At 43.2% G+C, this 60,948-nt stretch overlaps 1 protein-coding gene across 1 annotated transcript; it reads left to right on the forward strand.

Annotated features, from left to right (window-relative positions):
* The first annotated feature begins 21,250 nt into the window (after positions 1 to 21,250).
* Positions 21,251 to 60,604, forward strand: LOC147435326 (leucine-rich repeat receptor protein kinase HPCA1-like). The gene is made up of 19 exons (XM_086488397.1): positions 21,251 to 21,735; positions 26,532 to 26,661; positions 27,024 to 27,095; positions 27,196 to 27,270; positions 27,356 to 27,427; positions 28,169 to 28,336; positions 28,442 to 28,516; positions 29,544 to 29,615; positions 29,854 to 29,925; positions 30,727 to 30,795; positions 56,622 to 56,696; positions 56,877 to 56,951; positions 57,052 to 57,180; positions 57,441 to 57,916; positions 58,203 to 58,352; positions 58,661 to 58,803; positions 58,897 to 59,116; positions 59,206 to 59,444; positions 59,914 to 60,604. The coding sequence occupies exons 1-19, from the start codon at positions 21,603 to 21,605 to the stop codon at positions 60,379 to 60,381; spliced, it is 2,913 nt and encodes a 970-aa protein (XP_086344523.1). The 5' UTR covers positions 21,251 to 21,602; the 3' UTR covers positions 60,382 to 60,604.
* The last annotated feature ends 344 nt before the right edge of the window (positions 60,605 to 60,948 follow it).

The raw sequence follows: 60,948 nt of genomic DNA on the forward strand, positions 1-60,948 counted from the left end.
GCAAATATACATACAAATTTGAGGTTTTGACAAACTTATGGACAGTGTTACCAGTTATACCAGTACCAGTATTACGAGTACCAGCTACCCCATGACCAGTGAGTCCAGTACCAGCCAGACAAGTTGGCACGGTCGAGCCGATGGGCTTTGTCCCCGGTCACCAGTGAGGCCAGTACCACTGAGACCAGTGGGGCAGCCGAGCCGATGGGCTTTGTTCCCGGTCACCAGTGAGGCCAGTACCAATTTGACCAGTGGGTGCGGCTGAGCCGACGGGCTTTGTTCTTAGGCACCAGTGAGACCATTAGGTGTGGCCGAGCTAACGGGCTTTGTTCCCGGGCACCAGAGAGACCAGTGGGGATGGCCGAGATGATGCATTTTGTTCCTGGTCACGAGTGAGGCCAATGGGGCGACTGAGCCGATGGGCTTTGTTCCCGATCACCAGTGAGACCAGTACAAGGATGTCAAGTTATCAGCAATTGAAGTTTTACCGGAGCCAGGTTTGAGCTGGGTTAGCCACCAGTATAACAGTACAGCTGCACCAGTACCAGTGAGACCAGTACCATGATGTCAAGTTATCAGTAGTTGAAGTTTTACTGGAGCCAAGTTTGTGTTGGGTTAGCCACTGGTATAGCAGTACAGTTGTGCCAGTACCAGTGAGACCAGTACCAGGATGTCAAGTTAACAGTAGTTGAAGTTTCTCGGAGCCAAGATTGAGCCAGATTACCTGCCAGTATAGCAGTACAGCCGCACCAACACTAATGGGATCAAAGAGGCCAATACCAGTGAGACAAGTGGGGCGGCTGAGCCAATGGGATTTGTTCCCGGTCACCAGTGAGACCAGTACCAGTATTCAAGTATTGAGGCATGGAGCTTAAGCTAAGCTAAGAATAGCATCTAGGGGGTGAAATATAGGGAAAAGTGGGGATTATGCACGCCATGCAGAAGCTAAATTAAGATGGGGGGTTAAAAATAGGAGGTCGGATGCACCCAAAAAAGAAGTTTTTAGGGACAGTTGAATATAGTTTTTTTTGGAGAAGACAGAGGAGTCGAAGAGGAATAGGGTACGAGTAGGGCTTAGTTTAATGGAAACATCTTCTGATTGCCAGCTTCAAATATGTGTTAATATCTGTTCCAAGTTTTATTTTTAGTCATAATTATGTTCCGATCAGTGAAATTCTCGTGCAATTCTCTCTAAGCATCTCTTTATTATCTTATTAACACTAAATCGGCCTCAACCGCACTGGTTTTTCTTGGTTTGCATGTAGACTGTGTTGGAAGTAGGGTTGCATAGAAACGCACACAGCTTGGAGAAGACGAAGGAAGCTCAAGGCACACATAAGAGAGTGTGTTACTTAGTGTGCAATGGAAAGATAGATAGCCCTAGAGTGATAGGCGTATATACAATGCTCGGGGGAAAAACCTCCTAAAGAGGGAAACAATGCCCCGGCGGTCCTAGTGTGTTCACACACATCACTACCACATGTATATGCTAACAAATCCCCCCTGGAGTGATGCGATGGACGAGAGCCGGCACATGAGTAAAGGGAAGTGCCATGCCGTGAGGACATGATCAGTACACAAAGGGGAGTAAGCCCAAAGCTGTGCGGAAAGCTTCAAGCTTCTCATGAGACAATGCCTTTGTGAAAAGATCTGCAAGGTTGTCCTTTGTTGGCACAGAAGCCAAGCTGATCTCTCCTGCTGAGAGCCTCTCCATGACATAGTGGTAATGCACCTCAATGTGCTTTGTGCGAGCATGAAAAACTGGGTTCCTCGCAACTGCCAATGCACTCTGACTGTCAGTGTAGATAGTGTTGGCAGTGTCCTGTCCAACACCCAAATCAGCCATAAGGCGTCTAAGCCATACACACTCAACCGTAGCTGTGAAGACTGCCCTGTACTCAGCCTCACAACTCGAAGTGGCCACAGTAGGTTGCTTCTTGCTCAACCATAATATACATGAACTGCCAAGCATGAAACGAAAACCACTTGTGGACACTCGCGTGTCAAAACAAACAGCCCAGTCTGAGTCTGAAAAAGCATGTAAGTCTGGCGGCAATGATCCCCCCTTGGGATAAAACAAGCCAAGATGTAAAGTTCCACTAAGGTAGCGGAAAATCCTCTTGACAGCCTGCCAATGCTTAGACCCTGGGCTATGATAAATCTGCTGACCTGTGAGACTGCAAACTGAATATCCGGCCTTGTGTTGCTAACATAAATGAGGCAGCCAACAACAGTTTGGTAAAGAGTGACATCAGCAGAATCGCCAGCATCATGTAGACTCAACTTCAAACCTCTTTCCATGGGAGTCACAATAGATTTGCAATCCTCAAGTCCAAACTTACATAGCAATGTCTCTATGTAACTTTTTTGACACAAGGAAATACCACCATCACACTGCTTAAACTGTATACCCAAGTAATGATGCAACAGCCCCAAATCTTTCATCTTGAAAGTAGCATTCAAATCAGCCTTAAATTCAGTAATATGTCTCTCATTTGGTCCAGCGATCAGCAAATCATCGACATAAAGAACCACAATGAGAAGTACATCACCCTCACACTTTACATACAATGTGCTTTCTGTTGGACTGTTATGAAAGCCTCGTTTGACCAAATGAGTGTCAGCTTTCTCATACCAAGCACGAGGAGATTGCTTCAAGCCATACAAAGCCTTCTTACATCTGCACACTTTGTCCTCTGGTCCTTTTATGACAAAACCGCGAGGCTGCATTACATAAACTTCCTCAAATATGTCACCATTCAAGAAAGTAGTAAGAATGTCTGATTGATGTACATCCCAACCAAAATGAGCTGCCAATGCACATAGGAAACGCACAGTAGTCATACGACAAGTGGGAGCAAAAGTCTCTTCATAATCAATGCCTTTTTGCTGTGCATAACCCTTTGCAACAAGTCGAGCCTTATGGCGATCAATCTCATCATCCGGCTTGCGTTTCAACTTGTAAACCCACTTCGTACCAATGGCCTTTTTGCCAGGAGGCAAATCACATAAAGTCCATGTGTCATTTTCTATAAGTGCATCATATTCTGATTGCATGGCATCCATCCAATTTTAAAAATTATGTGCTTCATCAAAAGACAGAGGCTCCTCAACATCATGTAAGCTAGACACAACCAAACCATAACAGTCTGATGCATAAGATGCATGGCGAGAGCCTAAACAAGTATGACTAGACAAAGGTGCATCCAATTTACTGCCACGCAAAGTGTGCACCAGCCATTTTGGCATACCTCTAGCCTGCTCATCTTCAACCCTTTCCTCATCAAGTACATCATGTACATCTGCATCAGTAATAGGCTGATCTGTAACGTTTTCAGAAACCCCCATAGGCTGTACATTTACCTCATTGGAAATTACATTCGTATTTCCACCACTGAAAAGAGGCAACAAAGTGTCATAAATGTCCTGTGAGCTTACATTATTGTCTCTAGTACATGACAGCAAGGGCTGAACAGAATCTTCCACAAACACTACATCCCATGAGACCACAATACGTTTTGTTTGCGCATGATACAACCTGTAACCTTTGCTTTCAGCACTATAACCAAAAAAAATACATTTGACAGCCTTATCATCCAATTTTTTGCGCTGTGTTTGTGGCACCAAAGCATATGCCAAACAGCCAAAAACACGCATGTGCTCAATAGAAGGCTTTCTATCATGCCATGCTTCATATGGAGTAACAGACTGCAAAGATTTCGTAGGACACATGTTAAGTACATAAATGGCACACATGATGGCCTCAAGCCAAAAAGAATGCAGCAAAGCTTGACTTTTGACCATACATACTGTCATTTCCATAAGTGACCTGGTTTTCCTCTTAGCAACACCGTCTTGCTGAGGTGTATAAGGCACTGTACATTGGTGTTTTATCTCACGCTTAGCCAGAAATGCATTAAATTCATGAGACATATACTCCCCCCCTCAATCGGAACGGAGGGTGCCCATAGTACATTTCGAGACATTTTCAACCATAGCTAGAAATTGTTTGAAGCACATAAAAACTTTGGACTTCGCTTGAAGCGGAAGTACCCATGCATGCCTTGAGTAATCATCAATAAAAGTCACGAAGTAAAGGTAATTGCCCAAGGACGGAGTTTGCATGGGCCCAGAAACATCACTATGCACAAGTTGCAACCTGCATGTGGCCCGAACTGAACCATCCTTTGGAAACTTAGAACGCTGCATCTTACCCAAAATACAGCCTTCACAAACATGTTTGACAGGTACTTCAAGAGGCGGCAAAGAAGCAACCATATCAGATTTCTGCAAACGCAGCAAACTCGCAAAATTCAGATGACCAAAACGTGCATGCCAAAGTTTTGCATCTGAAATAGCCCTTGAATCTGCAACAGCATTTGCAAAATTTTGTCCACACTTGTCATACAAAGTGAGCTTATACAGCCTAGGGCACAAGAGGCCAGATGCAAATTTCTCATCACCAAAACTGAGATCATGAACTGTACATCTGTCATCCACAAATTTGACTACAAGTCCAAGTCTAGCAAGTGCGGATATAGACAAGAGATTCTTCTTGATCCCAGGTACATAAAGTGCATCAACAAGTGTGAAGGAACTACCATTTATAGTAGTAAGTACAATCTTTCCAACTCCCTGAACCAGATAAGAGGCATTGTTGGCACAAGTGACTGAATTCCCATGAGGGACAGACTCAAGAGAGATAAACAATTCACGATGTGAGGTAATGTGCTTTGTAGCACCACTCTCAAAATATCACACATGTGAATCTATCACACATGTGAATCTACAGCAACTCACAAGTATGCATCATGGACAGTAGGATTGTAAGTGCACTTTGCGCTAAAAGCCCATTCTACATCAACATCAGCATCGCAGTCTCCTTTCACAGAAGACTCAACAATGGCTGCATTTGTAGTGGAACCAGCATTTGCAGTGGAAGCACCCTCTTTCTTCTTAGCCTCTTTGGCCTTCAACTTAGGACACGACTTGATCAAGTGATCATTAGCTTTGCAATAATGGCAACGCATCTTCTTTTTTCCCTTATCACCAGAATTTCCAGACAAATTGCTGCCAGCATAAGCATTGGAAACATTATTTTTCACTCGCAGCAGAACCATAAGAAGTGGCTGCATTGCTATTACCACCCTTTCTTTGAGAAGCAATAAAAGCCGATTCAATTGCACGCTGTCTAGTCCTGTTTTTTCTGGAAAGTGACTCTTGCAACAGCAATGTGCATAATGCATCAAACTTGACAACTTCAGGATTTCCTTGGGTCATAAGTCTCCAAGTACTAGCAAAAGTCTGGTAAGGCATCAAGAACAGTCTGCACTAGGGAACTGTCTGAAATGACTTCACCTGCAGAAATGAGTTGCTCATTGATATCCTTGACACTAGCAAGGAAAGTGTCCATATCATCTTCCTCATGCATAATTTTCGACTGCAGCTCTTTACGCAGCAAAGCAATTTTAGCCTCATTGCGACTTGCATAAAGACCATCCAAAATATCCCAAGCCTGTTTTGCAGATTTTGCTGAACGGATGTGAGGAACAATGGTGCGCTTCACAGACAACACAATCAATGCATGAGCCTGTGCATCCTTAACATCCCAACAAGCTTGTTCTGTCGTAGGCAAAACAACTCTAACAGCAGCAATCCTTGCAGCAAGACCTGCAACATCCTCAACATTGCCTACAGCCTCAGAACCAAGACGTACATCAATGCCCTGCACAATATTCCAGACGCCCTTTGACACAAGAACGTGTTGCATCATATAAGCCCACATAGGGTAATTATCCCCATCCAACCTGTCCTCAGCAGCAAACATCTTGAACACATCTGTGTGGTTGTTGTCAGCCATAGTAAATGTTTTACCTGATGTGAAAACTGCCCGAAATAGGAGAAACGGAGCAGGAACAACACGTGCTATATAGCACAAACCGTAGAAGACTATAAGGCACCTGTTATGCAGAAAACGGCACTGACAAAATTTCTGCACAAAATGACGAAATTGCCTATGCATACCTGCCTGTAGTGGAAACGGAGGCCGAAATGAGCCCGAATCAAAAATCTGAGGAGACCGAGCTCTATGAGTTTTCCCGAAATATTTGTCGGCCTGCAAACGCTCGCCAAAGCTCGCTGAAATCGAAGAAAGTGAGCAGGTGTGTACTGGAGCAGCTGGCGACTAAGCCCGGGAGGATGTAACCTGCTCTGATACCAATTGTTGGAATTAGGGTTGCAGAGAAACGCACACAGCTTTGAGAAGATGAAGGGAAGCTCAAGGCACACAATAGAGAGTGTGTTGCTTAGTGTGCAATGGAAAGATAGATAGCCCTAGAGTGAGGGCATATATACAATGCTCGGGGGAAAAAAACTCCTAAAGAGGGAAAAAATGCCCCGGCGGTCTTAGTGTGTTCACACACATCACTACCACATGTATATGGTAACATACTGCTTCTCCGTCTATAGCCAGAAGCTCGATGCTTTCCTGGTCGACCCTGGAGAGACGCGCACTCCTAAAAATTTGGTGAACTCGACGTGAATCTGACCGGAGTAGATGGAAGTAGTGATGTCGGCAGGCCAAGATAATGGTATGCAACAGTTAATGCAACAATTTGTTGCACTTATGCACCAACAGCATCTGCACCATCAACAGATGATGACTCAAAGTTCAAAAAGAGAAATGGAAGCTCGAATTCATGAAGCCAGACAAGCACTGATAGATAAATTGGGACGTTTTGAAGATTGTGACATCTCTAAATTTTGCAAAGTTTATGAGCAGTTATGGAAGACAAGGGAGCAGAGGAGCATGCTGCAATGGAGAATTTTATACTCATTGACATGGTTGAATAACATGCAGGGATTGAGGAACTGAGATCTGCACATGGTGCTACGTGGGCAGAGTTCAAACAAGCTCTCAAGGATGAATATTTTCTTGAGGATAAGGAGCACGTTACCAATTATAACTCGTCGGCCTCTGACGCTGGCCAACAAGCAGCAATCTTGCAACCCAATAGATGTCTTCGCAGGCACTTTGGTCAAGCAGCATACCTGAGGCCACAAGATGTAGCCTCTGACAGCTCAGAGGATGATCATACAGACCATATTCCCAACGAGGCAATGTTTGAGCCCAAGATCGATGAAATGATTGAGATGATCATGGATTCAAAAAGGCTTATCTATGATGATATGAAAAGTGAATCCAATACGCCATTGTATGATGGAACACGTGTGTCTAGATTGAAGGCGCTCCTGGTTCTTTTCAACATGCAGGCAAAGTTTGGATGGAGTGATTCCACAAAAGGTTTTGCGACATTTTTCTCTGCTTCCTCGCATCAAGCATTTCTTTGAATATAAGTCCATGGCCGCCCTATCATCATGACACAAGGAGAATAGATCTTCGGATGGTGTGTTACAGATTCCTGTAGATTGTGCAGCCTGGAAACATATAGCCGATACATGGCCAGATTTTGCCAGGGAAGCTCGAAATTTGCACATAGGCCTGGCTATGGATGGCGTAAATCCATTTGGTCAGAGATCAACATCTTACAATGTATGGCCCATTGTCATCGGTAACTACAACCTTCCCCCGTGGTTGAATACCAAGAAGGGGCACCTATGGCTAAGCTTGATTGTGCCAGGCAGTATAAAGTGAAGAATATGGATGTGTATCTTCATCCATTATTGGAAGAGCTACAACAATTGTAGATTGGCATAGAAGTGGTGGATATGAGCCGACACACAGGTCGACATAATGCTTTTATCAGAGTCATTCTAATGTGGACCATGCATGAATATCCCGGACTAACAAAATGCTCAAGTGATTTACACTCAAACTCAAACATTGTAAATCTTGGTTTTTCTTAAGCTTACCTATTGTCATGTGTATACATGCAAGGCTTCAAACAAGCGGATACAGAGCATGTGTCACATGTGGACCTGGACTTAATGCACGTCGGGCGCCCTCATTGAATAAGCGGCATCAATGGAGGAGATCGAAGAAGATGCTCAATCAAAAGCCGCTGAGGTGGTGCCAGACGAGCATCAAGTTGCTACTCTCTATGGGGTGCATGCAAAGGATCTACAAAATGAAAAGGCGAACATTTGCCTAAACGGAGAGCTCCATATAGACATAGGGAATTATGATGAGCTATGCGAGGATGAGAGAGAGACCTCTTAAAGCCATAAACATTATATTTGAACAATTTTGTTCCGTTTTATAATATATATTGTATTCACGTGGCTTTTTGTCCATTCCTGTCTATATGCTATACTTGAGAAATTTAAATTGTGTTTAATCGTCATTGCTACCACTCCGGGTATGCTCCAAGTATGTTCTCACAAGCAGGGACACTCCTCGGTGTGTCGTGAAAGTCTGATACGCCGACGGAGCACTGCGCTCCAATTGCAATGGAGACTAAGGCTACAATTGCGAAAGAGGTGATCCGTCCCTGCTCATAGATGTTGCTCGTCCCTCCACTAGATCACCTCTTTCGTGATTGCAGTCTCAGTCTCCATCGCAGTACGAGTTTCATCCTTTTACAAGATACGTAGAATGCACACGGGAGACAAATTCACAAGAACTTCACAGGAATCTCTCTACACAGGAATCCCTCCCCCTTTATGAGTCCTCTCTCTCTCTCTCTCTCTCTCTCTCTCTCTCTCTCTCTCTACACAAGAATCCCTCTCCCTAATATCTATAGTATAGATTATAATTTGTCCATGTTTTCTTCTCCATTCAATATTAATATTAAATGTTTGTGTGTTTAATGCAGGTATGGATGATGATGAGTTTCTTTCTTCTTTGTTGTTGAGTTGCAGGCCTAAGGAGGCAAGGCAAGAAGCTGTGGTGCAGCAGACGAGGAAGATAGAGAGAGAGAGCTTGACACAGTAAGAAGAACAAAAAAGCACGCTATATTGAATTGCATATAAAATTAACCAAATGACCTTACATTTAAAGTAGAGACTTACCATGCAAATTCCACTTTGTAGTAATGTTATCTGCATGCCACAAATCCATATTCCCCTGGGCATGTCACACGAGCTAAAGTCGGGCTTGAATACCCCACATTTGTCACCCGAGCAGAGGAGGTGGTACGAGGACCGTCATCGCTCTGGAGCACCATCATGTCGTTCCACTCCTTCAGCGTCTCCCTCTGTTTTGGAGCATTCAATGCACTCCAAAGCTTCGATGTCGACAAGACAATCTTCACACTCGTCTAGGCACCGACGCTCTAGTGGTGGCAGCGGCGGTTTCTGTGGGGATGCCGTCGCCGATTCCTCAACACCGCCTCGTGTTTGACGAGGCTCCTTACCTTCCCCTTCTTTGCCCGCCCCCACACCAGCCACGACAATGCCATCTACGCCAGGTTTTGCGCGGCTATCAGCCGTTCCTGGCTACACACCACTAGCTACTCCTCTGGGAGTCACCCTAGTCGACACTCCTCGCTTTGGGCCCGAGACTCCAGTGGAGACACCTGATGTTCGTACCCCCATTGAGATGCCACTAGAGACCCTTGCCGAGACACCCAAGTTCACATGTCACAGGCGAGAGGGCTTGCCGTACTCGGTCGACATCAGCGGCGGCATCATCTTGGATGACGAAGGCAAGAAGGTGATCTCGCGCATGCGCGGTCTTTGCTCTCAGGTGTTTAGACACTACATACTAAACACCTGGAGTGAAGTGCCAAGTGAATGAAAAGACAGAGTCATCAGCATACTGCATGACGAGTTTCCCGTGTCAAGTTAGGATGAGCGCTTCAATGAAGACATGATGAAGGTTCGAATGTGCGAATACTACAATCACAAGCGTTCTGAAGTACAAAAAGCAATAAAGCATGGGTGGAACAGACCAGATTGGCTGGCCAAAGAAGATTGGAAGAATGCAAAGCAAGCAGCGCGCGAAAATCCTAACAAGTGGAAGGAACAAAAGGAGGCAGCCAAAGCGCGAGTAGAGACAGGGAGCTCGAACCACTTGGGGAGCGGCGGGTGGGCATCATTTGACGTTGATTTTGTAAGTGTTTTTGTATTGTCTTTAGGTTTGATAGTTACATCTATTTGTACTTTTAAATTCTAACATAATGGATTCTTTGTATGTTTTGAACAGTGGTCGATGATAGGACGTGACCCCACACCGTACGAGCGTGAGTACGCAGGCAGAAAGGGCTTAAACGCCCTGATGGACATTCTGAGTTCTTGCGGCGGCATGGTTAGTATTTCACTTTAATCTTTTACATTTGTTGTATTTTAATGATAAGCTAAGAAAATAAATTGTTTTGTAATTATATGTTTATACTTACATAAAGTACGTCTTATTGTTTTTTTCTGCAGAATTCGACGAATATGTCGCTTGGACGCGATGAGATGTCTGATTAGACGACGTCAGTCTAGCCGTAGTCGTAGCCAGATAGCATTAGTTTCCTTTTTTCATAGATTGTATATTGAGATGACGTGTATACGTCTTTTTGTAACTATTGAAAAACCATGCATAATGACAATTGTATTGTAACTATTACATTTGCAAAGCTTAACAATCAAGTGATTTTGCCTATGATGTGTATAATTGTCATTGATTTACTTTTGTCAATTTACTTTCGTCCAATTACTTTTGTCAGTTTTGTATCTTTATTCTACAAACAATACTATGCATGATGGAGTTAATGGTTATATTGTCTTGTGGGTGACTAATTTGGGTATATACCTTGCACTTTCTTTCAAAGGTGAATCTGGGCTTATCTTGGATTCATTTAGGTTTACTCTATTATTGAAACATTCAATATAGTTGATGGGTGGCAGTTTTTACTCTCGGGCGTCGCTATATAAGGTTCTGCAATGTCGCTATGAGCGTCGCTATAGGAAGCCTGCAACAACCGTCACTATCTGCGTCGCTATATAGCAACGCATATAGCGACACATATAGTGACGTTCCCGTAGCGACGGTTTTAGCGACGTCGGGGAGTATAAAAACCCAATGTATTTCCGTCGCTAAAAGCGTCACAAGTGCACATAACCTCTTGTAGTGGATGACTCTCCAATGACTCTCGTCAAAGGTAAGAATCAGGTATGAACAAAGTATATTTTTATAAATAATTTTGTCTTATTTTGATTGTAAGATTTATTTTAAATGTTCATAAGTTTTAAGTGTATGCATACCATAAATCAAGATTGCGGCAGCTCAGTCTCTCAAGCATCTAGTAGACCTTGCCAATCTACTATGAAAAAAAGATTAGGGCTAAGTAAAGACATGCTTGCGACAACTAAGCCTTCCAAGCACCAAGTGGAACTAGTCTCACCACTGTGGAAGAATGTCGATAGGTAAAAAGGGATCCTCTACCTAAAGCAATAGGACTAGGTATGAATTTATTTTTCTACCCCATAGTCGAGGATAACTATGATTTCAAGGGAGAAGTAATGTCATGAACTTTAATTTCCAACCTTCTGAAATTATTTTCCAACTTCAATTGTCCACTGAAGTCTAGGGAGAATAAAAGGAGAACAAGTGAAATTGATTAACACTAGAATGGTAACCTAACAGGACATAAAAGTGTCCTTTCAGGGTTTTGGAAAAAAATTCCAAAACCATAGTAGATCCACTCATTTTGAAAAATCCTTTCATGAGTTTATAGTTCAATAACTACTACATATGGAAACAATGAGAAACTTGTAATTTTTCTCATCCCTTGGTCACTACAAGACTCCAAAGTTGATGGACCAGTGCATTTTGCCCAAAACAGCAATTTCTTACGGTTGATTGCATATAAATAAGAGTGGGGATTTTTGTAGGTCATGAGATAAAATGCCCCGTTAACTTCAATGGGTTGGTGATCAAAACATATGGTTGCTTTTACCTCACTATATTTTTTTTGGGGAAAAAAAATAGGTACAAAAAAGTTGCATTTTTGCCATTCTGCAGACCTATCATCAAAGTTTCTATAGTCGCGCTCAATACAAATACTATATACATGTTTTCTTAGTTCCCTTTGGGCATTTGGATTCAAAAGGAGCCATGGAGCATGTCAAAAGGATAATGGATCTCTTACAATTGGAACCTTGGGGGCAATGATAAAATGCTAAATACAGCAAACATGAAAAAACTGAGTTTAGAATTATGACCTCTAGAAACCCATAGAAACTACTCAATATCTAGCCAAGTTTGTAGTCTATGATTAGATATGGTTACTACCTACAAAATACATACAATTGTCCTAAGAAACTAGCAATATTGAGAAAGTTATACTTGCTACTCTAAAATGTATCGTATTCTTCAGCCAATCAAAAAACTCAACCATCATCATATACTATGCTATATAGCATATTAGGTCCCCCAAAACTCAAGGAAGATTAGCTTTATGTTATACATTACACTTACACAATCAAAATTGAATTTGGATATCAAGAAAGCCAACAAAAAAATCATAAAAGTGCTAATTTTGGCCAAAAAACAGTATTATGCAATTCTTGTAAATTGGTCATAACTTTCAATTTTAACACTTAGCTCTCCCTACAAGCATCAAAACATGTTGAGAACTATGAAGGCCTAAACTCTGGCCATCTAAACCTCACAAACATGAAGTTTAGAGTGGTATAGTTGCCAAAAATAGGACTCGTTTTTTCACACAGTTTAGGTTCAGAAATGTTGTGCAAGAGTAAGGTTAATGGTGAGATCGATACTCAAAAAAAAATGCTAAGTTTTTTTCAGCTCATAAGGCAACTTTGTGGATATATAGCACCTAGAAATTCATTTTCATACTCTTCAAATAATTCAAGCAAAATGGTCACCTAATAGGACACAAAAGTGTCCAAGGACATAAAAGTGTCCTGTTACCATTCTAGTGTTAAGTGTTAATAGACCAACCCCGTCAAGGCTTGGGACCAAATTGGAAAAGTCCATCAAAGAGCAAGGGTCAATTGCTAACTAGTTATCTCAGTCATAGGTACATGTTAAGGAAGGATAATTGTATCCCGAGCAATCTTGATCAACAGTATGAGACAAAAAAGATGTTCGAGAGCAATTATAGGATTCTAAAGATAGAAAGTGATTGTGCTAAGCTCAATGTTGGAATTAGGGTTGCAGAGAAACGCACACAGCTTGGAGAAGATGAAGGGAAGCTCAAGGCACACAATAGAGAGTGTATTACTTAGTGTGCAATGGAAAGATAGATAGCCCTAAAGTAATGGGCGTATATACAATGCTCGGGAAAAAAACCTCCTAAAGAGGGAAAAAATGCCCCAGCGGTCCTAGTGTGTTCACACACATCACTACCACATGTATGTGGTAACAAATCCCCTTGGAGTGATGCGGTGAATGAGAGATGGCACATGAGTAAAGGGAAGTGCCATGCCCTGAGGACAGGATCAGTCCACAAAGGGGAGTAAGCCCAAAGCTTTGCGGAAAGCTTCAAGCTTCTCATGAGACAATGCCTTTGTGAAAAGATGTGCAAGGTTGTCCTATGTTGGCACATAAGCCAAGCTGATCTCTCCTGCTGAGAGCCTCTCCCTGACATAGTGGTAATGCACCTCAATGTGCTTTGTGCGAGCATGAAAAATTGGGTTCCTCGCAACTGGCAATGCGCTCTGACTGTCAGTGTAGATAGTGTTGGCAGTGTCCTGTCCAACACCCAAATCAGCCATAAGGCGTCTGAGCCATACACACTCAACCGTAGGTGTGAAGACTGCCCTGTACTCAGCCTCACAACTCTAAGTGGCCACAGTAGGTTGCTTCTTTCTCAACCATGATATACATGAACTGCCAAGCATGAAACGAAAACCACTTGTGGACACTCGCGTGTCAAAACAACCAGCCCAATCTGAGTCCGAAAAAGCATGTAAGTCTGACGGCAATGATCCCCCCTTGGGATAAAACAAGCCAAGATGTAAAGTTCCACTAAGGTAGCGGAAAATCCTCTTGATAGCCTGCCAATGCTTAGACCCTGAGCTATGCATAAATCTGCTGACCTGTGAGACTGCAAACTGAATATCCGGCCTCGTGTTGCATACATAAATGAGGCAGCCAATAGCAGTTTGATAAAGAGTGACATCAGCATGATCGCCAACATCATGTAGACTCAACTTCAAACCTGTTTCCATAGGAGTGGCAATAGGTTTGCAATCCTCAAGTCCAAACTTACATAGCAATGTCTCTATGTACCTTTTCTAACACAAGGCAATACCACCATCACATTGCTTAAACTGTATACCCAAGTAATGATGCAACAGCCCCAAACTTTCATCTTGAAAGTAGCATTCAAATCAGCCTTAAATTCAGCAATATGTCTCTCATTTGGTCCAGTGATCAGCAAATCATCGACATAAAGAACCACAATGAGAAGTACATCACCCTCACACTTTACATACAATGTGTTTTCTGTTGGACTGTTACGAAAACCTGGTTTGACCAAATGAGTGTCAGCTTTCTCATACCAAGCACGAGGAGATTGCTTCAACCCATACAAAGCCTTGTTACATTTGCACACTTTGTCCTCTTGTCCTTTTATAACAAAACCGCGAGGCTGCATTACATAAACTTCCTCAAATATGTCACCATTCAAGAAAGCAGTAAGAATGTCTGATTGATGTACATCCCAACCAAAATGAGCTGCCAATGCACATAGAAAACGCACAGTAGTCATACGACAAGTGGGAGCAAAAGTCTCTTCATAATCTATGCCTTTTTGCTGTGCATAACCCTTTGCAACAAGTCAAGCCTTATGGCGATCAATCTCACCATCCGGCTTGCGTTTCAACTTGTAAACCCACTTCGTACCAATGGCCTTTTTGCCAGGAGGCAAATCAAATAAAGTCCATGTGTCATTTTCTATGAGTGCATCATATTCTGATTGCATGGCAGCCATCCAATTTTCTGAATTCTGTGCTTCATCAAAAGACAGAGGCTCCTCAACATCATGTAAGCTAGACACAGCCAAAGCATAACAATCTGATGCATAAGATGCATGGCGAGAGCCTGAATGAGTACGACTAGACAAAGGTGCATCCAATTTACTGTCATGCAAAGTGTGCACCAACCATTTTGGCATACCTCTAGCCTGCTCATTTTCAGCCCTTTCCTCATCAAGTACATCATGTACATCTGCATCAGTAATAGGCTGATCTAGAACATTTTCAGACTTACATTCTTTCCACCACTGAAAAGAGGCAACAAAGTGTCATAGATGTCCTGTGAGCTTACATTACTGTCTCTAGTACATGACAGCAAGGGTTGAACATAATCTTCCACAAACACTGCATCCCAAGAAACCAGAATACGTTTTTTTTTGCGGATGATACAACCTGTAACCTTTGCTTTCAGCACTATAACCAACAAAAATACATTTGATAGCCTTATCATCCAATTTTCTGCGCTGCACTTGTGGCACCAAAGCATATGCCAAACAGCCAAAAACATGCATGTGCTCAATAGAAGGCTTTCTATCATGCCATGCTTCATATGGAGTAATAGACTGCAAAGCTTTCGTAGGACACCTGTTAAGTACATAAGTGGCACACATGATGGCCTCAAGCCAAAAAGAATGCGGCAAAGCTTGACTTTTGACCATACATTGTGCCATTTCCGTCAGTGACCTATTTTTCCTCTCAGCAACACCATTTTGTTGAGGTGTATAAGGCACTGTACATTGGTGTTTTATCCCACGACTAGCCATAAATGCATTAAATTCATGAGACATATACTCCCCCCCTCGATCGGAACGGAGGGTGCCCATAGTACATTTCGAGACATTTTCAGCCATAGCCAAAAATTGTTTGAAGCACATAAAAACTTCGCACTTCGCTTTAAGCGGAAATACCCATGCATGCCTGGAGTAATCATCAATGAAAGTCATGAAGTACAGGTTATTGCCCAAGGACGGAGTTTGCATGGGCCCACAAACATCACTATGCACAAGCTGCAACCTGCATGTGGCCCGAACTGAACCATCCTTTGGAAATTTAGAACGCTGCATCTTACCCAAAATACAGCCTTCACAAACATGTTTGATAGGGGCTTCAAGAGGCGGCAAAGAAGTAACCATATCAGATTTCTGCAAACGCAGCAAACTGACAAAATTCAGATGACCAAAACGTGCATGCCAAAGTTTTGCATCTGAAATAGCCCTTGAATCTGCAACAACATTTGCAAAATTTTGTCTACACTTATCATACAAAGTGAGCTTGTACAGCCCACGGCACAAAAGCCCAGATGCAACAATTTCATCACCAAAACTGAGATCATGAACTGTACATCTGTCATCCACAAATTTGACTACAAGTCCAAGTCTAGCAAGTGCGGATACAGACAAGAGATTCTTCTTGATCCCAGGTACATAAAGTGCATCAACAAGTGTGAAGGAACTGCCATTAGCAGCAGTGAGCACAATCTTTCCAACTCCCTGAACTGGATAAGAGGCGTTGTTGGCACAAGTGACTGAATTCCCATGAGGGACAGACTCGAGAGAGGTAAACAATTCACGATGTGAGGTAATGTGCTTTGTAGCACCACTGTCGAAATACCACACATGTGAATCTACAGCAATTGACAAGCATGCATCATGGACATCAGGATTGTAAGTGCACTCTGTGCTAAAAGCCCATTCTGCATCAACATCAGCAACACAGTCTCCTTTCACAGAAGACTCAACAATGGCTGCATTTGTAGTGGAACCAGCATTTGCAGTGGAACCACCCTCTTTCTTCTTAGCCTCTTTGGCCTTCAACTTAGGACACGACTTGATCAAGTGATCATTGGCTTTACAATAATGGCAACGCATCTTCTTTTTGCCCTTATCACCAGAATTTCCAGACAAATTACTGCCAGCATAAGCATTAGAAACATAATTTTTTCCACTCGCAGCAGAACCATAAGAAGTGGCTGCATTGCTATTACCACCCTTTCTTTGAGAAGCAATAAAAGCCGATTCAATTGCACGCTGTCTAGTCCTGTTTTTTCTGGAAAGTGACTCTTACAACAGCAATGTGCATAATGCATCAAAATTGACAACTTCTGGATTTCCTTCGGTCATAAGTCTCCAAGTACTAGCAAAAGTCTGGTAAGAATCTGGTAAGGCATCAAGAACAGTCTGCACTAGGGAACTGTCTGAAATGACTTCACCTGCAGAAATGAGTTGCTCATTGATATCCTTGACACTAGCAAGGAAAGTGTCCATATCATCTTCCTCATGCATAATTTTCGACTGCAGCTCTTTACGCAGCAAAGCAATTTTAGCCTCATTGCGACTTGCATAAAGACCATCCAAAATATCCCAAGCCTGTTTTGCAGATTTTGCTGAACGGATGTGAGGAACAATGGTGCGCTTCACAGACAACGCAATCAATGCATGAGCCTGCGCATCCTTAACATCCCAACGAGCTTGTTCTGCCGTAGGCAAAACAACTCTAACAGCTGCAATCCTTGCAACAAGGCCTGCAACATCCTCAACATCGACTGCATCCTCAGAACCAGGACGTACATCAATGCCCTGCACAATGTTCCAGACACCCTTTGACACAAGAACATGTTGCATCATATAAGCCCACATAGGGTAGTTGTCCCCATCCAACCTGTCCTCATGAGCAAACATCTTGAACACATCTATGTTGTTGTTGTCAGCCATGGTAAATGCTGCACTTGATGTGAAAACTGCTCGAAAATAGGAGAAACGGAGCGGGAACAACCTGTGCTATATAGCACAAACCGTAGAAGACTGTAAGGCACCTGTTATGCAGAAAACGGCACTGACAAAAATTCTGCACAAAATGACGAAATAGCCTGTGCAGTACTGCCTGTAGTGGAAACGTAGGCCGAAATGAGCCTAATTCAAAATTCTGAGCAGACCAAGCTCTACGAGTCTACCCAAAATATTTGTCGACCTGCGAACGCTTGCCAAAGCTCACTGAAATCGGAGAAAGTGAGCAGGCGTGTGCTGGAGCAACTGGCGACTAAGCCCGGGAGGATGTTACCTGCTCTGATACCAATTGTTGGAATTAGGGTTGTAGAGAAACGCACACAGCTTGGAGAAGATGAAGGGAAGCTCAAGGCACACAATAGAGAGTGTATTACTTAGTGTGCAATGGAAAGATAGATATCCCTAGAGTAATGGGCGTATATACAGTGCTCGGAAAAAAAACCTCCTAAAGAGGGAAAAAATGCCCCGGCGGTCCTAGTGTGTTCACACACATCACTACCACATGTATATGGTAACACTCAAGTCGTTAGAATAACACTTTAGACTCCAAGTATGAAGTCTCGGAAGCTTTAGGGTGAAATTCTAACTTGCTATAAAATGTCTAAATTTTGGCGGCACCTTTCAAGCACTCTGATAAGTTTTTGCACAAGAGGTGACAGTTTTAAAGACCAAAGGGTGAGTTTTATTTTTGCCAAAGATTATCCCAATTTAGCAGATCCTAAGTTAGTAGATAGGTTGTAGCCTCGGGTCAACTTCATAAGCCTCCAAGGTTTGTGCAAAGGTGTTTCACCTGAGCTAATCAATAAAAGGGTAATTTTATGGTTTTTAGTAAATGAAAGGGAAAATCTAAAGACTAAGGTTAGATCATCCCTTCTTCATTTAGTAAGTTGACTCTAGTCTTTTTTTACTAAGCTTGACTACGCCACATGTCCAAAGTAGCACATTCTTGCTTTGTGTGAGTAAAGTTAGATTAGGCCTTCCTCATTTAGTAAGTTGACACTAGTCTTTGTTTACTAAGCTTGACGAGGCCACATGTCCAAGGTAGCACATGCTTGCTTTGTGTGAACTTAAACAAGTGTATGTGGTGTTTCCACTTGCCAAGATGAGTCCCAAGAAGGGGGGGGGGAGGGGGGGATGGGGGCCCTCGGTCTAGCATGCAAGGCAAGAGGGGCAAGTGGTGGGACAAGTGCTGGTCCCACCTCATTGGTCAAGTGTGAAGCATTCTAATTTAAGGCAAGCTACACTTTTGCATAGCTATATAAGAGAGGGCTCATTACATTTTTGAGGCTCTTGATCCTCTCACACTCTCTCTCTCAAGTGGCGAACTCTGTACTAAAGCTCTTGGCTATGGATGTAAATCCAAGCCAATGAAAGTTTCTTCTTCTCCATCTCTACAATTCTATTACTAAGCTATGCTAAGAGCTTGCCCATGAGCAAGTGTACATGGAATATCAATTCTCTTGCTTGAAAGATACCTCTTTTCTCGCAGTTCCTTTCTCCCCACTAGGGTGTTTAGGGTTTGGGAAGGAGGGTTATACCATGGAAACTTGAAGGACACCATCTTCTTGATTCAAGCAAGGCTTTGTCGAGTTGTCAATCTTAATTGGTTATTCTGTTTGAATTATGTGCATGGTTAAAGTGTTTTTAATGTGTATTTGTGTAAAGAAATCAACCCGACACAACCTATGTTCTCCTTGCTATCTCTCGCTTCAAGGAAAACTCTCTCCTTTCATTGTTAATTTTCGTTGAATCTAAACGTAAGTATTATATTCTCTGACGATATATGGACTATTAGAGGCTTTGTAGTTTCAAAAAATGCAATATAGATTATATATGATTGTGTGGCTACCCTAATAAGCATGACAAAGTTTTCGTATTAATGACTAGACCGAACTTGAAAAGGATTACAAATTTTTGGTGTTGAATTTTTTTAAGTCCAATGATATCTAGGATGTGTCTAGATGACTAACTAATATGGTGCAAATCATTGAATACAAAAAATTCTAACAGTAATGTTACCCTTTTTTGGAGTTGATCCAATAGACTAAACAAGTCTCCAAAACTTAAAACGTAAATCGCTCATAAGCACGCCTACCCCCCCATCTACCATGCATGTGATTGTACTATAAAAGACCTCATCATAAAATGGAAAGAAGTCTCCAAAACTTAAAACATAAACAACTCATAAGCACACCTACCCCCCCCCCCCCCCCCCCATCTACCATACATGTGATTGTACTATAAAAGACCCTCATCATAAAATGGAAAAAAGTTTCCAAAACTTAAAACATAAACCACTCATAAGCACACCTACCCCCCATCTACCATACATGTGATTGTACTATAAAAGACCCTCATCATAAAATGGAAAGGATGTCTCTTTGTTATTGGATATTTTTTTCACTTATACTTTCTTTGACACCACCCTAAGTTGTGCTTAATCTTCAAAGGCACAAAATTTGGATTATGACATTGTTGCATGTATTGTCCTTTGCAATCGTCTAGAAGAAGAACTTGCAAGGATGTCACCCAAGTCAACATCAGTGCTTGCCCTCAAGACCCGCCATGTCTGGTGGAGCTTAGAAATTTTGACTTGCACCTACCAAAGAAGTTTCATCGTGTGTCAAATAGGGGGTTCCTCTGTAAATATTCACTTGGAAACCTCCTTGTTCACAAATGAGTTGGCATTATTGTGCCAACTTAGTGAATAATTATTGAATAAAAAATATCTTATTTATCTAAGACGGTGCCTCTACCAAATGTATATTAAGCACAAGCCTTGTGGTTTGTTCACCTTGTATGTCCACACCTATAACACCTTTATGTTAATATCTTTCTCAAATCACAATTTGAGCCCAGCCTTAGAATGAATTTTGTAGACATGGAGTTTTGGAGCCATGTACTACTACTACACCCTAAGTACTAGGTAGTGTTAAAAAAAACTACGTTTGTTGGAATCCCTCCAACAAAATTTGAAATTTATTTCCATAAAACCTTCAAAGTCAGAGAAATTTGGTGTAGAAACCTTCAGTTATAATCAATTTACCTTTAAAATTTTCAATGTGTAGATATTCAAAGTTTTTGGAGCTCATTAGCATGGTGAATGTAATAGCTTTTTGCCATTATTAGCATGTATTTGTCGTTTGTTGAGAACACTACCCTTGTGTCTCAACTTTGTCGATTTCGAGAGTTGGAAAAACTCTGCCCATCTCTCTCTCTCTCTCTCTCTCTCTCTCTCTCTCTCTCTCTCTCTCAAAGACAAGTGTACCACAATAGAGTTATCCACTCTAGCCAAGATTGTCGACCTCAACCAAAACGCTGCATTTGCAACGTGTGCGAAAGTGTCTTTAAAGAAAACTTATGCAAAGTGCAGCGAGTCATAAAAAGAGCTATACAAAATTGGATTGAAATTTGAAATCGAGCACAAGGATACATTTTATGCTTTAAAAAAAGTGCATGTCCAATAATCAAGGATAGATCGATGGGAGCATGGAGGAATAAATGAAGAAGTGGGGCTTGACTTAGTCACATACTCTCTCATGGGAAGACTTTGTCCTAAAGAGGATAAATAAAACCTTCACAAAGGTTTACCAAAAGGATCTAAAAACTCGCACTGGCGCTCTCTCTCTCTCTCTCTCTCTCTCTCTCTCTCACAGGCAGCGCATACAAGTCAAAGCGACCAAAACACACGTTCTCTCTCTAGCACCTGCGATTCAGAAGATCTGTTCTCTCTGCTCTCGCGCTCTCCCTCTCTCTCTCTCTCGCTCGCTCGCGGTAGGTGTATACAAGCTAAAAGCCTCACTCTCCAACTCTCTAAATCTTGTCCATTTTGTGCATACATCTCTCTCTCTCTCTCTCTCTCTCTCTCTCCCTCCACACACACACACACACACACACACACACACACACAAGGTATAGGCTGTGGCTATGATCAGTACGTTGCCGGCTTGGGAGCAATCACGCAGGGGCCTTCATGTGCGCTTTTCCCTCTTTGCCTCTCTCGTGGCCATCTCTTCCCTGCTTAATGCTCCCGTGACGTCCCTCACCATCCAGCAAGACGGTAAGCCTGCTCAATTTTACTATATTTTTTCTGTCTTGTGTTTAAAAGTATGCTATTGGGGATTCGAACCATGGTGGTTACCCACCCACCAACACCTGACGCCGATTAATGAGGTGCCATCATTTGAGCCTTGTCCTCAAGGTCAAAAGGCGTAGGATTTACTTCCTAGTCTTATTATGCAAGATTATTTCCTAGGCTGAGACATCTTGCAAGTTGGTCTTGGAATGAGTGGTGTAGGAATGATCTAGACAACAAATCCTCATGCCTTGCTTTCGTTGACAAACAACACATCTACATGTGGTTAAATTTCGAGCGCTAGTGCCTTACGTGGCACTAGCAATCGTCGTTGATTTCCAAAAAAATTGAACTTTCTAATGGCAACGATTGCTACCACATAGGTCGTAGCCCTCGAAATTTATCATCGCCCACACATCTAATTAAGAAGTGTAGCATGAGTCACTTCGAAGACCTATAGACATGTACAAGCAGTGAATTGCTTGTTGCATAGTTTACAATAGATTGATGCTAATCATGGATTTGAAGTTCACACCAAAACAATAGTGTGCACATTTTTTTGTGAAATGGGATATTACAGTGGTTGTAGATGGTTACTACTTTTCCATCTCTTCAAATAGTTTCCTATGAGAAAAAAATTCTTTTACTTTGATACGGTTTACAAGTGTACATGGTATTCTCTATCGATAAGTTAAGTTGTATTATCCCTACTTAGTCCTGATTGCGATCTTAAGATACTCATTTTGATAATTGTGTTTGCATACTCATGAAGACCATTCCTCTATTGGGCTACATAAAATTTAGTATATCTATGTCTTAAACAACCTACGTGTTCAGTTATTTCAATAGAAGTTGTGCAAGGTGATCACATTATTCACTCAAAGGGCCTTCACAACATGGAGCTTGAACTGATTATAGGACATGATGCCTACAATTAAGATATTGACACTATCAATATGTCAACAAAGTGTGGAAACCTTAGTGTTCTCACTCTTGTTTTCAAGGACAAAAACTCTTTTTTAAGGGGTAGTAATGTTAGGACAAGAGACCCGATGGGTGGCTTACGATGGCTACTCCTAGAAGCTACCAACCTAAGGTTAAGATCTATCCTAAGAGGATAGGACAAAACACTTGGAGGGAAACACATGAGAAGCGGCCCTATATATAGGGGCAAGGTCTCGCTATATAGGGAGTTGGTTGGGTGGAACTTCAATGTGCATGTCCACCTCTCTCTTCAAGTAGAGAGGGTTTCTCCTTTTTCACAACACACACACACACACACACACATTGAGCTAAGCTACCATCATTAGTAATTTGGATAAATTTAACTCAAACCTTATCACAAAATTGTGAGACTAGGGTAGTTTTTCAATTGTAAAGAAGTCTTAATATAAAATTGTTAAGTTTGAAATAATCTCCTAATCTCTCTCTCTCTCTCTCTCTCTCTCTCTATATATATATATATATATATGTGTGTGTGTGTGTGTGTGTGTGTGTGTGTGTGTGTGTATCTCTTTTAGTATGATATCATGTAAGTAGTTTTCCATGGGCATTATAGATGAAGGGTATGATTACAACATATTACAAACGTTGAGAGAGTTGCAACATGTTTCTTTTTTTGATCTCATATATGGCATGGAATGAAATCACACTTTTTAATTAAAGCTATTGGGACTTTGTTTTCATCATCTGTCAATCCATTTTGATGGCGATGGCACAATGTGTGTTCTTCAACTTCTATTTCTCTCTTCCTCACATTGCTCCAAAAAAACCATTTTCTTTTGAAGGTCAAACCAATGAGACAACTAGGAATTATGCCAAGAACTATGGTATCTGTGATCGGGATTTATGACTAATATGTCCAAATTTTGACCTTGAAAATGAAGGTTCAATGAAATTACAATCGAGGTTTATCATTTTGAACCGTGAAATGTAGATTTGCAAGCAAGGAAATGTGAGGAGTGATTCCTCACGCCTTTTAGCCTTCTAAGAGAAGCCTTAGTGGAGAAGACAACAATACAAGTTATATTTTAATGTTTTTGGCCTACGCAAGGGCTTAGTAAAGCATATAACGCTTGGGAGCAATTGTGGACCGTTGTGGATAACTTGTTGATTAGTGCCACATGCAAGTAAAGGATTATAAATGTTTTTCCTTCATTTCCCTTGTAAAGTGGGTATTAACTAAGCATCATCTTATGTAGATGTAGACCAATGTCAGAGATATAAAGTTGACATTGTTATTATCTGCTACAGAGATGGATATTGAGGCACAGTCTCTTTCTAATCCTCTTACATAGGCCTTTGTGGTCTTTCATATACTTAATGGCTTCATGTGAAGCTATTCACAGTTTCAGACTTTAGAAGGCCCATGCAAGTTTAAATTCACCTTGTGTAATTTATGTAAATTTCATATTACTTGCGTGCCTCATATAAAGAGGGACAATAGGTTTTTACTTGTTTGTGTTTACAGACTTATGAAAGTAATATATGTACTCAGCTATTAATCCTGGGGAGTTGACTATGTAAAAATTGCATATAGCACGTGCAAACAATAGGTATTTAAATAATCCCTTACCTGTATATTTTTAAGTATTATATGTACCCTTTATGTATGCATTTCTGTAAAAAACCTAACCCTTATGTATGAAAATTTTCACTTTCTCAATTAAAAAACCTTTTATGTAAGTACATTTTTCTGTAAATGTATCTAATTATAAATCCCTTACACACACCATGACACCTTCAACTGATCATCAATGATACATCGGCTGACAAGGGAGCCATCCAACGATAACGGATGGGTCCTCATCATTACCCATTCATGTCAATCATCCAAGGTCATGTTGCACTTATCAAAGCCCATGTGTTTCCCGATGGCGATGATAATCCCCTTGCTTTCTTGGATTATCTCTATGAACTTAGATTGTTTGAGTATATTCTAATGTATTCTTTAAAAAGGTGAAGTGTCACGTTGGCAAATGCAAAACAAAAAACAAAATGAAGACCCATATGAGGCACGGAAATGAAAGGACCCATTTACAAACTAAAATATCATTTAGAAGATTTCGATCATTCAATGATTTGTATGCAAAAGTCAAATGTATGGATAATTGCCTTCTTCACCACTAAGGCTTGTTTTAGAGAGTCAAAAATATGAGTTCTGACAAGTAGAGCACTACATGGAGAGACATCCTTTTATGAACATGGTTAATTTCGTTACATGATGAGTGATGCTCAAGAATTTTTATTCTTTTGGAGGGAAACCAGATTTGCAAATTAGATGTTTAGATATGGGCTCTCACAATGCACTACTGCTTCTAGTCACTTTAAGATGAACTAGTATGGGACCCAAGTGTTGCTGTGGCCCAATCCTTACAACACTCTCCTCCCCTTTAAGATGAACTAGTATGGGACCCAAGTGTTTTTGTGGCCCAATCCTTACAACACTCTCCTCCCCTTCAAGGTGATAGCATATGAAGACAATCTCTTACGTGCAACTAGAAGGTATTGCAAATTATATTTTGGACACTTCCTTATCAACTAAGGTCGTCTTCCTAAGCTCTAATTTGGTTCTCACTTGGCGAGACCAATAGCAACAACGTATGCAAACGTTCTCTATGCATCCTCCTAAGCTCCAATTAGGTTCTCACTCGGCTATCAATAGTGAAACATATGTAAATATTATCTATCCATCCACGAAGTAACACAAATTATACCTTGGATGTTTTATTATCAAATCAGATAATCCTCCCAAGCTCTAATTAGGTTCTTGTCCAGCAATCAATAGTGACATTTTGTGTGGAAGGTTGAAAGAGAAAACATGTAGAAGGGAGATAACCCAATGAAGGGCATACCACATTGCTTTGTCCAATTTATTGCTCAAAAGATTATCAGTTGCCCGGTTTGCCACATTTGGGTGATAGAATGGGTATTTAATTTTCTTCTCTCTCTCTCTCTCTCTCTCTCTCTCTCTCACACACACACACACACACACACACACACACACACACACACACACACACACGCACGAGGAGAAATTTTGATGTCAAGACACTTGAAAGAAGATTCTTCTTCTTCTTTGTTGCAACATCCATGAGATCATTCAAATTATTTTTTGATGCTTCATTATCAAATAAGGTAATACGCCTAAGTAGTCCTGACGTTCTTGCCTATCTATCAATAGTGAGATCTTATGTCAAATGATGAGAAAGCCCCAAAGGCAAACCTCAACACTATATACCACGAGGTCTTAATGACCCAAGGGTGCTGGGATCGACTCTGCCAAGAGTCTTGCGGGGATCTCGAGGAAGGCGGCCATCCCATCATGGTATATAGTGTTGAGGAAAGGCAAACTAATGAAGAACAAGCAATGTTATTGTGTCTCACTCATAGATCGCCACCTTGTTGTGTACTTAGATAGTGACATTGTTTTTTATCATATTCTTTTTTTTTGGAGATTAAGTATTTTTATAAAATTATTTTTCTTTTAGTTGTGCATGAGGTGCCTTTTCTTTATTGTGCCGAGATGTGTGTGTGTGTGTGTGTGTGTGAGAGAGAGAGAGAGAGAGAGAGAGAGAGAGAGGTTATTTTCTTTGATTTTTTATGTTTATAACATTTTATAATTTATATTTTATTTGTTTGTTTTTCTTAATGTGAAAGGTAGACCATTTTAACGTTTAATTACCTTGTTTCTTAAGTCACTAGCGCATAGGTGCAATTTACAACTAAAATTTGGCCTGGAAATAATGATGGTTGAGATTTACTTTAATTTGCCTCTGCAGTAAATGCGTTGAGAGCTTTGCAAGCAGCTTGGGGTGGTAAGCCGTCGACTTGGGATTTCAGCACCGATCCCTGCGACACGCTATGGCTCGGAGTTGGCTGCGACGACACCCACACGCGCGTCACCCAGCTGTACGTCTCTCTCTCTCTCTCTCTCTCTCTCACACACACACACACACACACACACACACACACACACACACACACACACACACACACAGTCATTATATGTCTTGATGCAATCTACAGCGTGATCAGGGAAGGTGCATTTAGCAATATACAAAGGATGTTTTGTGTTTGTAGATCAAAAGCATTTTGCTCATAGATCTGTCAGCCAAAAATTCATTTACGTTTGATAAAAGCAATATTGTTGAACTTCTTTTTAATCAGGCTCTGAAGTTTCATGTTCCAAAGATTGTTTAGAATACATTTTGGAGAAGCATATAAAGTTTCTGCTTGTTAGTACGTTAACGTTGCTGCTCAATCGATTGCAGGCTTCTTATCAATCAGGATCTAACTGGAACCCTTCCATCTTCTATAGGAGACCTCACGAATTTGACAAATTTGTGAGTTAACTGTTATTTGCATATGATCAAAGCTAGAAAAAGCTAGTATAAGGTTGAACTCCGAAGTTTTTGTTAATCTAAACATCTTGTAACACTACAGGGATCTTTCATCCAATGCAAAACTTGGAGGCAGTCTCCCTACAGAGATAAGCAACCTTAAAAATTTGCAGAGATTGTAAGAGAATTACTCTCTTACTTTTTTTGAGATGATTCTATTTTGGGCCATATTATAACCGCTTTTGTATGCTTTGTGTTCTCAGGTTCATTCAGTTTTGTAACCTTTCGGGTCAGATTCCTACAGTCATTGGAAATTTGACGTCATTATCATATTTGTAAGTGGCGGATCTTTCTTTTTCTGGCTTATTCTTTTTCTTTGGTGTGTGCTTGCTGGAGGCTCCACCAGGGTTGGGGGGGGGGGTTGATATGGTGGTGATGAAGACATTTCTGCCCTGTAAATTATGATCTAAAGTAGATATAACAGAAGTTAGAGATGTGAATCAATTTTGCAAGTATAACTTTTTTATGTGCAAAAACTGACCGGAAATATCTTTTGAGCCTCGATGGGTGAAGCTGAAGTAGGCAATCCAAATTATAACGTCCTTGTACAAGGCAATAAAATTAGTAGTTGGTTGTAATCATTGCGCTTTCTCATTTTAAGAGAGAACTTCAGTGTGACAGCCCACCATTGTGCATGCATTGCCATGTGGAGACTGGCTATTACTGCTTAGTTCAACCATGTGATTGTATCAGTTACAAGGGTTTTTTCCTATGTGGTGTAATTCCAGGTTTTTGGCCTGAATTGCCTTATCTGTTGGAGCAGAAAATGGAAATTTGATCCTGATTTTAGATTGTCGAAACCATGTTGTTTTATTGCCTTTGTTTTTCAGCTATACTAAGTAATTAATATTCAAATAAAACCACATCATTCTTAGAATGTTGCAACATGAAGGTGATTGATTGCTGTAGGTCTGATGTATGGCATGGTGTGTTCAACTCCAATCATTTTATCTAGATCATGCAAATAAAGAAATGCTGACATATCAGTTGGGCTGTTTTGATCAATTTCGTTTCAGAGGCTTAACACAAAATTCATTATCTGGAACTTTGCCGGATACCATCGGTTTTTTGTCCAACCTATTTTGGCTTGATGTATCAAGCAATCAGTTGACTGGAGCCCTTCCAGATTCCACTACAAGTCCTAGTGGAAGCGGTTTAGACAATCTTACAAATGCGCGCCACTTGTAAGTCCTGTTCGCTGTTTACGAAGAGCAACTTAAGAAAGGCAAGAACATTTATTCATGTCTCACCGCCTAACTAGTGTTTTTTGGGTGTTTTGCTAAGCGAAGCCATTTGGAGAACAATTCATTCTCAGGAACCATTCCAACGTCAATATTCAACACACAGATGCAACTAATACATTTGTAAGAATCCTTTTGGTTTTAGTTATTTTAATGCTAATTAGAATTGCAAGTGGTTACTTTGTTCAAAATATTTGAACCCGATGCTCTTTTTATGTATACAACATTCTTCTTAGCTGTTAGGGAGTTTTAAATGTTTAATATGAAACGCATTTTGGAGGCTTGAAAAGAAATTTAGTTAAAGTAAGGAAAATAAGAATTGTCGCTTTAGAATTGGATAAGATAAACCAGTACATATTACACGAGTATATTCATACAAATAAGTTGGTGTTGCAAGGACCTCGCTGAGTTGACTTAAGTGAAACATGGTAATGCTAAAGTAGTAAGTCGAGAATTGAGATAGGCCATATCCTATGTTAATTACCCTTGGTTTACATTTCTCAAATCGCTGCAATTAATACAGTTGTAAGATTTCTTTTTGTTTTTTTAATTATCTGAATGCTAATCAGAATTGCAAATTGTAACTTTCGTCAAAATTTATGACCAAATGCTGGTCTTTTGCGTGTTGCCAGGGAGTTTTAAAATGTTTTATATGAAACAATTTTTGGATGTTTTGGAAAAAAAAATTCAATGCAAGTAGGGATTGTCTCTCTAGACTTAGGAAAGATAAATAATGTGTTTATTCATACACACAAAGTACTACTTTGAATTGTAGTAACCGAAACATGGTAATAGTGGAGTAATAAGTCAAGATAGGCCATGTCCCATGTTAATGAACCTAGGTTTACAATAATTGTAGAGGTAAGAACAATTTAAGACTGTTATAGCTCGATAGCTGCTACAAACTTTCCCTTCTTGTGGGTGTCTTGAAACTCTTATAGCACTTCTATTAGGACGAGTAAAATAAATTGGTTCAAACACATTGTATGCAGAAGTTTTGTGAGTTTTTAGAGGCGGGCTTCCCAACATTTATGCTTTGGATATTTCTGATCTTTTTGACTTGTCACAAAGTATGCTTTTGTTTAAACTTGTTTTAAATAGAATATGGTATGCCTTTGTTAAACACTTATGTGATCCTTGGCATTATCAGGTTGTTGCATAACAACATGCTCACTGGCAACATTCCTACAGCAGTTGGAAATCTGATTCACATGGAGATTATGTAAGTGCTTAAATAGTGCATGATGTTGTGAAAAGGGTACTGATGTATGGATGCATGAGTGCATCGGCTTCCACTATAGTAATATAGCTCTACTGCTTGTTTCTGTTAGTGTGTGCTTCATGTAATGGTGCTTGTTTTTTTGGGGGGTACAAAAAAATTATGGTATGTACATGCACTTCTTTGACACCATTGTGCTGATTTCTGGAGAATTTTGTTTGCTTTATGTGGACAATGGCAGGCATTTTGATTCCAATGCTCTCAATGGTTCGGTTCCATCTGGCTTTAGCAGTATACAAAATCTTACCACATTGTGAGCTTTCAAAGCATTGATCTTTTTGAATGGCTAAGACCTTGGTTTAATCGCTTTTGAATAGCTTCTTGTGCCTTAAGCTTCGTTGTAGAAACTCTTCTTTTGAGACATCTTCTCTGGTTTTGTGTTTCACTAGATGGTGTGTCAAGCAATAAATGTAAATGCATGCTTGCTGAAGCATATGTAGGGGGCTACCCTTGGATGTGTGTGTCAAGTGTATTTTTCCATCATCCATTGCAAGTCCCTGAAGGTTATCAGGATGTATTAGATAGGGGGATTTGTGTACATGAGATCTATTGGTTTTTGGTTTGGTAGATTTTGTTCTGAAACTCCACATAATATATGGGGATTTGTGTACGGTATCGATGACTTGTGGATTTCTTGCCCTTAAAGAGAGAGCACATGGCTTTGACTGCCATGATCCCCTTAACTTTTTGTGTAAGACTTACTGGCATCTTGTGGGTTTGGTAGATTTTAGTATGGAAATTCACAGTAGCATGAGATTTTTCTTCAGTAAGACAGGACTTGCCTTCTAGTTACTTTAATAAAAGCAATTTAGATGATCTATGCGTGGGCTTTTCTTTTTTTTTGGGAAAAGGGGGGGGATGGGGAGGTATGTTTAAGGTGTGCATTAGCTTGTATTTTTGGTTGTTTTGGCATGGAATTATGAGAAAGTTTGAGTGTTGCTGGACAGAATAGTACACGTTTGATTTTCTTTTTTGGCCTTCAATGATGTTTGCAAGTTTGCTTCAAGGGCAGAATCAACTAGTTTAATTATATTTCACACTCATTTGTACATAGGCATTTGGACAACAATCAGTTGGGTGGCCAATTGCCAGACTTGTCAAATGCGACAAATTTGCAAATGCTGTAAGTATCCCAAAAGCTGGACTAATTTGTTGCAATCAGAGATTTTAGTTTCAGGTAGCATTCCAAGCAGTTTAGTTGCCTTGTTAAAGGTATAAAAATGAAAATTTGTATGGTTGATGTGGGTGAAAACACTACGTACCCTCATTTATTTTTATTTTTATGTTCCCAAGAGACTGTACTAGAGTCACACATGGATGTAACCTTTTGGTCTCATAGGTCATTTTGACTTTTTAAAGACGTTAATATAACATTGCATCTCATCTCTCTCTCTCTCTCTCTCTCTCTCTCTCTCTCTCTCTCCTTGTCGGATAGATCTTTAAGGTCTCTTGCGATAGTTTCCTACGACGTTAAAATACTCTTCTTCTTCTTCTTCTTCTTCTTCTCTCTCTCTCTCTCTCTCTCTCTCTCTCTCTCTCTCTCTCTCTCTCTCTTTGTACGCAGCTTTGGGAGGTTTGGAGAGGATGTGTTTACAGGTTCAGTTCCAGGAGCCTCACACCAAGCTATGGCTTTTGAATACTTTGGTTGCCTCAGCTATGCTATATGGAGTGCAGATATGGGGACCCTCATTAGATCATCATAGTCATCAGCATGGACGTACAGATGGGTGGCGAGACATGGAGAGGCCACTTATCTCCATGATCTCCAGGATGACCAAGGCTAAGGCCTCGGTTCCCCATGCGATCATCCCTTTTGGTAGTTGAGGCTCTTACGCAATTAGTGGCATCCATACACAACTTATGGCACGAGATCATTATGCTTGGCTGGCCCTAGAGTCCTCTCGGCACTTGTCATCATGTTGGTATGCACAGATAGCAGCATGGTTTGAGCTACATGGTTTCTCTATGGATAGGCTCCCCCCTTTCAGTATTTTCTAGATGCACCCTCTCTCTCTCACACACGGAGGGAGGTCACTAGACTTATACGACAGGATCTGTTTCAGTTGGATACCCACAAGACTGGATACAGCCTATAAAGGAGCTGGACAAGAAGATGACTACATATAGAGAGCATTTTCTCCAGCTCACAGAGGATGGGTTCTATCTACGCCTGCTTACATGGACACACTTGTCCCAACGGATTATGATGTGCTATTGGACAGATTCGGCCATCATCACATGAGTTGGAGATTGAGATTGACCGATACCGAGGCATTTCAGTTGAGGCCAGGTTGTGCCAGCTGTGTCAGAGAGAGCTAGACACAGAGCTTCACTTGACACTATATATGCCACTGTACAGCATACTATGAGATACATGGCTGCTTTCATTGCTTCTCTAGAGAGGGTTTTGGGCCTCTTATCTAGAGCTATGAGTTACCAGGTTTAGCGATATCTCGGCCTCTTATCTATTGGAGATTCAACGATATCGAGTAGGGTACTGAGAGAGAGAGAGAAGCTCACACACCGGGAGACACACCCAGAGACAAATCACACTGTTACTCCATCCAGAGATTTGAGCAGAGAAGACCAGTCAGAGAGGAGGGACATGGGGCACATCACTAGTAGAGGCATAGTGAGTGATCAAGCAACAGAGCTGGGGAGATCCAGAAAGCCCTGGATAAGGGGATGCTCCCATCGATGGAGCAGGGTTACAACAAAGGATCAGATCTATATTGGCGAGACATGGGAGACTCCTTGTGCAAACTCTCACCATGGAGGACATCGACACGATCATGCAGCGACCGATACGAAGTTGTCACATAGTGATGACGTGGCATTGCCTAAAGGACGGAAGGAGGCCTAAACCCTAGCAAAAGAGGCAAAAGAAGTTTTACCAACTTGCAGGACTCTTCCGAGTGGCCCAGTAGGGGTTAGGTTCAAAAATCTAATCCGAAAGGTTGTCACAACTTATGGTACCTCTGGCTGAGGGGCCTAAAACCATAAAGATAAAAGCAAGCAGCCAAAATTGCGTAGCCAGTGATGACGTGGCAGGCTATACGGATGTTTGTGATTTGTGGGACGTCTTGCGTTGATTGCTGACGCGGCACTATACGAAATTTTCGCGTTTTATGAAATAGCCCAAGGGGCGCTAGCTTTTCAAGACCTGATGCTTTTGAGATAGAGCTTTTCATGTAAGTGCTTTTGACCAGGGGCCTTTAAAAGTGTGTCAGGGCCTCCTCTACTGGCAGATAAGCTTGGGATCACTGCAGAGAGAGAGGACCTGTCACGAGGATGTGGCAATTGCTAACCTTAGTTGTTGGTTCTTTCCAATGATTTTTTATCTTATTTTTGAGACCTTCTTTTTGAAGTTGCAACTGGTCGGACATTGTACGGTAGTTTCACCCGCAGACGGGAAGTTGGTCGGCACTGGAATTCGTATAGTAAGAGGATGTCTAGACTCAGTGCAAGGTCATGTAGGTCCCCCCGTCGCACTTAGCAAGTTGGTGGATACTAGGAAGTGAACTCAATAAAGACATAAAGTCAAGGTGGGATCACCAACAGAAAGTATCTGACAGTTGGGCCACATTGCACTTTTGGATGCTGTCCCAATGAGGATAGATGGTCAGATGACCGGTGGGAGCCCAACGGAAGCATCTCCTAAAAATTAGGGAACTGCTATTTTGGGCCATGAAATGTGTTCGCGTCATTACCTTCGGTATGACGAGGGGAACATTTTATAACTGTGCCGGAAGTCAACTGGGTAGGCGGCAACCCTGAAATGGGCAAAAGCTTGTAATCGCGCCAAGTGGCACAATTTCATGCACTTGCCTCTTAGAGAAAATTTGGCGCTGAATTTCTAGCTGAGGGAGGTCTCATTTTGCATTTGTCACAGGTTAAGAGCTATGGAGTGCTTTCTTTCCCTCTCATGTACACTGTGGTGCTAGGAGTGACGCCCTGCACACTATACACTGCTCTTTCTCCTCCCTACGTGCAGTTACGTGATGCCCCACGAGAGGGCTCTTCATTTGACTGATGTACAGCTGTGTGGTTTCATGCTTTTGTGTTGAGGCAAGAGCCTCCTTGAGCAGGAACATGGGTAGCTAATTGCTACTCCAAAGCAGGCACCGGTGAGGGTCATAACCTCACCGTACAGGTGCGTTTTCAGTGCTATGTATGCGCTGTAAATTGACTGTTTTTCAGCCATACGGACGCCATAACCATTGGGAATTGTGCCCCATTGGCAGAGGACAATTAGGGGACTGTTTGGGGCTGAAAATAGGGCAAAAACCAGTATATACAGCATGCTGAATTTACTGTTTTTGGGTAGGAATCAGAGGGTTTATGCCAGTGGAAGTGAGTTCCTGCAGGGGAATTGGTTTCGCGCAAGTTTCGGGGCTGTTATGTTGCCGAAATTTGGCCAAAACATGTGGTATCTAGCGGGATACGGGTAAAGGATTCCTAGGCCTCTACTTTGTAATTTACCCTCTCAAGGTATAAAGAAATACTGAAAGGGGCGCCAATTTTGGGGCCTACAGGTTGTCGGGTCTACTCGGAGCATTCTAGCTTCCGAGCCGTGTGTGTGCTTAAGTGTTAATTCCCGTCGCTGGTTTCCTTTGCACGTTCTCTCTGTGTGTGTCTAAAGTAAAGAATTTCGGGTGAAAGCCAAAGCCTATCGCCCCACGGGCCGGTTTCAAGGTTCTGTTGCCGGGACATCAATCACTTTTTCCTCAAAGAGTGAGCCTCGGTTGTTTTGGGTAAAGACACAGAGTAGAGGAACGCTTGATTACACTATGGCCGACAATGGGAAGGGCATTATGGAAGAGGGTTCCTCTTTGAAGGACAGACATGAAACTGCAATGGTGTTCGAGATTGGCGAGAACTCACGGCCACGTCAGTCTGTACCTCCTGTTGATGTGAATGTCCCTCCAGTAGTACTAGGCTTTATGACTGGGGAACTTGAGGATGATGCGTTCAGGACTCAGTTAGTTGCCGCGGTGAATGTCTTTTCGCAACTGGTGCAAAATCCAAGGTTTATGGAGTTCTTGCAAGCGTCGCCAGTGCAACAACAAAATAGGCAACCTACACCGCGTACGGAGCTTGTTGAGGCTCAAGCCCAAGTGCTTCATGCGACTCAGCAGGATAGGAAACACTCGCATGTGGTGGAGTCAAGGGCTCCAAAACAGGTTCCTCCCGTGCTTGAACAGGTGGCCAGAACGCCTATTCCACAAGTTATGCCAGTTCAACCCGCCACCTTTCAGAGCCCGCATGCTGTCTTGAATGGAAAGGGAACTGGTTACCAGGCAATGTACCCAGTTTTTCCACCACCCACGATACATCCGGGTTTTTCGGGGGTGGATCTGTGTTCCAAAGTATGGCTAGTTATGCGCCTGGAAGTCAGCAGTACATGCCAAGAACAGTGTTTGGGGGTATGCAAGGCATGATGCCAAACCCCATGTATGGTAGCATCGGCATGCAACAAGGGCCAGTTTGGGGTGCCACAGGGTCATTTTGGCATGGCTGGTTATTCTGGACAGCAGCCAGATATCGCACCTTTGACGCAAAATGGTGAATGGCCAAGATGTGTCGATCATGCCTACTACAGTGCCCATGTTGCAGACCATTCCTTATGACAATTTGGGGGCACTGGAGAAGCCGAAAGCTTACAAAGAAGGTGGTGCAACTGTAAAGTTCAGCACTTTCAGTGGCTTCGAGGATAAAGCAAAGGCTCTCACTTTCCTCCAGCAGTTTGATACAGCCTATGCAAGAGGGAATTTTACAGAGGCCTCGAAGGTCAGGAAAGCTGCCACTTTCTTAAAGGACAATGCGCTTACATGGTGGACGACATTGTTAATGCAAGGACAGGCACCCGCCACTTGGGTCTACTTCAAACAAATGTTTGCATCTGCTTGGCTATCAAATGAATTTGAAGCCGATGTCATGACAAATTGGCACCAGCTTACTTCGGCTACACGCAAGAGCTTGCTAGAGTATAATCGGAGGTTTTGTAAAGCGTTACTCTCAGTGACCTCCTATAGATTTGTGCCATTGACAGAGCATATAGAGAAGTACTGTTGTGGGTTGCCTAAAGGGCTTCGTGACTACTGCACCAAGAATAGCGTGGCTACCCTCACTCAGCTTATGGAAGTTGCTAACACTCGTCTTGCCTTGTTGAAAGGAGAGGACAATGGGTTTCCGAGCAACGAAAAAGGAGGGCCGCAGAAGAAAAATTCAGCGAAGAAGCCCTTTGTGAAAACGGCTCCTGAAGCGTCACAAGGGTCAAAAAAGGCCACCAAAGACAAGGATTCAGCCGGGACTTCTGGAGCGCAGGCAAAGAAACAGAAAAGGAAGCCTTTTGTGCGCAAGTTGCTCGAGGAAAAGAAGGTCCTAATGGCTAAAATAAAATTCTTTATATGCGAGCAGCCTGGTCACTTTGCTACCAATTGTCCACAAAGGAAAAGACCAGCTGACTCAGATAATAAAGAGGACTAGAAAGGTAAGAAGCCTAAACCCACGGTAGGTTTGGTGCCAGATATGGTGGATGATAGGCCCAGTTTAGATACCAGTGAGTTATGCAGGGCATGGGGTAAAGTTAGGGATCAGACGGCACTCCAAGTTTATCTCACCAAAATTAGCTATGAAGCTGGGCATCAACGCTGAAGAGATGGGGTACACAACACAAGTAGGGTTGGCATGTCCTGGCCACTCAAAGTGTATCACTCCTATTATTGGAAAGCTGCGTCTGCATATTCAGTCGTATGTGGACACAGAAGAGTTCTATATCATGCCATTGGAAGGGTGCGATGCGCTACTTGGAATTCCCTGTATGTTCAGAGTGCATGGCGTGTTGGATGTCTTCGGCAAGATGATCACCCTTCAACATAGGGGCAAAACTTATGTTTTGGATGTAAAGCTCAAATGGGAGTCTGTCCCTATTGTGTCTGCTTTTGCTATCACTTATGTAATAAAGAATCATCTTTCTGTGTACTTGATTTTTGCACGTGATGTCTTAGATAATGGTGAGTCAAATTTATCTGTGTTAGATAAAGAAAGGTCAGCATTTTTGCAAAAGTTTAGTGACCGATGAAACGCTTGCAAAGATTCAGCTGAGTCGAACACTGGCTCCCAAGGCACCACACACACCATAGTCCTATTAAATACTAGGGGCCCTTTGTCAAGGATCTTTTCCACATCGGAGGCCTCTTTGAATATCACTGAGTAGAAACCTTTAGCTAGGTAGGAAGTACTTTCAACTTCTCCTCCATGACCAAGAATTTGAGGGCCCTGAAGCCATTGGATTATCTCAAACCTATTCGGGATTCTTCCACTAAATCATACAAGCATCGGCTTAGCTTGTCTGGCTAACTGTTTTTTTATAAGTGCTAGCGGAATCGCTACAGTAACAGCCTCGGTAACCTCCACCTGCTGTGGCAAAGACTTTTTTAAGGCAGAGAAGACTCGATCTGCCAACCCGTCTTCTACTAGCCCACTGAGTTCTGAATGGGAGGAAGTTCTTTTGTTGTTGTTAGGGCCGACTGTTTTTCTGATTCATTACTGTCGCAATTGCCGCCAGAGAGACTTGAGGACCATTGGATAGATTTGGTGCCAGGATGTGTAGCCCACCAAATAGACCTCCCTACAGGGTTAGTGCGGCGCAGCAGAAAGAGATTATGGGCCAGGTTGAGGAGTTATTAGAGAAGAGGCTGATTCAGCCTAGTTCTTCACCCTTTTGCTCCCCAGTGCTCCTAGTGCAGAAGAAGGATGGCTCATGGCGCATGTGTATTGATTATCGTGCGTTGAATAAGAATACCATCAAGAATAGGTTTCCTATTCCTCGAATTGATGATATTCTCGATCGTTTAGAGGGTGCTAAAATTTTCAGCAGGATAGACCTTAAGAGTGGGTATCATCAGATTCATATAAAGCCAGAGGATGTGCACAAGACTACGTTTAGAATGACATTTGGTCTTTATGAGTTTCTAGTGATGCCGTTTGGTCTAACAAATGCTCCTGCCACGTTCAACAGAATGATGGACCGGATTTTCCGCTCGCATCAACAGTTTGTTGGGACGTTCTTCGATGACATGATAGTCTATTCGAAGAATGAAGAGGAGCATAGGCGTCACTTGACCATTGTGTTCAAAGAGCTGCGCAGTCACAGGCTACTTGTCAATCCTAAGAAAAGTGAATTCTTCCTCGAAGAGATCCACTTTCTCGGCCACATAGTCTCAAAGGATGGTGTCAGAATGGATCCCGCAAAGGTCGAAGCTATTAAAACATGGCCAGACTTGAAGACTGTGCACGATGTCAGAAGCTTCTTGGGATTGTGTTCCTACTATAGAAGGTTTATCGGGAATTTTGCAGAGATAGCGTCACCTCTTCACGCTTTGCAAAAGAAAGAGGTCACTTTCAGGTTTTAGTCTCTTAAAGGAAAAGTTGACTTCAGATCCAATAATTGTTTTGCCAGATTGTAGGAAGTCATTTGTGGTCCAGTGTGACGCGTGTGGCAGTAGCATCGGAGCAGTGCTAATGCAAGATGGACGGGTAGTAGCTTATGAAAGCCGAAATCTGCAAGGGCCAGAGAAGACTATGCAAGTCTATGAGAAAGAGCTCTTGGCCGTGATTCATGCGCTTTCTAGCTGGGAGCACTACCTCTTAGATGCTGATTTTGTTGTCCAAACAGATCATCAGACCTTGCGATACTTCTTGACACAGTCAAAGTTATCCGAAAAGCATATGCGATGGGCAAACATTCTTTCTATGTTCCACTTCCAGATTATGCATGTGGAAGGCAAGAAGAATGTTGTGGCTGATGCGTTATCAAGGAAGCCACAAATTTGAGCTGTGTCAATTCCTTATCATCATGAGCTAGATGACATGAAGGAACAATATGCTACTGATGAAGATTTTGCAAGGATCTTTGAACAGTTGCAAGAGGGGCAACATCATGAGCACTACCTCCTCAGAGATGGTTTTATGATGATGCATGGAAGACTTTGTGTCACTAGGCCATTGCGACATAAGGTCATGGAAGAGAGCCATGTTCCACCGTATGCAGGGCATCGTGGTATTGATGTGACAGTTAAAGCGGTAGAGACATTCTTCTATTGGCCTACCTTGAGGAGAGATGTGGATGCCTTTGTGCGAGCATGCATAATTTGCCAAAAGGTCAAGTTTGACAGGCAAAAGGCACCAGGGTTGTTACAACCACTGTCGATTCCAGATAAGCCATAAGAAAGCATTGCTATGGACTTTATCTTTAATCTTCCAAGAATGCCAACAGGGAATGATGGTATATGGACCATTATCTGCAAGTTCAACAAGCAGGCCCATTTTATCCCCGTTAGGAAGAAGATAAAATCTGATCAGATGGCACGCTTGTTCATGTACAATGTGTTTAAATACCATGGTATGCCACAATCGATTATCAGTGATCGTGATCCTCGCATGACTAGTTTGTTCTGGAGAGGATTGTTTGAGAACATGGGCACTACGCTCAAGTTCTCGTCTTCGTTTCATCCACAAACTGATGGACAGTCAAAAGAGGCTAATTCTACTGTCTTAGATCTGCTGAAATGCTATATGTCAAATAATAAGGGCAAGTGGGAACAGTATTTGCCTATGCTTGAATAGTGTACAATAATACGGTGCATTCATCGACTGGCAAGGCACCTTTTGAGATTATTGAAGGCGGCAAAAAAGTTCCTCCCATTTTGCAAACAAAGGACAAGATCTTTGAGGCGGATCGATATGTTGAGAACATGGATGAGATGTACAAGAAATTTAAGTTGCCTTGAAGAAGACTCATGCAAAGCAGAAAAAGGCTGCTGATCATCACCGTTGTGAATTGCTGTTATTACCTTGTGATTGGGTTCTGTTAAGGTTCGAAAAGGCAAGGTTAAAGAAGATGAAGGGCAAGGAACGGCTATTTCCTAAGCTCAGTATGCGTTACTATGGGCCTTTTCAAGTGCTTGACAAGATCAGCGATGTGGCTTACAGTCTAAAATTGCCTGATGCGTGGAAGATTCATAATGCGTTTCACGTGAGTCTTCTAAGACCCTTCGTGGGTGATGTGCCAGAAGATATGCCAGGATATATGCCAGATGAGGATTAGCCAGAAGTTGAGGAACTTGATGAGATCCTAGTACCTGAGCAAGTTTTGGCACATAAGGACAGAAAAGTTAAAAGACAGGTTGCAAGATGCTATTTGGTGAAGTTCACGAACTATCCGCCTATGGATGCAAAGTGGATGGAAGAGCATGAACTGTCAGAGTCACCAAATGTATTGCAGCTTTACCTTGAAGCCTTTGGGTTACAACCTACCTATGCCCCAACCCAACGTGTGCAAAGGAGGGGTAATGATAGAGCTAGCACACCAAATTTACATATGAATTCAGTGTAATAGATGGAAATGACAAAAGTGTGAAGGTCTCGTTAAGTCATTTGTATCTATGTGTTACGACCTTTCTTGCGGATACATGCGATGATAAAAGAGTGTTGATAGCACAAGATCATAAGTGGCATGTATTTATGGTATGCAATCGAGGACGTTTGCGATTTCAAGAGGGGGGTATGTCACGAGGAAGTGGCAGCTGCTAACTATGTCATGAGGACGTGGCAACTGCTAACCTTAGTTGTTGGTTTCTTTCCAATGATTTTTGTTTTATTTTTGAGACCCTCCTTTTGAAGTTGCAAATGGTCGGACATTGTATGGCCAATGTGAACGGTAGTTTCACCAGCAGACGGGAAGTTGGTCGGCACTGGAATTCGTATAGTAAGAGGATGTCTAGGCTCAGTGCAAGGTCATGTATGTCCCCCATCGCACTTAGCAAGTTGGTGGATACTAGGAAGTGAACTCAATAAAGGTATAAAGTCAAGGTGGGATCACCAACAGAAAGTATCCGACAGTTGGGCCACATTGCACTTTTGGATGCGGTCCCAATGAGGATAGATGGTCAGATGACGAGTGGGAGCCCAACGGAAGCATCTCCTAAAAATTAGGGAACTGCTATTTTGGGCCGTGAAATGTGTTCGTGTCATTACCTTCAATATGACAAGGGGAACATCTTATAACTCTGCCGAGAAGTCAACTGGGTAGGCGGCAACCCCAAAACGGGCAAAAGCTTGTAATCGCGCCAAGTGGCACAATTTCATGCACTTGCCTCTTACAGAAAATTTGGCGCTGAATTTCTAGCTGAGGGAGGTCTCATTTTGCATTTGTCACAGGTTAAGAGCTATGGAGTGCTTTCTTTCCCTCTCATGTACACTGTGGTGCTAGGAGTGACGCCCTGCACACTATACACTGCTCTTTCTCCTCCCTACGTGCAGTTACGTGATGCCCCACGAGAGGGCTCTTCATTTGACTGATGTACAGCTGTGTGGTTTCATGCTTTTGTGTTGAGGCAAGAGCCTCCTTGAGCAGGAACATGGGTAGCTAATTGCTACTCCAAAGCAGGCACCGGTGAGGGTCATAACCTCACCGTACAGGTGCATTTTCAGTGCTATGTACGCGCTGTAAATTGACTGTTTTTCAGCCATATGGATGCCAGAACCATTGGGAATCATGCCCCACTGGCAGAGGACAGTTAGGGGACTGTTTGGGGCTTAAACAAGGCAAAAACCAGTAAATACAGCGTGCTGAATTTACTGTTTTTGGGCAGGAATCAAAGGGTTTATGCCAGTGGAAGTGAGTTCCAGCAGGGGAATTGGTTTCGCGCAAGTTTTGGGGCTGTTATGCTACCGAAATTTGGCCAAAACAGGTGTTATCTAGCGGGATACGGGTAAAGGATTCCCAGGACTCTACTTTGTAATTACCCTCTCAAGGTATAAAGAAATACCGAAAGAGGCGCCAATTTTGGGGCCTACAGGTTGTTGGCGTCTGCTCGCAGCATTCTAGCTTCCGAGCCGTGTGTGTGCTTAAGTGTTAATTTCCGTCGCTTGTTTCCTTTGCACGTTCTCTCTGTGTGTGTCTAAAGTAAAGAATTTCGGGTGAAAGCCTACCGCTCCACGGGCCGGTTTCAGGACCCTCGGACATTGTACTTGTTGAATTATAATAATAAAGAAATATTGAGAAGGGGGCCAGTCTTTGGGGCCAGTACCTTTGGGCGTGGAACTCCGCCATGCCGTGTCGTCTCTTTCTCTCAGTTTTGCTCAGTTCTTCGAGTTTCTCTCGCATGTGTTGCATTAGATCTTTGGCTTGGGGTGTTTAAGTTTTTCACAATGGTGTCAGAGCTTAGACGATTCTTCTTTTACGGAGGATATGATCCCTTTATTTGCAACAGACATGGGTTCAGTTGACGAATCCCACCAAGAGAAAATTGTTGCGTCCGACCACTCGGGTACAGAAGGAAACAACGGGGATTCCAACGGAGATCAACTTCCTTCCGACCATTCGGGAGAAGAGTATGGTCCGTCTCCACCCTCAGCTTATGAAAGAATGGAGATGCAGCGTCAGTAGCAGGTCATTATATGTGCTTGACAAATGCTACAGTACTCCAAGGATCCTGTCACAAACTGATGACGTGGCATACCAAGGACTAAACGCAAACTTAAAAGTTGTCCCAACTTATGGGTACCTCTCGACAGGGCCCTAGGGACACTAGGAATTTACCAGGAAGCTGGCAAGCCCAAGGCTGGGCTGTACGGACCCACTGGAAATTGTGCTGGCAGGCTGAACATCGGTCGTAATTCGCGCTGACAGTTCTAACGTGGCAGTGTATGGATTTTCGTAAATTATGCTAGCTGAAAATCAGCGCCAACTTTTGGGGGAGATAGCTTTTGAGTTTGAAAGCTTTTCATGTAACTGATTTTCCATGGCCAATGGCCTTTAAATAAGGCCCTTGGGCCACTCTCTCGCTCATTTGTGCTGGCGAGCCTTCGACTAGAGAGGACCCGCGGGCAATTGTACTTTGCTCAAGCATTAATATAAAAGGAAATACCGAAAGGGGCGTCAATCTTTAGGGCCAATCTCTCTGGGCACGGAACTATGTCGGGCCGTGCCGACTCAATTAAACTGTGATTTAAGTGTGAAGTAATTTAAAGTGATTCTCTCTCATGTGTCATGCCAGATTCTCCCTAAGTCTGCTACAGTGGTATCAGAGCTCAACCGATTTCTCTTCTATCGGGAAATCGGATCCCTTTTTTTCGACACACGTGGATTCTGGTGATGATTCTTGCAAGAATCAAACGAACCCTCCCGACACTTCTGGAAGAGGAGGCAGCACGGAAAATTCAAATGGAACAACATATAAAGAATACGGGCCACCTTGGCCTACGGAGTATCAACTAATGGAGATGCAATGTCAGCAGCAGGTTGATTGCGCAAAGCAGATGCTCCAGGTTGCGAAGGATCCACAGTATGCCAAATTTTTGACCCGGCACTTGATCGATTAAGTGCATACTCAATGGCAAAAAGCCATTGATCCCCACTAAAGTCAGCCCTCAAGAAACCTGTCACAAACTGGTGACGTGGCAGGCCCCCAGACACACTCACACATCCTGGCGGCAGAAATGCCACATGGCAGCAGTGTACGGACTTCCGGAAATTACGCTACTGCTTTTGGCTGGCTGAATTAGCGTTGAAAGCTTTTGCGGGACAGTTTGCTTTATTTTTGAAAGCTTTTGAGTTTAATTTTGGGGCTCTGCTTTTGGGCATCCCTTGTAAGAATAAATAAGCCTCAGGGGCTCACTTCTCAGGGCATCTGGATGCAGAGACTGAGAGTGAGCACTCGCGGGCTCTTGTACTTTGCACACAGATTAATATAAAAAGAAATACCGAAAGGGGCGCCCGTCTCTGGGGCCAATACCTCTTGGCATGGAACTACGCCGGGCTGTGTCGTCTTTTTGTGAATTGTTTTGAAGGGAATCTCTGATGTGTCGCGGTAGAATCTAGACTTGGGGTGTCCAAGTTTGTTACAGTGGTATCAGAGCGCGGCCGATTTCTCTTCTATTGGGAAATCCGATCCTTTTCTCGCGACTCTTATGGATTCCAACAAGAATCAGTCGACTTCTTCTGCATCTGCTGATGCTTGAAGAGAACACGAAGAAGATTCAACCGAATTAATAGAGGAAGAGTACGGGCCACCTCGGCCTACTCAGTACGAACTTCAAGAGATGGAACGTCGACAGTAGGTTGAAGAGTGCACAAAGCAGATGATTAATTTGCGAAGGACCCTCAGTTTGCAAAATTTTTGTCTCAGCAATCCATCGCTAAAGTGCACACTTAGTGGCAGAAAGCCACCGAACCACCCATCAAACCGGCAATCAAGAAACCTCCTTCTCTGAGGATGTTTATAGAACAAGAACTTCAAGATGTGGTTCAGACTCAGATCAGTCAGCTTTTGAATGCGAACAATCATTTAAAAAAGCAAGTGAAAAAGCGCAAGAAGGGAACTGACTACCCTTTTTATTTGGGCCGTCAATCTTCTTTTGCATCTGCAAGAAAGCAGAAGAAGCGTGTACGATTTGAAGGACTACCCAGTTCTTCTGTTCCCTCTTCTTCTGACAATTCTTCTAGCTCTTCTGACTCGAGCGAGGAGGACAGGAAAGGCAAAAAGCGAAGCAAAAAGCAAAGCTTCGGAAATGGCAAGAAAAAGGCAAAGAAACCCAGATTCCGCCCGGTTTCTGATAGCTCTATAGGGAGTCATCCTCTGACAGTTCGAACTCCGATGACCATATGTTTAATGCAAAGAAGCAGCATTTTTACAGAACCAATATGACTTCCTCGAAGACAAAAGCAAGAAAGCAAAAGAATTCAAAGAAGGTGGACAGTCGATTAAATTTGAACCCTTTTCTGGGTTCCAAGATGTTCCGAGGGCTTTGGCCTTCATCCAGCAGTTTGACATAGCCTTCTGGAGGGCACTACTCAGAACACTTCAAGATTAGGAGGGCTGCATCTTTCTTCAAAGGAAATGCTCGAACATGGTGGTCTACCCTTCTTCTAAGGAAAGAAGCTCCAGTCAAGTGGTTGACATTCAAAAGGCTCTTTATTTCTTCTTGGCTGACCTGCGAGTACGAACGGGATATACGAACCGCTTGGAACATCTTCGGATGACCAAGGGAGATTCTTTGGATGCTTATTGCGAGAGATTTTGGGACTCTTTTCTACCAACCTCTTCATTTAAGAAGGTCTCTTTTAAGGTACAGACTGAGCGGTTTTGTTGCGGACTCCCTACAGAGATCCGAAACTACTGCCTTGATCAAAAGTCAAATTCTATTCAAGAATTAATGGGTCATGCGAAATGGGTTTTCTCGATACATTCCGAAAATTTGACTTACCCCACTGATGAGATTTTGACTCAGAGGACCCGACAGACCTCCAACAATGAAAGTAGAAAGGAAAAGAGTTCCCAAGGCAAGAAGGATGAGGATACACGACCCCTACTGACTCTTCGAGAAAGAGCCAATTACATCAAAGAAGGGAAGTGTTTTGGTTGCAGGGAACATGGGCACCGAGCTTGGGGCAAAGTGAAAGATCAAGAAGTCTTGATTTTCTTCGATGGAGGAGCCAAGGCCAACTTCATTTCACCTGAATTGGTGGTGTGGCTCAAGATTACACGCGACAGGATGGGACCGCAAGTAGAGGCAGTTCTAGCGGCACCCAAACGGGACATAGCCATTACACGTGTCATTGGAAAACTTCTGTTGCATTGTGAGGGGTATTTATGACACGAGGACTTCTACATCATGCCTTTGGAAGGTTGTGACGTCCTCATAGGAGTCCCTTGGTACCATAAGAACAAAGTCGTGGTCGATTATTGGGCAAAGAGAGCAACTTTGACAAATGAAAAGGGCCGAAAAATTTTACTTGATGCAAAAGTGAAGGGCGAATCCGTCCCTATTGTATCGGCTCCGGCCATTTCCAAATTAATGAAATCTAGTCTCTTTGTTTACTCGATCTACTTGAAAGAGTTAAATGATGAACACAGAACGAACATATTTGAACTTGATAAAGAACGCCAAGATTTTCTCCACACATGCCGATTGCTTCTCTGAGGGCCTGCCAGGCGAGTTGCCCCCATCTCGACTTGAGGATCACACCATTGATCTGATTCCTGGAAGCACACCATCGAACCGGCCACCTTACCGTGTTAAGGCGAGCCCAGAATGAAGAGATCATGAACCAAGTGAAAAAAACCTTCTGGAAAAGGGTCTTATCCAGTCGAGTACTTCACCCTATTGCTCTCCGGTGTTGTTGGTATTTAAGAAAGACGGATCTTGGAGAATGTGTATTGATTACAGAGCTCTCGATAAAATCACCTTCAATAACAAATTTCCGATTCCAAGGATCGATGATATTCTTGACCGACTCTAGGGATCCTCTTGTTTCAGTAGGATTGACTTGAAAAGCGGATATCATCATATTCGAATTGCTCCGGGAGATGTCTACAAGACAGCCTTCCGAACGAGCTTCGGTTTGTATGAATTTTTGGTGATGCCTTTTGGCCTTACCAATGCTCCAGCGACTTTCAACCGAATGATGGATAGGATTTTTAGAGAGTCTTTCAGGCATTGCGAGATCACAAGTTAGTTATCAATGCCAAAAAGAGTGAATTTTTCTTGCCGGAGATACACTTTTTGGGACACATGGTCTCAGCAGCAGGAGTACAGATGGACCCAGCCAAGATTGAGACTATACATGATTGGCCAGATTTGAAGAATGTTCATGAAGTTAGAAGCTTCTTGGGCTTGTGTTCTTACTACCGGCAGTTGATTCGAAAGTTTGAGAGTTAGCTTCCCCTTTGTACATTCTGACATAGAAAGGAGTCCCTTTCTCGTGGGGACCCACAGAGGTGACTGTTTTTTAGACATTAAAAGAGAAATTGACAATTGGACCAGTATCGACTTTTCCGGATTTGCAAAAGTCATTTGAAGTATATTGTGATGCTTGTGGTCGTAGTCTCGGAGCGGTCTTAATGCAAGAAGGCCATGTCATTGCCTATGAGAGCTGATTGTTTTCAAGGCCAAAATTGACAGCACAGATTTATGAGAAAGAGCTTTGGCAATCATCCATGCTCTTACTCAGTGGTGACATTACCCACTTGGAGCCGACTTCATAGTCTTCACTGATCATCAGAGTTTATGCTACTTTTTGTCACAGAAGCAACTTTCGGAAAGCAGATGCGGTAGGCTAACATCTTGTCACAGTTTCACTTCCAGATTGTCCATGTTTAGGGGCAGCGACTAGAGCAGGATCTATATCAATTATTCTTGAGTCAGGACTTGGGTGAGGCATGGCGACTCTTTCATGAGCATTCCTCCCCTCCTACCATTACTTCTACAGAGGCCTGGGGCCCCCCCGAGCCATGCCCACACGCGTGCTTTTTTCACCGCTGAGATGGCGAAGAAGGCCATTGATAGCATGAGGACTAGGAGAGCATATGATCATGATGGCTTAGTGGTTGAGCATTTTATACATGCCAGGGATCTGCTCGTAGAGCTTCTAGCAGTGATGTTCAACCGTGCCATGTGTGAGGGTTTGCCTGATACTTGGAGTTTATCTAATATTGTACCTATCTTCAAGGTAGGAGACCCTATGGACCTTGGGAATTATCGCATTATCATGATTGGAAACACATTGGCACGGTTGTACGCATCCATTCTTGAGCAGCAGCTAAGTAGATGGGCAGTGAGGGAGGGTATACGTGCAGCCGGGCAGGCAAGGTTCAGGAGAGGTTTTTCTACTCTTGACCACATTCTGACACTCAGAGCCATTATTGAGGTTGGCAGCTCACATGGAAGACGGATCTATTGTAGCTTTGTGGACTTCCGCAAAGCATTTGACACAGTGCCGAGAGCTAGATTGATGCGTAGACTACAGGAGATGGGAGTACCCACAGAGCTGATTTGGGGGATTATGGCATTATATAGGTCAATATTGGGGCATATACGCACTCCAGAGGGGTTATCTACATTAGTTCACTCCACTATCGGGGGTGAAGCAAGGCTGCCCACTCTCTCCTACTCTATTTGGTATGTATGTGGATGAGGTTTCTGACTATATTGAGAGAGAGGGTGATAGAGGTGCACAGTTGGCAAGGACATGGATTCCACTATTGTTATATATGCTGATGATATTGTGTTGATCTCCGACTCTCCGGAGGGGATGCAACGTCACTTGGATGCTTTGCATAGGTTTGCTCATGACAGTGTCAACCTTGGTAAAATCAAGGTTATGGTGTTTAACACCACCCCACAATGGACGAGGAGATCAGCACCCACATTCACATACGGCCATGAGACAGTGGAGTATACAGATGCTTATACCTACCTTGGGGTGGTCTTTAGTGGACCAGCATTTTCATTGAGGAAAGCAACAAACACTAGACTGACTAGAGCACATGCAGCATTGGGTGGATTGAAGAGGATGTGTTCATAGATTCAGTTTCAGGAGCCTTGTACGAAGCTCTGGCTTTTTGACACTTTGGTGGCTTCCGCATTGCTCTATGGAGTTCATATAAGGAGGCCTTCATTTGACCATCACAGGTGGTCGCGTCGCACTGATGGATGGGGAGACATGGAGAAGCCTCTAGTCTCTATGATCTCGCGGCTTATTAGAGCTAAGGCTTCAGTACCACATGACATCATTCGAGCAGAGCTAGCTTCCCCCCTGCTAGTGGTTGAGACGCTTACCAGATCAGTCTCCTTTTACCACCGCTTGTGGGACCTCCCTAGAGAAAGATATACTTGCCTAGCACTTGAGTCCTCTCAACAGTTAGCTTTGTAGGGAGAGACAGCATGCTGGTATGGGGAGATGACATCATGGTTTCAGTTACATGGGTTCAGCATGGACAGATTGCCCCCCTTTCAGTGCTCATTGGATGCACCCTCTCTAACTCTTACACAGTCCGAGATCACCAGGCTCATCCGTCAAGACCTGATTCAGCTAGATACTAGGAGGACTTGGATACAGCCGGCTCAGGAGTTGGGCACGAAGATGGCTTTCTATAGAGAGCATCTTCTCCAGCTTACTAAGGATGGTTTTGCGACGAGGCCCAAATACATGGACACCCACTTATCTCATGGGATACGATGTGCTATCGGCCAAATACATACATCTTCACACCAGCTTCGGCTCGAGAGTGGTAGATACAGCGGAGTACCAGCAGAGGCCAGGACATGTCCCCTTTGTCACATGGAAACGAGACAGAGTTGCACTACACATGCCACTGCCTAGTTTACTATGAGATACGAGGCCGCTTTCACTACCTGTTCAGAGAGGGCTGTGGATCACTCTCTAGAGTCGTGGGGTATGAGGACCAGAGATGTCTGGGTCTGTTTTTGCTGGAGCTGCGCAGACACGGAGAGAGCCTGATGAGAGGAGAGGCTAGCCAGTCTCAGAGACGGATCATAGACTTCTTTAGAGTGGACATTGGCCAACCAAAGGTGCAACTACCACAGCAGAGCTCACATTCTCCTCACACCAGAGGCACATTGATCGATCGAGCGACCGAGCTAGGGAGATCTAGACGCCCACGAATATGGAGGACTACACAGCATCAATGGAGGTTGCATCAGAGGATTCGGAGCACTTTGGCCCGGCATGCATGACGCCCGATTAGACTATTGACCATGGAGGAGATTGATGAGATCCGCCAACGTCCAATGATGGATCTCCTATGATTTAGCTCTTTTGAGGATTGTACATCCTTCTCATCTTGTATCAGCTCTCACCCATTATATTCCCACATGCACACCCACATTGTGTTGTATTAGTCCCCCAGTCACTACTCTCACCCCCCCCCCCCCCCCCCCCCCACTCATATCCTACAAAGTTCTAGCTAGCTGCTTAGTTCACATCTAGCAGTTAAGATTTTAGTTTTTCACTTTACTTCATTTTGTTTTTGTACCCAAGATTGTATTAGATCCACCAAGATTGTATCAGTTTGGTCTCGTAGGTCATTTTGGCCTTTTGAAGACATTTAATATAACATTTCATTTCATTTTCTCTCTTTGTCTCTCACCACATTGTAACTTTTTGGTCACATAGGTCATTTTGGCCTTTTGAAGACGTTAATATTTCATTTCATCTCTCTCTCTCTCTCTCTCTCTCTCTCTCTCTCTCTCTCTCTCGGGAGACAGCTTGTCGGCCAGACGCTAGATCCCAGCATGGAAGTCGAGGTTCAGGAGGGGTAGCAGTCTTATTCAAGGAGGAGTTGCAGCCGCTATTACAGATTGTCCGGAGAGATGACCAGGCGAGATACATGTGGGTGAGACTGAGAGCTGAGACAGGCAGATTCTTATACATTGCTATATGTTACTTTCCCCCTAGCACATCAGTCTATACCTCACCTAGAGGGCAATCCCCTTTCTCTATACTTGATGATGACATATGGGAGTTCTCTAGAGATGGAGATATCATTCTCTTGGGAGACTTTAATTCCAGGACGGCCAACTCCCAAACGGTATTTTATGATACCTCGGAGGAGATGCTTAGAGAGATGGATATATCGGAGATGGGACTTGATAGACACTCACAGGATAGAGAGCACACAGAGTATGGGAGATACCTCATGGAGATGACGACTACGCATGGTCTGGCCATACTTAATGGTCTAGAGATTTTTCCTTCATCTGGGGGATTCACATGCTTTCCACACAGACATGGGGCCAATACGGTGGACTATGTCATGACTTCACCGAGCTTCATCTCTAATATTCAGGATCTCAGTGTGGGTCGTAGGCCTGTTGGAGTAGCAGTGGACCATGCTCTCCTGACTTTTTCAGTCTCTTTCCAGTATAGTGCCTCTCAGACACCACGGAGGATTGCACACACACGGTATACTTTTACACCAGAGACGGATTCAGTTTATGTGGAAGAAATTTACAGACGCATGTGGGCAGCCGAGCCTGTATATACAGTGGAAGAGATCACCACTTTATTGACGGGGATCTTGCATGGGGCTGCAGCAGAGGCATACCCACACACTCAACCAGATCAGAGAAGACATTCTGGGAACATGCCTCAGAATAGTTGGTATGATGAGGAATGCAGAGAGATGAGAGTTCAGATTCAGAGCGAGCTTATACTTGGAGTCATTACATATAGACAGTCTCGGATTGCCCTTCGGCGCTTAGTGCAACGGAAGAAGCGGGCCTTTTTAGCCCAGATGGAATGTGATTTGTATCAGCTCTTTTTGAGTCGAGATTGAGGTGAGGCCTGGCGTCTCTTCCATGAGCACTCACCTCCTCCAGTGATTACCTCTCCCGAGATTTGGGGTTAGTATGTAGCATCATTATATACAGTACATGGGCAACCACCATTACCAGACCCTCTAGAACCATGTCCAGCCACTAGTACCTTCTTTACCACTGAGATGGTGAAGAACGCCATTGACAGGATGAGGACTAAGAGAGCATATGATCATGATGGTTTGGTGGCAGAGCACTTGATACATGCTAGAGATTTACTTTCAGAGGTTCTTGCGCGGTTGTTTAACCGTGTCATGTGTGAGGGACTACCCGAGTCCTGGAGATTATCTACTATTGTACCTCTCTTCAAGGCAGGGGACCCCATTGTGCCAGGGAACTACCGTATTATTATGATAGGGCACACATTGGCACGGTTGTATGCATCCATTCTTGAACAACAACTGAGTAAATGGGCAGAAAATGAGGGCATACAAGCAGCAGGACAAGCTGGATTCAGGAGGGGTTTCTCCACTTTGGACCATATTCTTACACTCAGAGCCATTATTGAGGAGGGTCGGGCACATGGGAGACGGATGTATTGTTGCTTTGTGGACTTCCGCAAAGCATTTGACACAGTGCCAAGGGCCAGATTGATGCACAGGCTACTGAAGTTGGGAGTACCCACAGAGATCATATGGGGGATCATGGCTTTATACGGCTCAGTGACTGGCCAGGTACGCACTCTTGAGGGGATTTCTGACATTGTTCATTCCACTATTGGAGTGAAGCAGGGGTGTCCTTTGTCCCCTACACTTTTTGGTATGTATGTAGATGAGGTCTTTGACTACATTGACAGAGAGGGTGACAGAGGCGCTCAGCTAGCAGGGACATGGATTCCTTTATTATTACATGCTGATGATATTGTGTTGATATCAGAGTCGCCAGAGGGCATGCAGAGACAGTTAGATGCATTGCACAACTTTGCAGAGGATAGTGGACTGTCTGTGAACCTTGGTAAAACCAAGGTTATGGTGTTTAACACTACACCACAGTGGGTCAAGAGATCGGCACCTACACTCGTATATGGTCAGGACACTGTGGAGTACACAAATGAATATACATATCTGGGGGTGGTATTCACGGGACCGAGGTTTACTCTGAGGAGAGCAGCAGAGACTAGACTGTCCAGAGCCTATGCGGCATTGGGAGGGCTAGAGAGAATGTGTTTGCAAGTTCAGTTTCAAGAACCACGAACAAAGCTATGGCTCTTTGATACTTTGGTTGCTTCAGCTATGCTTTATGGGGTCCAAGTTTGGGGACCATCTGTGAATCATGACAGTTGGAGGAACATGGAGAGACCCTTGGTATTTATGATATCCCGGATGATTAGAGCCAAGGCCTCCGTACCACATGCGATTATTCGAGCGGAGGTAGCCGCCCCTCCTATTGAGATTGAGGCTCTTACTAGATCAGTGTCCTTTATGCACAGTCTATGGGATACACATAGAGGCAGATATACTAGATTGGCTCTTGAGTCTTCTAGACAGTTAGCGATGCAAGGAGATGCATCATGTTGGTATGCGCAGATGACCTCATGGTTTCAGAGGCATGGTCTCAGCATGGATAGATTGCCTCCTTTTCAGTATTCCCTAGATGCACCCTCCCTGCCAGTCACACGGACGGAGATCACTAGAGTCATTCGGCAGGATCTAATACAGTTGGACACCAGGAGGACATGGGTAGAGCCGATGCAGGAGTTGGGCACGAAGATGGCTTTTTACAAAGAGCACCTTCTCCAACTTTCAGGAGATGGGTTTGTGACTCGTCCGAGCTACATGGACACTCATTTGTCTCATGGTCTGCGATGTGCTATTGGTCAGATTCGCACATCCTCACACCAGCTGGAGACTGAGACGGGTAGATTCAGAGGGATACCGCCGGAGTCTAGGATATGTCAACCATGCGGTAGAGAGCCAGAGACAGAGCTACACTACATATGCCACTGCACTGTGTATTGTGAAATACGAGGGTGCTTCCATTGCTTATTCAGGGAGGGTTTTGGACCCCTACATAGAGTCATGAGGTATCAGGATCAGAGATGCCTTGGCTTATATCTACTTGAGCTACACCGACATAGAGATATTTTGTTGAGGAGACATGGAGCACGACAGCCACAGAGACAGATCACAGACTTCTTTGGATCGAGGGAGCCAAGAGACCAACCACCAGCACAGGGTTGTACCCGCATTCACACGAGAGGCACCCTGATTGACAGGGCGACTGAGCTCGGGAGATCGAGACGACCACGACCGAGACACAGGAGCACACTCCATCGACGGAGACTCCAACAGAGGATCATAGGCATTCTAGCACAACATCTAGATTGTCATTGAGGGCCTATTTTACATTTTCACATTTCACACTCATTTTCAGTTTTCATTTTTACTTTCAGTACTTTTTGTACTTGTACTTTAGACGTTGTATTAGATTCACCACTATGTATCTGATGGTCTCATAGGTCATTTTGGCCTTTATAAGACGTTAATATATCATTTCATTTCATTTCTCTCTCTCTCTCTCTCTCTCTCTCTCTCTCTCTCTCTCTCTCTCATTTGTCAGGATCTGATCGAGCTGGACACGAGGAGGACATGGATAGAGCCGTTATAGGAGTTGGGCACAAAGATGCCTTTCTATAGAGAGCATCTTCTCCGCCTCACGGGGGATGGGTTTGTGATTCGACCTAGCTATATGGACACGCATCTTTCTCATGGTTTGCGTTGTGCCATTGGCCAGATACGCACGTCCTCACATCAGCTCGAGATTGAGACTGGCAGATTCAGAGGGATACCAACTGATAGCAGGATATGACGCTTATGCCATCTAGAGCCAGAGACAGAAGTACATTACATATGTCATTGCACAGTGTACTATGAGATACGAGGCCGTTTTCATTGTCTATTCAGAGAAGGTTTTGGGCCTCTATCTAGGGTCATGAGTTATGAGGATCAAAGATGTCTTGGGCTATATCTACTTGAGTTACAGAGGCATAGAGAAACTTTACTGAGGATAGCTGAAGAGAGACAACCCCAGAGATAGATCACAGATTTCTTTACACTAGATATTGTACACCCAGAAGAACAGACAGAGGAGCAGCCAACAGTGGAGAGGTCTACCCGCACTACTGGCATTCTCATAGACCGAGCATTGGAGCTAGGGAGATCTAGACGACCCCGACGGAGAAGAGGAGCTACACAATTTCGAAGGAGGCTACAGCAAAGGATTCGAGCCATACTTTTTCGTCGTCTAGAGTGCAGATGAAGATTGATCTCTATGAAGATGGATCTCTACTCCCCTCCCATATTGTCTTCACATTGTACTGCTTAGTTTAGGATCCCGCAGTATTTATATTTTGTTATCCTAGTTTAATTTATTTTGTTAATCTGACTTTGTATCAAATACACCGCATTGTAACTTTCTGGTCTCATAGGTCACTTTGGCCTTTTGAAGACGTTAATATAACATTTCATTTCATCTCTCTCTCTCTCTCTCTCTCTCTCTCTGAACTCCCATATCTCACAGTTGAGTCCAGACCGATCGGGGTGGCAATGGATCATGCTCTAGTGTCGATGACCATCTCCTTCCAGTTCAGTGTAGCACACAGGCCACGAGTAGCAGCCCCTACTCGCTACACATTCACACGGGAGACAGATTCTGTATTCATGGACGGAATCTACAGACGCCTATGCATTGAGGACCCGGGGCGACCTCTGGAGGAGCTAACTACTATACTGACACAGACATTACATGAGGCAACAGCAGAAGCATACCCACACACCCAGCTTGAGCAGAGCCGCCGATCAGGGAGCATGCCTCAGAATAGCTGGTACGATGAGGAGTGCCGCCAGACTAGAGCCAGACTTCAGAGGGAGGTGCTGTCGGGGGACGTCACTCACAGACAGTCACAGATTGACTTCTGACGCCTGGTGCGGCGGAAGAAGAGGGCTTTTTTGGCTCGACTCGAGCAGGATCTATATCAGCTATTCTTGAGTCAGGACTCGCGTGAGGCGTGGCGAGCAGAGACCAGACTTACTAGAGCCCACGCAGCATTGGGTAGATTGGAGAGGATGTGTTCGCAGGTTCAGTTTCAGGAGCCCCGGACGAAGCTCTGGCTCTTTGACTCCTTGGTGGCTTCAGCATTGCTCTATGGAACCGAGATATGGGGACCTTCACTGGATCACCACGGAAGGCCGGGTCGCTCAAACGGATGGGGGAACATGGAGAAACCTCTCGTCTCTATGATCTCGCGGCTCATTAGAGCCAAGGCATCAGTACCACGGGCCATTATCCAAGCAGAGCTAGCGGCCCCCCCACTTGTGGTGGAGGCGCTCACCAGATCAGTCTCCTTCATAAACCGCACATGGGCACTTCCTAGAGACAGATATGCTCGCATAGCACTTGAATCCTCTCGACAACTAGCCATACAAGGAGATACAACATGCTGGTATGGGGAGATGACATCATGGTTTCAGGCACATGGGTTCAGCATAGACAGGCTGCCACCATTCCAGTACTCATTGGATGCACCATCTCTCACTCTTACACAATCAGAGATCACCAAGCTCATCCGCCAAGACCTGACCCAACTAGACACCAGGAGGACATGGATACAACCAACACAGGAATTGGGCACGAAGATGGCTTTCTACAGAGACCACCTCCTCCAGCTTACGGAAGATGGTTTTGTGGCGAGACCCAGATACATGGATACCCACTTGTCTCATGGGATACGATGTGCTATTGACCAGTTACGCACATCTTCTCACCAGTTGCGGATTGAGACTGGGAGATACAGCGGAGTACCAGCAGAGGACAGGACATGCCCCTTGTGTAACATGGAACCTGAGACAGAGCTACACTATACATGCCGCTGCCCCGTCTACTACGAGATACGAGGCCGCTTCCATTGCTTGTTCAGAGAGGGTTTTGGACCACTCTCAAGAGTCATGGGATACGAAGATCAGAGATGCCTGGGTTTGTTCTTGCTCGAGCTGCGCAGACACAGAGATAGCCTGATGAATGGCGAGGCTAGCCAGTCTCAAAGACGGATCACAGACTTCTTCAGAGCAGACACGGGACAGCCGCAAGAGCCACTCCCACAGCAGAGCTCTCCCCTGTCTCACACCAGAGGCACACTGATTGACCGAGCGACTGAACTGGGGAAATCCAGGCGCCCGCGACTGCGAAGAACTACACAGCATCGACGAAGGCTACGACAGAAAATTCGGAGCACGCTGGCCAGGCATACACGACGCCCGGTCAGACTACTAACCATGGAGGAAATTGATGAGATTCACCAACGACCGATGCTAGATCTCTTGTGATTCAGCTATCCCAACAAGCCGCCCATTATTCTGCTTAGTTTTTGCTTGACTCACATCGACCAACTTAGGACCCCATAGTATATATCTTTGTTTTGTACTGTTGTTAGGTTATTTTGTTACTCTGACTTTGTATCAGATCCACCACTTTGTAACTTACGGGTCTCATAGGTCATTGTGGCCTTTTGAAGACGTTAATATAACATTTCATTTCTCTCTCTCTCTCCCCCCCCCGCCCCCCCCAACCCCCCATGGCTCTGGCTCTGGCTTGATCCCTTTGATATTAGAAAGGAAAAATCTGTCAGGCTACAAAATACAGGCATAGCCCAGTGACAAGATACAACCAAAGGCAAAAAAATCAAATTCTGTGAATGAAATACATAGCTGAGGAGAAAAAGTGTGTACATATTGAATGCATATGTTATCTGCAATGTGTATCCTGTAGGTATCTCGGGAGCAATAACTTTACCTCTGCTCCAATACCAAGTTGGATCAGCAATCTCAAAAAGCTTTTTTTATTGTAAGTACTTTGATTTTTGGAGATGCACTTTTTAAACTACCACCGCTAAACTTTTTTTACACTATTTTGTGTGTGTGCACGCACGATGCTTGCATGCTTACAGATCCACAATTTTTTAGGCCATCCCTTTGAAGAAAAGTAATTTTTGTTTTGCTTCATGTCTGATCCTTTCTTTTCTAGGTCAATGGACTCTGCGAACTTGTTCGGTAATATATCAGCTGACATCTTCAGCTCAAGTTCAAATATTTCAAATGTGTAAGGAATCTCTCGTCTTTTCTTTTTGTCTGGGTACATCTCAAAGTTGGAAAATTTCTTCATTGTAAGCTCTCTCACATTATTCATTGGTTTATTGTAGGACTTTTGCTTCCAACAGTCTTAATGGAACCGTAGACCTATCTTCAGCAAATTCAAGGCTGCGGCTTGTAAATTTGTCAAATAATGACCTTGCTGGCTTTGTGAATAGCCCTACTACAGTGCAAATAATGTGAGTAGTACAAAGGTTTTGTTAGGTCAAAGCTTCTTGTCAAATGTGGGTTCTGATTAGTGTTAACATGAATATTCATCATGCACCTGCCCATGACCGCGTTCAAACTACAATTCAGTATGACTTATCTCTGTTCAAGTACAGCACTTAGTCCATTATAAATGGAATCATTTTGATGTATGTGATGTCGCTCATTCAGATGTTTATGTCCTTGGTGTACATTTACTTAGCATCGTGGGTTTTTTAAAACACTGCAACAGACTGGATGGAAACCCTTACTGTGACAACAATCAGGGTCAGTGTGATTCATTGCGAGCGGCAACACCGACACTGATAAATGCATCAGCTTGTAGTGGTTCATGTGCGGACAACTATTTGATAAATCCCAAATTATCCACAACTTGCCAATGTTCTCGTCCTGTGGTTGGCAATGTTGATTTTTTAGCAACGAAACTCCCAATTCTTGAGGATTATAACCTTACTCTTATGGAGGAAGAATTTGCAAGTGGGCTTAGCCAAAGTGCTTTCATGAATATAACATTCTTGGACTTTCAAGTCGTGGTCAACACCTTTACAGCCACTCACGCAACAGTATCAATCTTTCCACCGAACAATACAGCCACCTGGTCTCCTAGTGATGCAGCTCTCATTTCATATGCCATCAAGAACCAGGAAATTACTTATCCAGGGATTGGCCCCATGGTGTGTGCTTTCATTGGGACCCCATATGATGCAGGTACGTTTTAGGAGTTACCCTTTTGTAAGGGAGAATTAGGTTATATTCAAGGATTTTTTGAAAACTAACAAAATCATGAACTGATATAAGATGTAGCTGTTTGGCCTTCTTAAAAAAAGGTTTCCCTGTTCGTTCTCGACGAACCTTGATCACATTGATGTGCTTAAAAAACCTATCATAGTATTCTTCATTTGTGATTTATATCAAGTTCAATCATTTATTATCTTCTGGTACATTTGGCACATCTGACTTTCATATGCATATCATTCTTACTTGTTTGATGCAGTGATTATCGTGAGTGGGCTCACCACAGGCGCAAAGGTTGGAATAGCCATTGGAGTGGTGGTCTTTGTAGTGGCAGTTGTTGTCCTTGGTCTTTATGCAATAAGACAGAGAAAACGAGCAGATAAGGCAGAAGAAGCGAACAAGCCCTTTGGTAAGTAGTGGGATGCATTTTTAATTGATATAGAAAAAAGAAAAACCTTGCTGGCTTGCGTAGATTGGCGAGTAAGTCCACTTGGTTTTGGATGAGCATACTATTATTCAACAAGATCATGTGCTTATACATACATGGCTCATAGTAGCATCTACCCTAGGAGTCCGGGGTCTGCGTGATTAGATTTGAATTTTGGATCAAGTCATCCCTCCTATAACAAAGTAAATCATGTTAGCAGTGCGCAAGTTCTAGTTGCGTCACGTTAGTCTCTTTAAGCATTCAGACTGTGTTGTTTGTATTTCTGGCAGCTGCTTGGATAGCTACTGGTGAAGGAGGAGATGCAAACATTCCTCAGTTGAAGGGTGCCCGGTGGTTCTCTCTGGAAGAAATAAGGAAGTGCACAAACAATTTTAGTCAAAGCAATGAGATTGGTGAAGGTGGTTATGGCAAGGTGCTAGGCTTGTTCATGCGTTCTGTACAGCTTATGTTCTGCCTTAATGCACGTTTTGTGTACCTTTCTTTCCTCATTATCTAAGATTTGCAGGTATACAAAGGATATCTTGCATCAGGAGAAAAGGTAGCCATTAAAAGGGCAGGAACTGATTCACTTCAAGGTGCTGCGGAGTTCAAAAACGAGATAGAGTTGCTATCAAGAGTGCACCATCGAAATTTGGTTGGTCTGATCGGTTTCTGTTTCGAGGAAGGAGAGCAGATGCTGGTATATGAGTTTATGCCCAATGGAACTTTAAGAGAGAGCCTTTCAGGTAGATTATATCGGTGCCCTATTTATACGACGATGTTATTGCTTTAAGAACAAAGCAAACAATTTTGAAACAGTTCCTTCCTTCTGTAGGTACAACTGGTATACAGATGAACTGGGAAAGGAGACTTTCACTTGCTATGAGCTCAGCAAGGGGCATTGCTTACCTGCACACAGAAGCGAATCCGCCAATCATTCATAGAGATATTAAGTCGAGTAACATTCTTCTTGATGACAAACTTGTTGCCAAGGTTGCAGATTTTGGACTTTCCAAAGTGGCACCTACAGATGATGGAGTGGCTCCCTTGTCCACTCAGGTCAAAGGAACTCTGGTAAGGGGGCTGCATAATTGTTATCATGAGGTGCTGTTTCTGTGATGTATGTTGGAGAGATTTTCTATGGATCTGCAGTTTTTTCTCTTTAGCTCTGCTAATTGCCAAATAGGCACTTCAGCTACATGCAAGCAATACAAGTTGTGTCTTGGTATTTATTGAGAGGTTTTTTGAGAGGCATGGTTTTTACTGGCATGAATTAGGACTTCAGTAATTACACTTCCGCACACTTATATAGTACGGCGTTAAATAAAACCGTTACCATGCCACAAGCAATAAATGCTTATGCATGCCCATGTAAGTATATCGTGTAGTCTACGGTTCAAATTAGTGTCATTGCACTGTTTGTCTTCCATTATTTTCATTACCGTTTTTGTTCTTTTTCTTTCCTGAATTACCCATTATTTTCTTGAGTATGTTGTAACAAGACTTGCCATTGCTCAATTATATTGTATTCTGCCAAATGCAGGGATACTTGGACCCTGACTATTTCATGACCAACAGACTCACAGAAAAGAGTGATGTGTATAGCTTTGGTGTAGTCTTGCTAGAGCTGATGACAGGCAGGCTACCAATCCAAGGCGGCAAATATGTGGTTCGCGAAATGCGGGTTGCTCTTGCTCAAGAAGGAATGGCTCAAGGTGTCAAATCAATGGTGGATCCTGAGTTGAAAGAGTATCCTTTAGAGGCACTGGAAAAGCTTGTAGAGCTAGCATTGGCATGTGTGGAGGATAGTCCCGAAAGTCGACCCACTATGGCTGAGGTTATCAAGGAAATTGAAAGTTTATCAGAGGTTACCTCTGCTAAACCGGAGTTCCAGGGGAATAATGAGTACTCACAAGAGGATAAGCTGGCCTACATGCAACAGAACCTTGGTTCTCCATTCGACTATAGTGGAAGTTATACCGCTTTTTATGGAAATGTTCAGCCAAAGTGACAAGACTCTTGAGGAGGAACTTGATCTTTGCCAACTGACATGTTTCTAAACAGTTGAGGAGTTCTTTTTCTGTATTTCATGTATTGTACCATAGTGAGGCTCCTTTATCAGGAAGGAATGTACAGTTGCTACTTGCGTGTATGCACATTTTGTGAGTGTATACATTTGCATACATAGATCTATTTTTCTGTGCATAATACTTTGCAAGCATTATATTCCTGTGTGTAATGGTGCCAGTTGTCATTCGGTGCAATGCTGTGTTTTTCTACAGACGATAGTTTCTCAATTTTCACATATTACCCATTATTTTGTCATGTTTGGAAATTTGTGTTTTCATGTAGAAAGTGAAAGATGAAAGAGATTCTAGAGACCTTTAAATTATTATCGCAGTTGTTTCATGATACGATAAACGATTGGACTTTCATCCATTCCCTTCTCCAACATACACAGAGTGACATGTAGATTTTCATGTATTTCTATTTATTGAGTCCAATGGGATATTTTCTGGTGGTGAAGTTGATTTCAAGTATTTGCAGACTCCATTGTGGTCTGGACCCTGCTTTTTTT

The sequence above is a fragment of the Adiantum capillus-veneris genome, chromosome 18, assembly GCF_014529385.1.
Source record: "Adiantum capillus-veneris isolate H3 chromosome 18, ASM1452938v2, whole genome shotgun sequence".
In the NCBI taxonomy this organism is placed as follows: Eukaryota; Viridiplantae; Streptophyta; class Polypodiopsida; order Polypodiales; family Pteridaceae; genus Adiantum; species Adiantum capillus-veneris.

Excerpts from the sequence above, each read along its gene's own strand:
- LOC147435326 (XM_086488397.1), top strand. The coding sequence starts at position 21,603 with ATGATCAGTACGTTGCCGGCTTGGGAGCAATCACGCAGGGGCCTTCAT. Across the intron at positions 28,517-29,543 it reads CAGATGCAACTAATACATTT|GTTGTTGCATAACAACATGC; the intron begins GTAAGAATCCTT and ends TGGCATTATCAG. Across the intron at positions 29,926-30,726 it reads ATACAAAATCTTACCACATT|GCATTTGGACAACAATCAGT; the intron begins GTGAGCTTTCAA and ends ATTTGTACATAG.